Below are 61,093 nucleotides of genomic sequence, written 5' to 3' on the forward strand. Positions count from 1 at the left end.
TGGTACAATGTTACTTGATATTCCGATTAAAGAGTGCAATGTAGACGGTCATTTTAATATATAAAATAAAAGATCGGGTTGCCTCCCGCAAAGCGCTTCATTTAAAGTCATAGAGCTCGACTTTCTTACATACCTTCTCATTGATGCGAAGCCATGGTCCTTTATGCAAGAGGTGAAGGTGTTCCATGCAGCTCTTATTCCACTTCCCATATTGGACATGATCAATCACGCTTAATGGAAAACTTGCCCAATCGTCTCTCACATCATCGTCACCTCCTTCTTTGTTGTCCTTCGTCGCTACCTTTCTTTTCATGAATTTTCCTCTCTGTCCAGATTGGAAGTTGCACCAACCAATTGATCCAATGCAAGGTGCACGAAATCTTCTTTCCAACAAGTCTTCATTTACCCAAAACGCATTCCAATTGAGGGAGTTATGCCCCTTTTTCCCCGTTACTGCAATCTGCCTCGTGCTGATTTCAGCACGTGCATCTCCGATGTTTGAGACATAGCTCCTCCCATGGGTTTTCAATTGTATCGATCATGGATGCGTTGAACCGAGGACTTGATGGAGATCCTGAATATTCAACTTTCTTGCATTGCAAATCTCTGGACTTGTGCACAAAATTGATGAGGCTTAGCGACCTCCGTTCTTGAAACTTAAAGATGTTGATGACGGTGTTCAAAATTTTGGGCACAGTTTCCCTCCTCATCATTTGAGTTTCTTGTCCTGCATAGTTAGTGAAATTTGGGGCTTCTCCCGACATGTGCTCTTTTAGGGTCATGAGCTTGACCAAGCGCAAAGCAAGATCGAGATTTGCAATTATTTGTAAATATATGCAACATAATCACATCCTCAATTAAATTTCATCAACAAGACATGGTGTAATTAAATACAACATGTGTTCCTTGCATAGCGCGGAGCTCATTATTAGGCAGAGGTTCTTTAAGCATGAAATCAACCTTCTCAAGAAACTCTAGCCTATCATCATGAAAAGAACAAGGCATAGAATTTAAACTTTCATTCCGACTATTGGTTCGAGCATGAGATTTTTATCAACAAAACCAATAGAAGCTTGAGAATTCACTGTATACCTTAGCCTCAGAGCTTTTTCATACTCATTGGAGTCGTGGTGCTTTGTGCGAGATGTCATCTTGATGCACTCTTCGTGGTCCGTCGTGATTTGCTTCTCACGTCTCTATGTGTTGAATGTTGCGCTCTTGTAATCCGTCGTGGTTTGTTTGCAACATCTTCATTTGTCTAAGGTCGACCGCTTGTGCCTTCATTTGCCAATGTCATTGGGGTTCTTCCTCTGCTCCAAGCCTCTGAATTTTATCATGTACGCTTGATGAAAACATCGCCCAAGCTCCTCTTCATTGTTGTCATCGTCATCTCTTCTATCTTGTTCTCATCGCGTTGCTCCTGCCTCTTCTTCGTAGAATCTCTCCTGTACACTCAACAGAACATATACCAAAATATAGATCTATTGAAAATTTTATGAAATTACCTTTCCAACGAGTGGTCACTCTCTTTAAACGGAGTCCAAACGAGAGAGTTATGACCGTTTTACTTTAGCGCTGCGTGCTGTCCAGAAAATTTCAGAGTGCACGACTTTTGATGTTTTGGCCATAACTTCTTGTGGGAAACTTCGATTGACTTAATTCTTGATTCGTTGGAATCGGAACTTCGTGGAGCTTTTGAATATCCAAAAATATTCTGCAATTTTCTTCTGAGGTCGAGCAGAATATTGATGAGAATAGTATCTTCTTGTGAATTCATCCGAAGATGTCAATGATCTCAATCATGTGGTCTTTGGAGCGTCTTGTCGTGCGTCCTTGGCTTTAAGGTCATCACCATTGATTTACCAGCACATAGCATGGCTTCAATTATGTGTCTTCTCCATGATTCTTGCTTTACCCAAGGTATCGGGATTAGTGGAGGCCCCCGTGCTTTGTGTTGATGATCTGAGCGGTTTTCTTCCTTGATAGCATCACTCGACTAGAAGTATATCGAGCATCCCACTGGAGAAGATAGGTGGTGTCATGATTCTTCTAATCTTGTTGCCTCCAGCTTTGGTCAACTTCAAATCATCATCTTTTGTGCACTCGGCCTTCCAATCATCCTTTGACATCGTCATCACTTTCTCCGTTGTTTGCTGCTGCACCTTTCTTCGTTGAATTGCTCCTTTGTCCAGTGCAGAACATGTACCAAACTCCAAGCTCATTGTGAGGTGTATCAAATCATGTTTCCAACAAGTGGTCATTTACCCAAATTGGAACTCGGATGAAAAAGTTATGCTTGTTTTACTCCGGCGCTACGCTTCGTCCCGAGAGATTTCAGAACGCGCAGCATTGAAAGATCTTTCCATAACTCTTCACACCGATCTCCAAAATTAACAATTTTTGATGCGTTGGAAAGAAGACTTGATGGAACTTCATAATAATCTATTATTTCCTCATGGCACATATCTGATCTTGGACGAAAAACTCATCACAACAGCGACACTTCATAGATGATGATGATCCAATCGCACGATTTTCTTTTCGGACATGCTTCATACCTATTGCTTGAGCAAACAAATCTTCCCAAAAACATTAGTCTTTAAAATCAATTGACATGGCAGTGTACCTTATTTATCATCTTTTGCTTTAGGGAGTGGGGACTCGATAGCGGATGCTGGGCCACTAACAAAAGTTAGCACCTACCACTAAAGAGCGAAACTTGATGTTATTCACATCTTGTCGAAGTGGATCTATTGTTTTCGATGTTGATGTCGAGAACTCCTCGATCGTCTTGTCGTCGATTGTCGAAGTTTGTTGGAGCGGGTCGTGGATTTCTCGAAGCGCAAGTTTAGTGTCTAGCTTTTTCCACCTGCTTTCAAGGACACGAACAAGAAAACAAGGGTATATGCAATAATAAAATTTAGGGTTAGTCCAAAAAAAATTAGATAGATCGCCCTAGGGTTCGAGTTGCCGATCCCCGGCAATGGCGCCAGAAGAGCTTGTTGACGTTCACTAACGCCCCCGATTTGTATACCGCAAGCGCACGGTTCGTGGTAGCTTTTCCCTTAGAGTATTCCCCCAAGGTTTATCAATCCGTGGATCGACAATGAACTTACTAGGGTTTTCCATCTAATCTAACGGATCTATCCTAACATGAAGCATTAATTGCATATAAAAGGTGAACCTTTGATAAATATGAGTGATGTACGAAGGTTGATCTCATCCATGAACATCGGTAAGGATAAAGCATGACCGAAGGCATGACTAAGCCTATCACACGCATTCTAGTTGTAGTTCTAGCTAAACGAGTAAGCTCAACATGCATCTCATCCAAAGCCTCTTTAAATCAAAACCTCCAATCCGATCCCTCGATACCCAACCTACTCTGTGGAGACGGCCTGTCACGACGCCCCCCTTTTCAACGGGATACCCTGAAGCAAGTCGAACCTCCTTTGGGTAGATCCGATATGAACTCCTAGCCACCATAGCTACAAGAGCACCCCATGCAATCTATCTCGAGAATAGATCTAGGAATAAGCGCACCCAAAGCAAGAACGAAATCGAAAGAGGAGAGACATGATCGCTAAATAGATCGGATGACATGAAGACATTACTCACATAATAGATTCGTTTGGATCGCCACCACCGCGTATACACCATTGACGACTCCAACTAGCTCATGAACTCCACCATGACACAACCACGCAGGGAGGCCATGGCGGCTAGGGATGGCCTAAGCCATCTCCTAAACAACTTCGAAGACTTGCAGCGGCCGTCGTCTCCCTCCGGTCTTGGCCCTAGGTTTTCGTCGAGTTCTGGTTGGATGGATGCTTCGAGTTGAATAAGGTGCGAGCTATTTATAAGCCGAGGAAGCCACCGGTCGAAGGGGAAGGCAAACCGCCTCAGAAAAGGGCTGGGCCGGCCGGCCCCATGGGCCTAGGCCGGTCGGCCTACCCCTTTTCGGGCTCGCCTCGGTCTCATCTTTGGCGTGTAGACTCCTCGCATCTTCTAGAGTTTCTGTCCTTCACGATTGCACCCCTTTGGATGTTGTTATCTTGGAGATATCTTCGAGGAAAGGATAGGATAGGGAATCCTTCCTTAAATCTTCATTTGCTTTGCTTAATCCCGAAGTATCTTGATCTCATCTTCGTGGGCTCGGTCCTTTGGGCTCTCTTGGAGGATGGATGTGCATGAATGTGCTTCGAATCAACATGGGCTTTGGTCCTTCCTTTGGGCTTTGGCCTTCGTCTTTCTCCGTGTTAGCGCTCGATCACGGGCCTCGTCATTTCATGCTCCAAAATAGGCCAAAAACCTGCAAAAACGAAGTTCCTCCAAAATATATGTGCATATGTGAAAGTGACCAATAATTAGGCCGGGGTTAGGACGGTTAGTGATTTTGATATTGAATTCATGCCATTATCAAGGATAAGCAAGGGATAAAATGGGTACTTAAGGAGCGCCAACACCAATTAGCTACTGGACCTTCGCAGGCCATGATCAAGGATTTTGTCATGGTGGGGTTGTTGCCGCCTGCCGAAGATATGGTGGCTTCGTAGGCCATGATGAACTGAGTAGGATCCACGGAACTATTGGTGCTCCTTAAGAATCCATTTTATCCCCTGTTTAACTTTGATAATGGCATGAATTTAATATCAAAATCACTAACCATCCTAACCTCGGCCCAATTATTGGTCGTTTTCACATTTGCACATATATTTTGGAGGTACTTCATTTTTACATGTTTTTGGCCAATTTTGGAGCATGAAATGACGAGGCCCATGATCACACAGTAACACGAAGAAAGACGAAGGCCAAAGCCCAAACAAAGGACCAAAGGCCATGATGACTAGAAGCCCGTTCATGCACATCCACCCTCCAATGAAGCCCAAAGGACAAAGCCCACAAGATGAGATCAAGATACTTCGGGGCTAAGCAAAGCAAATAAAGATTTAAGGAAGGATTCTCTGTCCTATCCTTTCCCTCGAAGATATCTCGAAGATAACAACGTCCAATGGGGTGCAATCATGAAAGGGATAAACTCCAGAAGACTCCAGAAGACTTGGGGAGAAAGGAGAACGCGAGGCGGCGAAGGAATGGGCCAGGCCGGCAAGCCTAGGCCCATTAAGCCGGCCGGCCTAGGGACTTTCCAGGGCGCCTCGGCCTCCCCTTCAACCTAGGGTTTCTTGGAGCTATTTAAAGCCCCCTCCCCAAGGCTCATGCATCAAGTCATTCGGGAGACGACGCCAAGGAGCAGAGAAGATAGAGAAACACCTTTCGGAGAGCCGAGGGTCGTGCTAGTTGTCTAGGGGCTTCCCTAGCCGACGTGAGAACCTTGCAAGGAAGACCACATCGGAGTTCTGGAGCTAGGATCATTCATGGTCAACAACATGTGCATGATCTAGGTGATCTAGATTGGTTATCTCTAACTTTCTCTTGCTACCTTCGGTTTTTGTCGCTTTTAGTAGATTAGATTCATTTTACACTATCTCAACACAAAGGATTCTCTATGTTAGTAGATTGTTTCTTGTATCTTTGGTTCTGTGGATTGATAAACCTTGGGGGAATACTCTAAGGGAAAAGCTACACGATCCGTGCGCTTGCGGTATACAAATCGGGCGCTAAGGAGCGTCAACAAGCTTTTCTGGCACCGTTGCCGGGGAACCATCAATTTAAGATCCAATCTTACTTGCATTCGTAAATATTTCTTTTTCTTGTTTTTCTTTTTGACCTTTTTGTAGATCTCTTATTTTTTGTGCTAACTAAAAAAACTAAAAAACAAATCTATTCCACGAAAATCAATCTAATCTAGATTTTGCTTTATTTTTCTTTTATGTTTTAGATCTTGTATATTCATCTTTTAGATCTCGTATATATTTTTCCCTTTTTCACTAACCCCTAACAGGAGATGGACGGGAGCCTCTCCAACAAACCCAAAAATTTTGTGGATGATCCAGAAAAACTTTACAGGCAAAGGAGACGCGAAGCACGATCAAGGAAGTTGGAACTAGTAGATCTAAAAGACAAAGCCGACGGTTCATCGTTTTCACCTCAAGCGACTCCACCAACAAGTCCAAGGGAGGCGCCACTTCACCAAGGGATGGCGCTACCGGAGCCGGAGCGTACGATCGGAGAGCTATGCACTCCGGACATTCGGGACTTGCCAATTCAAAACCTCGACAACATTGGAGTTCCGTTCGAGATCAAGACTTCAATCATAAGGATGGTGCAAAGCTCGCCCTTCACTGGAAAAGAAGATGCTAACCTACATCTTCAAGCGTTCCTCCAACTATGCCGCACCTTCGACATGCAAGGGATGATTCAAGATCAAATGAGAGCGAGGCTCTTTCCGTTCTCTCTACTTGGGAGAGTGTTGCAATGGTTTCATTCTCTACTGCCGCACACGGTGCAAAATTGGGAGTCCTTGATGAAGGAGTTCATGACGGAGTTCTACTCGCCAGGCAAGACCCAAGTTTTGCGCAAGAAGATTGCTACATTCGCGCAAGCCCCGACGGAGACTATTGCGGAAGCCTATGAGAACTTCAATGACTACATCCACGCCGCACCTCATAACAAGTTCTCAAGGGAGGATGTGGTCCAGAAGTTCTATCAAGGCCTCACTACTGCATCAAGGGGGATCATTGACGCATCGGCCGGAGGTTCGATCATTGAGCTCAAGCTGACTCAAGTTTTCAAGCTATTCAAGAAGGTGGCGGACAATGATACATGGGCATTATCGGGGCGCCTACGACCACTCCAAGCTGTGGGCGCCGCGAAGAGTGTATTGCAAGTGGAACGTGAAGAAGTGCTAGAAGGGAAGATCGACTCGCTCATGAGGAGGTTGGAGAAGATGGAGGTGGAAAAGAGAGAATCCCAAGCTATTGATTTGAAGGCGGCCGAAGCAAGGTCTACATGTGAAGAATGTGGAGAGTACGGCCATGTCCAAAACAATTGCCCGGAGGAAGCCAAGATGCTCGACTACATGAAGAAGGGAGAATGGATCCTGCAATCCAACTTCCGCTACGGGCAAGGTAGACCTCAATTTAATGCAAGCTCTTCCATTCAAAACTTGGTGCCACTTCGTATACAATTGAAGGAGTTCATGGAGGAGCAAGGCAAGATCAACAAGGACACGTCACCAAGTTCAAGGCTATGGACAAGGTCTTGGAGAACATTGATGGCAAGGTGACGGAGGTCGGGAGCTCTAACCTTCAAGTACTCAACATGATGAAGATGCTAGAGACGCAAGTAGCCCAGCTCGCCGGACGCTTATCTAGCAACGAAGGGAAATTGCTCGGGCAACCTCAAAGTCCGGAGACGGCAAAGGCAATTCAAACTCGCTCGGGAAAGGAGACCGAAGAACCCAAACACGCGGCAGGAGTAAGGAAGCCTAAGCCAAGAGTTGAAGTGGGGACCATTATCAAGGAGAAGGCGCCTACTCCTATGCCGGAGATAGTCACCGAAGAGCCGGAGTTTGAGCTACATGATAAAGACACCAAGATTCTTCCGCCAAGGCCACGATACCGCAAAGGTAAACATGAAGATGAGCATTTCGACAAATTTGTTGACATGGTATGCAGGTTGAGCATCAACATGCCGCTCTTGGACGCTCTACAAGTTCCAACATATTCTCGCTACTTCAAAGATATCATGGGAAACAAGCGCGAGATACCGCCAAGCACCGTCAAGCTAACCGAGGAGTGTAGCGTGGCAATCGCTAATGAAGCTCCTGAGAAGAAGAGGGACCCGGATGTCCTACCATCCCGTGTTCCATTGGATCTCTTATGTTCGAAAGAGCACTTTGTGATCTCAGCGCAAGTGTGAGCGTCATGCCAAAGAACGTGTTCGAGAAGCTACGCTTACCGGAGCCGGAGCCCACCGCCATGTGCCTAGAGTTAGCGGACAATTCTGTTCGCTATCCTTTGGGAATCGCTGAAGACGTGCCCGTGAAGATTGGAGAACACTTAGTCCCTGTTGACTTTGTGATTCTCGATATGGGAGAAGGGAGCAAGGCGCCTCTCATACTTGGGAGGCCTTTCCTCAAAACCACAAGGGCGAACATTGACGTTGGCAAGGGGGAGATCAAGTTCGACATCAATGGCACCACAAGCGAGTTCAAGTTTTATCCACGCCTCGAGGTATGAAACATGATCAATGTCAAATATGTTCCGCCTCACCGCCGTGTCACAGAGGAGAAGCCAAAGAAAGAGGAGGAGCCAAATAAGAAGGAAGCAAAGAAGGAGAAAGAAGTCGTCGCGTCCATCGCGACAAAGAAGATCGCTACACCCGTCAAGATAAAAGCTAGAAGCCCGCCTGTGAAGACCAAAAAGACGACTAAGCCGGAGGACAAACCCGCACCAAGGGTTGTGCGGAAGTGAGTACCCAAGACTGCAGCGCCATCACCGAGCGTTGGTCCGAAGTGAAGAAGAAGAAAGTCCAGCTATAGACTATAAACCAAGCGCTTTGCGGGAGGCAACCCATTCATCGAGTCAAGAATAAAGCTGCCGGGAGTTCAACCCATTCGTCGAGTCAAGAACAAGCTACCGGGAGGACAACCCACGAGAGGTTTGGGTAAGTGAGTCATGAATTTTGCTATGTAAGAACATGATAAACTTTTGAACAATTGGTCGTTCGGTCGAACAATTTGATTTGGATTTTATTCGCTCGGTCATTTCGATTTTGTTTCTTATTTGAAACCAATGACATGAGCCATCCTATGATTTATTTGCCTCTTCTTGAGAAAGCCACATCCAAACTTCCATACCCATTTTTGGCGACCGTCCTCTCCATGATGGCCGGACCAAGTTGAGATAAAAAGACACGAGTAGAGCCGCGCTTTGTTTATATTATTCTTGATGCGTAGGTTCGCGCAAACATAGAGAGAATTTTAAGTTTCATTACCATAGGACTAGAATTTTCCTAACTTTAATTGTTCCCTTTTTCAAAATTTCTCTCTCATTTTGGCAAAATTAGAACCTAAACCCAAGACCCACGGTTGAATTCGAGATTGTTCGCTATCAATTCATGAAAGTGAACGGTTCCGGTGCAACCAAAATTAATGTAGTCGGAAAATATTTTTCGACTTACAAATGTAAAGACGTTTTGATTCCCTTATGATTATTTATTTAAGCTCATTGCATGCTTCGAGTTAATTCTGAAATTTCGAAGTTAGAGGAGGATTCAACATTTAAGCATGATTTGGAGAAGGTTTATGTGCTTGATTAACATCTATTGATCAAAGTGAGTTCACGGGAAGAAATTGTGCTCTCTACCTACCACCACATGCAAATAATCCAAAGAAGGGAGCAGCCATGCATGGGAAGGACATGAAATTTTCAGCAAAGATGGCACCATGTGATGAATGATGAAGTATGGGACAAGGTGAATGACACAAAGTGAAGAAGTAATATTGCAAGTGGACAACAAGGACAAGGAAGGAGTGGTGCATGGGTTTTGGACGGTGCAAAGCATAAAAGATGTACTGGACAGAGATAAGAAATCGCACCAGGAAATCACCAGAGAAAGATGAAGTCGAGGAGGGCCAGGAACACCCTAGGTCGGCCGGCCCCATGACCCTAGGCCGGCCGGCCTGGCCTCTTTTTATGCCCTCTGGTGCTCCCCTTTCACAGGTATGCTCCTCACTCAATTCCTTACTCGTGTTCTTCAAGTTCATCACCCAGAAACTTAAGCTAGAACTCTGAAAAAATTCGTCCACCAAAATCAACTCCAAAAATCTCTGAAAATTCACCACAAATCCTAGTTTGCTCCACTCTTCGATATATTGTTCTCCCACCGGCAAGAAAAAACCCCGGTGTGTTTGTTTTTGAGTGTGTGCAGCAAAGAGTCACCATGAGTGGCTTCATGAAGTTCGTCACCGGGAGGAGAAGGACGCATCGGCAAGTTCTTCGCGGAGGCACTCGGTCGCCGAGTCTCCGCGGGGCATGGAGGTGGACAACCCCGCTCCGAGGAGCGACATGTTACTCCTTGGTGGGATGAGAAACCCAAGAAGTTCCTCCATGAGATTCACCGAAGGCGCGCCACCTCCTCCACAGCGTTCGACAAGGTCATCCGCACCACCGCCATACAAGCCCAAGAAATCCGAATACGGGTTTACCATCTTGTCAAAGGAAGAAGAAGAAAGGCTCAAGTTCATGAAGGGAAGGCTTCGAGCAAACTATGATTTCGATGATGAAGCATTGGAGAAGTTGGGATTCCATAATGACATCCACAAGCTCTTGGAGAACATCGGTTGGAAGCTATTTCCGATGGTGTTACGGTAGACATGCAAGAAGAAGTGTCTTTGGAGATGTTCATGACTAAAGAAAATAACGGAGGTGGTGGATGATGATGAAGTGCCATGTCTGAAATTTTGGCTCAAGAATGAAGAAAAATTCATCACTTATGGAGCAATAGGGAGTTTGCTCGGGTTCAAAAGCAATGCAAGTGAAATGGTGGAAGTCGAAGATGGAGAGCTCGATGAGTTTTGGATGAAGATAGCAAAAGATGTCAATCGCCAAAGGAAGAGCATAAGTAATGTGATCCTCCAAATATTCCACTCTTGGGTGAGCAAAAGAATTCTCGGGAGGATGAGAGAATCAAAGGTCACCGACCAAGAATTGAATTGGATGTATGCAGCATTGTTGAAAAAGCAAGTGATTGATCCCACCTACATCATGGTTGATAGATGGGTTTGTGAAGCATCATCCGGCAAGGGAAAAGTTGGTTCGGGGTGTTATCTCACACTAATAGCCCGAGTGTGACACCCCTGCCCAGGGCTTAATAGGATTAATAGGATACTCATACCAACAAGTTGCAACTTCTTTTCCGGAAGCCAGTCTCCAAAGAACTCCGAGGTTAAGCGTGCTTGGTCTGGAAAAATTTGGGGATGGGTGACCGACCGAGAAGTTCTTCCCGGGTGCGCACAAGTGAGGACAAAGTGTGCAGAAAAGACTGGTGTTGGTCTGTGAGGACAGTCTATGTCCTAGAAAGCAGCCAGATGTAAGCAGGCCCGGCCTCGGGGAGGCGGGACATTACAGAATGGTATCAGAGCCGACTCTCACGGTTTCACGGGCACGTACGGGAGTAAGTGCGGAGGCATGAGCACGGGCGCGTGGGGGCGCAGATGCCACCGGCATGTGCACGGGCGCGTGGCGGGTCAGTGCACGGGCATCTGGGATGCGCCGTTGGCACTGGACGCACGGACGTGGCACATGGGCTGCTGGCACTGGACGTACGGGACGTGGCCAAGAGAGGACGTTCCTGGCTTGGGATTGACCTAAGTGCGGAGGCATGAGCACGGGCGCGTGGGGGCGCAGATGCCACCGGCATGTGCACGAGCGCGTGGCGGGTCAGTGCACGGGCATCTGGGATGCGCCGTTGGCACTGGACGCACGGACGTGGCACATGGGCTGCTGGCACTGGACGTACGGGACGTGGCCAAGAGAGGACGTTCCTGGCTTGGGATTGACCGATGAGGACGTCGGTCTCTTAAGGGGGTGAGCATGTGACACCCCGGGCCAGGGCTTAATAGGATTAATAGGATACTCATACCAACAAGTTGCAACTTCTTTTCCGGAAGCCGGTCTCCAAAGAACTCCGAGGTTAAGCGTGCTTGGCCCGGAGAAATTTGGGGATGGGTGACCGACCGGGAAGTTCTTCCCGGGTGCGCACGAGTGAGGACAAAGTGTGCAGAAAAGACTGGTGTTGGTCTATGAGGACAGTCTATGTCCTAGAAAGCAGCCAGATGTAAGCGGCCCGGCCTTGGGGAGGCGGGACGTTACACCGAGCCATGAATCCGGAGTTAGGGGTGATCCAAAAATATTATGTCCCGGGAAGGGATATGGGGATTGAACATTTGAGGCAAGACCATTATATCGGAGGGGATGAAAAGAAGGGATTCATTATTTCCGAGACAGATATTTCCCTTCCCGATCAAAGGCTAAAATTATTCACAAGAGGAAGGACCGATTGGCGAGTTGAAAACATTGGAGCAAAGGTGAAGAAAACAAAAGGAGGAAAGTTGATTGAAGGAACATCGGCATCGGCACAACAAGAAAATTTGGAGGTAAAGCTTCCACCACCAAGTTCCACTTATTGGAGGAATGAATTTCAAGGTGCATCAAGTGGACAAGGACACCCGCAAGGATGGACGAGTCAATGGGAATGAAATCAAGATCAAGCATGGGGGCATGGTGTGACGGTGCCTCTACCGGCTTACCCGGCACCCCCACCATTTAGCAACTATGGCTACCCACCCCCATCATACCAAGGAGAGATGCCCAACCCATCATTTGGAGCACAATTTTTTGACCTCCCTCAACCGGAACAAGGAATGAGAATCATGGGTGCCTATGCAAGAAGAAACATGGAAGACATAGACGCCATCCAGAGGCACACAAGCCAACTAGAAGATGGAACCGCAGGAATTGCATATCAAATGGGACTTCTAGGCCTAGCGCCACCAGAACAATTTGATGGAGGAGCAATTCAACAATATTATGACCAAGAATACAACGCAAGAGGCAATCAAGGAGAGTGATCGACGACAAGACCATGAATAAAATGCTCACACGTGTGGTTTGGATTTTTCTATTTCTTTTCATTTATTTTCAGCATGTGTGCAAGCTTGTGTGTGCGTAGCAATTTTCTATTTTATTTTTCAGCATATGTGCAATTTGCTTTCTTTTGCTTTCATCACCATGATAAATAAATGCATCACCCACGCTTTAATGTTATGGTTAGTAATGATGATAGAAAGTTTGTGCCATGTTAAAATATAATGATCGTTGCCGCCTTGTCTACTTTCTTGTGCTTGGTTTATGCATGTTTAAACTAATGCTCTCTCTAACATGATCTGAAATTAATTAAATGCCGGTTAATTCTTTTGTGGAGGTTATGATAAATTAAGACCCATATCTTTTTATTCTTGCTCTCTTACTTAAGCTTGTCAAGGAAAATTTAATTTGGATTTAATTTGGAGCTACCTTGTCAATGATACCTTTTGCAATTGCTCTACCCTTCTAAAAGCCTAAATATTATATCATGACAAACCATAGAGCAAGATTTATTTTTCAGATGAATTAATTCAAGATTTATCTTCTTTGGTACGTGACTAAGAAGCTGACCATTCCGTATTTTTGTGTACCTCTCTTTTGCTAGCCATTCTATCCATGCATTGTGAGTTTCTACACCGGGAACATCGCAAACCTTGCTGGATATCCACCTTTAACCAAAAACATCTTTTTGTGAAACACCTCCTTGACCACAACCTATATATTGAGTATGTATTATTATTTCGACGGCAAAACAGTGGAATCAAGAGCAAATTTCAGTAAAACATAAGCTTGGGAAGCATCAAAGAGTTCGCAGCAGAAAAATCCGAAGAAGTGGAGGCCTACAGGCAGTAGGCCGGCCGGCCCAACACCCCTAGGCCGGCCGGCCTGGCCCTTTTCCTCCTCTGTTGGCTTCAATATTTTATGAGGAGATGCCCCCTTGAATTCCAAAGTTGAGTCCAGAGAATTGATACAAGTTTTGTGCACTCACTCCATCAGGTTATCATCACTTCATTGCTTGAGGACAAGCAAACGTTCAAGCATGAGGGGAGGTGGAGTAAATGCATTGTGTTGCCAACGGTTCTGAGGAGCAAAAAAGAAAAGAAAAAAATGAATGATGATGAAAAGCTCCTCGGTTCCTTTAGCTTCATTAAACTCCAGGTACTTTGAAGATTATTCTATACTCAATTATTCCAACCATGTGCAATCCGATAATAAGGACTTCAGCTGTGCCTTGGGATCAACCGTTGCCATTTGCACATGTCCACCATCTAAAGTGTGTGTTTCATTCTCTCCCTCTCCACAAAGAAATTATTTTCCAACGGTCTTTTTGACGAGTCTCGGTAAACTCATAAGAAGTATTTCTTGTTTTGATAATATCTTGATTATAATATCTTTTGTTAGGACTAACCTTTCCAGAGCTCCAGATAAAGCCTCACACACACATATGAGAGAAAGAAAGGAGAAAGTTCTAGCAAGTTTGAGAGACAAGATGAGCTGAGAGTTTCCATGAGCAAATTGCAATGAGGTTTAAATTATTGATCTTGGTTTAGCATTACTTATGGAACTTACTTTCTTAATTCTGAGACTTGTTTAATTTTGAGAGCATGTGCTTAATAATTGTGGGGAAGCTTTTAACTTGTATCTACCTTCCACATTGAAAAAGCTGGTTTCAACTTGAACTATTAACTGCAAAATATTTTTGGGAGCATTGTGTTTTCTCGTGTATGATCAAGTGCAGTGATTGGACACCGAAAGGCAACACTGATTTTTTTAATCAAAGACTTACTCGAGGACGAGCAAGGTTTAAGCATGGGGGGAATGTTGGCGCTCCTTAAGTACCCATTTTATCCCCTATTTAACTTTGATAATGGCATGAATTTAATATCAAAATCACTAACCATCCTAACCTCGGCCCAATTATTGGTTGTTTTCACATTTGCACATATATTTTGGAGGTACTTCGTTTTTGCAGGTTTTTGGCCAATTTTGGAGCATGAAATGACGAGTCCCATGATCACGCGGTAACACAAAGAAAGACGAAGGCCAAAGCCCAAACAAAGGACCAAAGGCCATGATGACTAGAAGTCCGTTCATGCACATCCACCCTCCAATGAAGCCCAAAGGACAAAGCCCACAAGATGAGATCAATATACTTCGGGGCTAAGCAAAGCAAATAGAGATTTAAGAAAGGATTCTCCGTCCTATCCTTTCCCTCGAAGATATCTCGAAGATAACGACGTCCAATGGGGTGCAATCGTGAAAGGGATAAACTCTAGAAGACTCCAGAAGACTTGGGGAGAAAGGAGAACGCGAGGCAGCGAAGGAATGGGCCAGGCCGGCAAGCCTGGGCCCATTAAGCCGGCCGGCCTAGGGCCTTTCCCGGGCGCCTCGGCCTCCCCTTCAACCTAGGGTTTTTTGGGGCTATTTAAAGCCCCCTCCCCGAGGCTCATGCATCAAGTCATTCGGGAGACGACGCCAAGGAGCAGAGAAGATAGAGAAACACCTTTCGGAGAGCCGAGGGTCGTGCTAGTTGTCTAGGGGCTTCCCTAGCCGACGTGGGAACCTTGCAAGGAAGACCACGTCGGAGTTCTGGAGCTAGGATCATCAAGATCAAGATAGGGTCTTGGTTGTGATCTTGTGATGTACAATCATTCATGGTGAAGTTACTTGTGATTCCGAATCTTTAGCGACCATGTTCTCTCTTTCGATTTCGTTCTTTTCTTTGGATTTGCTTCATCCTAGATCTATTATCGAGATAGATCGCTTAGCATGATCTTGTAGTCGTGGTGACTAGAGGTTCATGGCGGAACTACTAAAGGGGGTTCGACTTGTTTATCATGCTTCGGGGTAGCTTAGTCCAAAAGGGGGCGTCGTGATAGTGAGTTGCTTTAGTAAGACGGGTTATCGAAGGATTGGATTGGAGGTTTTGGTTTAAAGATGCTTTTCATTGAGATTCACACCTATCTTGCTTCACTACATCTAGCTTTGAACTACAACATGTGCATGATCTAGGTAATCTGGATTGGTTATCTCTAACTTTCTCTTACTACCTTCGGTGTTTGTCACTTTTAGTAGATTAGATTCATTTTACACCATCTTAACACAAAGGATTCTCTATGTTAGTAGATTGTTTCTTGTATCTTTGGTTCTGTGGATTGATAAACCTTGGGGGAATACTCTAAGGGAAAAGCTACACGATCCGTGCGCTTGCGGTATACAAATTGGGGCGCTAAGAAGCGTCAACAGGAACCATTGTACATTGGAAGCTGTATTGGCTTGTAGCCCAGCGGCCATGGTGTGTGCTGCAATGCCGCGGAGAGTCTCGAGCTTGGGTCGTATGTGCTGGCCGAAGGTGTGACGTATTGCTCTTCGAAGGTGTGACTGGTGCGAATGTTTTGGACTTCATTCTGATGCGAGGCCCTATCGGAGGGTGTTGTGGGGGCTGTTCACGATTGGTCTAAGTGCTTGCACAATCCTATTGCATTTTGGCAATTTCTGTCTGCATGGCTGCTACCTTGCGTTTGGCCTTGGCCAGTTGGTTTGCTCGTTGCAACGCAATTTATTGTGTGGCCAGCTGTTAGGCGAGGATTTCCTTTTGCCTCTCCAAGGCTTGTAGTTGGAGGGTCACGATGGTGAACTCATCGTGGTTGGTCCCCGAAGGTCTTGTGACTTCGGGCGCAATGTTTTGTGGCTGGTTTTTCGAAAGTGGGAGTTGTGTGGATGGGTGCTCCGGGTTCGGGGGTCATTTTGGTTTTCCTCCGCAGGAGGGTCTGTGGGTTTCCTCTTTTGCGGTGCCATCGAGGGTTGGTTTTCGGGCTGAGAACACGGTGAGCGCCCTTGTTGGGTTCTCGGCTTCCTGATCACCCAATCGATGAGCATACACAAAGGTAAGACGAGACAAAGTGGCAGGGTATCGCCTTCGTAATAGCACGTGTCCAGTACAGATTGGTTGGGGGTATTTATACCCCTAACCTTTGCTACATAATGACTATAATGTCTTTTACCTGCCCGGAATATTCCGCGAATATTCCGAGCCGAATGTCATTTCATACAGGTTGGAGTGTACAAATTGTCTTTCCTATCCGATTCGTAAGCGAGACGTTGCCCCGAAGGTATTATAGGACCTTTGGGTTCGAAGCGACCTTCGGGCGCTTCGGGTGACCTTCGGGAGCTTCCGGAGACCTTCGGGTGCTGAGGCAACCTTCGGGTTCCTGGCACCTTCGGCTGTATTTGGGTCACCTTCGACCGTCTTGCCTGCCCCGTTTTGTACCTTCGGGCAATCTCCGACCTTCCTTCGAGACGGTGGTCCCAAAACATTTTACCTTTTATCCGGCCACATAAGTGATGCACTTTTTTAAAACTGCGCGGTTGTTTTTAACATAACAATAACATGGTTGATTTCCATAACATTGGGTTCGTGCAAGCATAGGCTAGTCACGCACTCACGAGGCCATTTTCGATCGTGTACCCGTATGTTTGTATCCGTTCCGTATATCCTCGGGGTCCACATGCGCGTCGCTCTCGGCGCCCGTGACATTGCCGTGCGCTCTCCTTTCTAACCAGCTACGATCCGGTACATGCCAACGCTATCCGGCTATCCCCTCCCCCCGGAATGTCCACAGCTGGCGAGCGGGCACGGAAAAGCGAGAGACTGACTGCTGCCGCTGCCGAGGTCTCGTTCCAGAAAGACGCTGTCCGACGTGGACAAGTGGCGGAGCGCCATTGGCTGGCGGGGACGCGGGGCCCGGCGCCCAGGCGGGGCCGTGTTTGGTTTGAGTGTGAAAAAAATTTAGTGAAACTTTTCGCAATTTTGACCATTAGTTAGAGGTATTAAATAAAATCTAACTACAAACTCACCTCCGCAACCATGGTACTGTAGCATTTGTTGTATCTAATGAAGCATTTGATCGTACGATTAGAGCTAATTAGGCTCATTAGATTCGGCTTACAAATTTACATCTATCTGTGAAAAAATTTTACAAATAAATTTCGTTTAATATGCCATGCATAAAAGATTCCTTGGTGAAAAAAATAATGGTTTCTAACCAAACACGGAGCTCGCCTCCCTCCGCAGGGGGGCGGACCAACCTCCGCCCTCGCGCTGGTTCAACGTGTCGGGCGCAGCGCGCTGGAGGGCGAAAAGACTTTTGGAGCGGGAGATCTGGTAGGGGCACCACGCCTGCTTACCCAGCCGAGGGCTCGAGGTGACACGTGGCCCCGGGCGATTGTTTGGGTCGTCAGGTTACACGGCAGGTGGTGCGAGTCAACTCACGACCCGGAATGACTCGATCGAGAGCAATCAACGTCGCGAGATATCTTGAGATCTTTGAATATTCTTGCGGGCTGGGAGGAGAAACTTATATTGGGAAATAACATTCGGATTCCCTTTTGTATCTAGTATACTCGTGTCTCAAAAGCTGGAAGAGGTTCTTGTTTATTTTAATGCTACAAGTTGGGAGTAGATGTGATATGGTTTGTACAAGTACAACAACAGACAATTTTGGCTATTGCAAATATCTTCCTTGAGTAATGATGCGCTTGGTCGCTTGAACCAGGTTAAGTACAGCCATGATAGATGAGTAAAACATAAGAGAGTACTTGGAGTGGTACATAAGAAAATATTTATTAACATTGAAGACCGTATAATTAACAATTAAACATGGCAAGCCAGTTTCAGTGAGAAATGTCATCGACTCATTCCATACTAGTTATCAAGACCGAGAACTTGATAGCTCTGACACACTCCGTTATGTTAATACTAACACTTCTTATCCCATGAAACATCCCCTCCTGACTCTGCCATGTCAACAATTTTACTGATTTGGTATGATATTTAATGATTATATATAATACTTCTATAACATTTTACTTGGAGATTTGACCTAAAACATATTCGTTGAACGGCACGAACAATTATGCTACATACGTCCACGTACCCTACCAGGAAAGACAGGACGAATCCGTACTCCCCCAAGTGTCAGGCTCCTTGTGGAAATCGAGCTTGCACCTACGGAGTACTCCTACGCAGGACCACACCGGTAGTCTGGCGCCCACTGACAGGCCGGCACGAGGTGGTCTCACGCATCGCGGCTCCACATGCGGGCGAGTGGGAGCGCAACAGGTGTGCCCGGGGTGGCGTGAAGGTAGCAGAAACCGGGGCGCGCGGACGCGACAAACAATATCAAGCGCCACGCGGACCCTCCCCAGCGGCGTGACGGGGAGACCTGCCCGACACGGCGCCCCCCCCCCCCCCCCCCCCCCACCCCCCGGCCAATCACCTCCTCCCACCTCGCCGCCTCCTTCTCCTCCCCTCCCCTCCTCTCCCTTTCTCTCCTTTCCCCTCTCCTCCCCTACGCGCGCGCGCGCACACCACCGTTCCATTCCACTCCCACCCTTCACCTCCTCTCCACCCCCCCCACCTCACCCGAGGCTATAGCCGAACCCTTGCTTGCTCCTCGCCTCCGCCACTTGCTCCTGCTGCTCGTGTATTGGGGGGCGGCGTGCTGTCTGGAGCTCTTCTGTCTCGCAGTGGTGGTTCCTCGGCGGCGCGGTGGGCGGGGGAGTTTTTTTTTCTATTTTGCTGGGATTTTTCGATGGCGGCGGCGGCGGCGATCTGCGTGGAGGACGAGGCGGCGTGCGCCGCGGCGGAATGCGCGGGGATCGAGAAGCTGGATCTCGCCGCCGCGGGCGGCGGCGGGGCCGCGGGCGGTAAGAGGAGCGTGTACCTCATGGACTGCGCGCCGGTCTGGGGCTGCGCGTCCACGCGCGGCCGCAGCGCCGAGATGGAGGACGCCTGCGCGGCGGCGCCGCGGTTCGCGCACGTGCCGGTGCGCCTGCTCGCCAGCCGCCGGGACCTCGACGGGCTGGGCCTCGACGCCGACGAGCTCCGGCTGCCCGCGCACCTGTTCGGCGTCTTCGACGGCCACGGCGGCGCCGAGGTACGCGGGCTTGGAAACCCGTAAAAAGGCACTCGATCGATCTGCTTGCCTGCAGCCTGCCCCATGATTTGACAATTCGTCGCTTCGTGTTGCTGTGCAGGTGGCGAACTACTGCCTGGAAAGGCTCCAGGTGCTCTTGAGCCAGGAGCTGGGCCGGCTCGGCAAGGATTTGGGGGAGGTGGACATGAAGGAGCACTGGGACGAGCTGTTCAGCAAATGTTTCCAGAGAGTAGATGACGAGGTGTCAGGGCGGGTGAGCAGGCTCGTTGGCGGTGTACAGGAATCCAGGCCGGTTGCTCCGGAGAACGTGGGCTCCACAGCGGTTGTCGTGGTAGTGTGCTCATCTCATTTGGTGGTTGCGAACTGTGGAGATTCACGGGTTGTGCTCTGCCGAGGGAAGGAGCCAGAGGCGTTGTCCATTGATCACAAGGTAAGTTTTTATTTTGTGTGTTGGTGCCTGAGATCCATCCTGAGTTCTTGTGCCTGACACTTGTTGTTTCAGCCTGACAGGAAGGATGAGCGGGCGAGGATCGAGGCCCTGGGAGGCAAGGTCATCCAATGGAATGGTTACCGAGTGTCCGGTATACTTGCTATGTCGCGATCAATAGGTATGAATATTTATTCATGTGCTTGATTTAGGTAAAATAGTTTCCTTTATGGTTTTTGCACATGAGAATTTGCAAAGCTTCTGCTGCATGATTAAGAGTATTTAATTAGGTGAAATAGGACTTTATAGGGATCAAGTCTATGTTGGGATTAATTTTGTTGCATGTGATAATCATAGGATGTTGCAATATGATGTCACAACTTCCTAGGGGTGTTACTGTTGTTTATGTTAGACAAGCATGTTGATGAATCAAATGGAGTATTATTCCATATGACCTAGGCAAATTTTACTCTGGCCATTTTTTGTTGAAAGATTCTGTATTGCGCTAATGGTGATTTTTGCTAGATGCTATGTTTGTGTGACAGGCATTTTGTAAGATGAGAAATTTCTATGTGCCTTGTTCAATTAACATGATATACTTGTTTCATATTAAAAAAAATAAATGCTTACTCGATCAGCAATTTGGGTTGGAATAACTTGTCTCTATGTGAGATAGGAAGCATGTTAGACTTAATACTCTTCTGAAATCATTTCTGGAATTTGACTGCCTGGATATTGGCTCTAATGCTATCAATGAAGTTGTAAAACAGCCTTATATATATTTCTATGATAGAACTCAGACTGCAGATTTGATTAGGAAAAGCAGTTACTTCTCCAAAGTAGAAAAGCCATCTTTTATCGACGCCACAAAGGTGTCTGCAGCTTGGACCATGCCTAACAATGGGTCTTGTTCACAATTCTTGCCCTACTCAAATCAACTTCACTATTGCATTTAACATTTGGACAATATTGTTCCTCCAATTTCACCTGAAAATTTAGTTGAACCAACAGTTCAGCTGATTCTCTGTGCGTTGGATAGCGCTCGTCCAATTTTTGTGTTACCTTCTAACTTGAACTTGGAAACACTTATTGCAGGGGATCGATATTTGAAACCGTTTGTCATTCCAAAACCAGAAGTTACAGTCATTCCTAGGGCGAAAGATGACGACTGCCTCATTCTTGCAAGTGATGGACTGTGGGACGTTGTATCGAATGAAGAGGCATGCAAAGCTGCACGGCGACAAATACAGTTATGGCACAAGAACAATGGCGTTACAGCATCATTGTGTGATGAAGGTGATGAGTCCACTGATCCTGCTGCACAATCCGCTGCTGATTATCTTATGAGGCTCGCGTTGAAGAAGGGGACAGAGGACAATGTCACTGTCATTGTGGTCGACTTGAAGCCTCGAAAGAAGCTAAAGAACAACTCATAACATGAGCTGGATTCATCAAGAGTAGCTGACCATGATATGTCCAAAGAGTTCATACTGCTAGTTGGTCGTCCGCCTGAGACTTGACCCACAGTTTTTTTTCCGTTGGGCCTCAAGAATTGTACATGTATATGCTAGATGCATTTTCAATCTAGGGGGGCATGATGTTTACCCCCCCCCCCCCCCCCCCAGTCGTTGGATTCTGGTGGCAAAAATGTTCTCAAGTCATCTTCTACCTTGAGCCCTGGCACTTAGTATACCCCTTGTAATGCTGTATGATAGCCGAACTTGTAAAGAGCCAAGAGGCTGAGACAGTCACTGAAATTAACATATTGTTACCTTTATAAGGCCAACCCAATCGGTTGTATCCAATGAAGCTTTGTATTGCAAGTACCCTGTGTTGGTGAGCGCGCCTGTGTTGTGTACCCGCAGAGTGGAAGGAAGGGATGAGCATAGGGAACACAATTTTCTTAACAAGTCAATGAGATAAGAAAAAATAAAAGAAATTTTGAATCTTGCAATCTCGTACAAATTGGGGGGCTCTTTGAGGAGAGTACTACGTATTGTCTCTACTGCAATATAAAGGTAAAGCCCTGGTTCTCGCGGATAAAAGGTAGCAGGTCATTAATTGACGTCTCCTCAATGTTTAGCATGGACTTGGCAATATCTTCAAGTGAAAAGGGTATGCTGCCAAGAGGAATGAAACATTGAGTGTACCCAAGCAAATATCATTTGGGGGACATGAAGACTAGAGCCTGTAAATTGTCATGGAACAGACCTGGAATCATCATCCAGAAGAACTGAAAAGCTGGAGACGCTATTTGGTTCCTCACGCATTGTAGCTCTCATGCTTGATATGAACTGTGAAAAGTAACGGAATTAAACGAAGGTCACCAGATTTTCAAACCAAAACAATCTATAAGACTAAAAGGATTAAGGCCTATAGTCTTGCCTCAGCTGAAGTTACATTCGTTCCATTTACATCGTCCCAATACATACCAACTATCCTCTCTAGCTGCTGCAAACTGAGATCCTGAACAAATAGCTAAATCAGTACGGAATACAGTGTCAAGTCAAAATGACCCATGATTCTTGGCAAAGTGTACACTTACCGGGCAAATATCATTGCGTATCTCATCCCATGTCCTTATTGGCTTTAGAGAAATTACCTGATGAATGAAAGGGATAGGGAGAATATTTGAGAGAAGGTAAATTTCAGACAGTTCAGATTGTCCCCAACAGTCACAAAGGTTTTCTTCTTCTTAAGGGAAGATGATACAAACCACGAAGTCAACAGCTTGTCTTATATACCTCAGTGCTGCCCATGCGGAATCTGCAAACTGGTCAATACGAATCATAAATTTGCAGAAGTTAATTTTTCTTTTTAAAAAGAGATTGTAAAATGAGCAGGTTACAGAGAAACTGTAGTTGCACGGTGCTAGTTTAAAAAAAATGAGATATCCTGGGTTGTCACATAAATGCCAGATATGTAGCACTGCAAAAGGGTCCATCACTCCATTTTGTTAGCTTGGGGTGTAACGTTTTAAAGACTAGGTTTTGTTAACCATTAAGAACAGCGAACCTTTGTAATTCTGTAATTTACTCTTGAAGATGTCAATGCTTTTATAGCATAAGGGTTAGCTCGTCGTGGGAGGGGGTTTAAACCCTGATGGCACAAAAAAGTAGATCCCTCGCTGTCAACCCCCCACCCAAACAAAAAATAGTGGCAGGGTGCCGGCCTATGATAATGTTGGGGTCCTAGAGGGGTAGTAGCAGAGGTCACTGCAGCTGGAGCCCTATAAGGGTGAAGCTGGGGTTTTCTCGGTCGATTAACCGATAGCTTCTTTTTAGTACAATACCATAAAGCCGCGTTTCCCCACCACCCATCCTTTTTTTCTTTTACTCTTGAAGATGTATCCTAGTACAACAGAATAATAGAGTAGTGAACCACCTCTCGACTGACATCATTGCACCAATGTTTTAGTTGAGTTAGTCCATCTTTGATGTATTGCCCGTTGCTATAGGAACAACACTCACGTCGCAAGAGGAGCCTGTTTTCAGATAAAGAAGACCAAACATGGATTAAAGTGAGCTGTTCATACTTCTAACAAGATTTCTCGAATACACTTCTAACAAGATAACATGATAGGACGACCAAAAAGCAATTACCTGTTAAATAATTGTACATTGACCATAGAAAATATCTGGGTAAGCAATTTGTGGACCAAAATTGTGGGAACCTACAAAATAAGCACATTATGACATTTTTATAATACTGCAAATGGATAATGCATTGATGATTGTGTTTGTTCAGCACCTACATGATTGGCTCTGAGAACATGCAGATAGTTGTTGAAAATTTTCACGATGCTCAGCCAATGCATGAGTTGTTCCTGTTGGCCAAAACCGCTAGCAGGAGACAGCGAGGCCTTTGCTTGAGTCGAGTAAGAAGTTCTTGGATCCTAAAGATTTAGAAATTCCCCAGATTTTCAATGGACAAAGTTTTCATAATGGATGATTCCTTTGGTCAAGAAGTGTGGTACCTGGATACACAGCTCAAGTAATGGGTTTAGCTCCTTCTTCATTCTATCGCTTATCATTCCGTACACCTTTTCAATCTGATCCACTAGCTGCTGTTTGAAGAGCAAAGCTGGATATTTTGCTTCAATTTGGTGAAACCCAATAGCTCCATCGATTTGAGCACTGAAATAAGCAAGTCCATTGTTTGGAGCTTGATTGGCTTGAAAAATCCTCTCGCATGAAAATCTTCGTCTATGTGGAGTTGAGACTGTTGTCCTAGAGACTTTAAATGAACGTTGCAGTAGAACTGATAGTGTGGACAAGTTGGATAACCAATAGGCCAGCACCCTTGTATCATGTTGAGCCTTGAAGTAAGAACATCGATTAATATTACACGTACTGGAAACTTCGATGCATAAAGGTGTATCATATAGAATTACAAGGTGCGGATTATGAGCTACTGGAGTACTGCTACATTCTAAGGAGCTTAAATAAAATAAAGAGAAGTGCTACAAACCTCAGTTGCTGAGTTTACAACTTGTATAATAGTGTCAAAGACACCTGTCTTTGCTTCTTCAAAAGATCTCCAATGAAGAAGACAATAGAATATAAGAGGAGCAGCAATTGGTTTACTGCCAGAAAATCCAAGATACTGGGTAATGTATTTCAGCAATAACTGCTGATGATTCAGGGGTTGCTGGTGCTGAAAAGGCTACCAAAAATAACAAAATTGTCATTCAATGCTAAAGATTCATAATAAATTTAACAAGAAGAGAATAACAAACTCACACCTGATATACTTCGTTAAGTAACCTTTGCCCATTTTCATAATCCTTGTAGCTTATCAAATCAGGGGAACTGCCCTGCATTTTTTAAAATAAAATATTCAAGATCTAAATAAATTTATATAACAAATCGAAAGACATGCAGCCCTGTTAAAGAAAAGAATGATATGCAGCCATATGCTTGGTTAAACTACCATTGAGGCTCTTGTTTCTGTTGGACCAAGTGAGGACTTCATTTCAGCATATGCTGCGTTGCCATTTAAAATATGACCATTTTCTTGACATCTCTGTTGAAATTCATCTACTAGTTCAGATTTAAATATCATCAGCAATTGAAATTGAGCTCTACTGAAGATATATTACATGGATCATACTGATTTTAGAGCATGCAGCTTGAGACTTGGCGGTAGATGGAGGAGTCGTAATTGCTTGTTGACGAAGCGCTTGATTTTCGGACTCTAAGTTGGCTGATTTGACTTCTAACCTATGTTCGTGGAAAGATAGGAATAATAAAAAGTTGGCCACATAAAGACAAGCAAGATGTAGCCAAATGAAACGAATTGCCACATGGAAGAAAGTTATTTTGTGGCTATGCTACCTTTCTAGGTTCTCGTGAAGCTGAGTAACAAGTTTACCAGAATCTTCAATCTTCTTCACCAAATCATCATTTCTTTTTAGGAGGTCTTCATTTCTTCTTATTAGATTTTCATTTCTTCCATGAGTCTCAGTATGTACATTTTTTACAACAGCGCCTTCTTGTTTCTCCATTCCAAAGTTAGACAATCTTGATATGGCATCTACTTGAAGCCTAATTTGTAAAGACATTAGTCTCCAAAAGGATGATAGAATATAATTTGATGGCACTGTAGTTGACAATTAGATAAAAGCAAATTAAGATACCAACTTCTGCACAGTATCTTGAAGCTGGTGGGCCCTGTATTCACTATCCCTAACTTTCTTAAATAACACATCATTTCTCTCCTGAGCTTCAACAAGGGACCTCCTGATTGTTTCATTTTCTTGTCTTTCAGCTTCCAATGAAGCTGCCATATCCTCCTTAATCCTGTTTTGGAGGCATAAACAACAGCCGCAACTTCATAATGTTTGTTTTGACCGAATGCAACTTCATGATGTTGATTAATAATAATGCACATCAGGAAAATTACAAGGATTGAGAATAAAAAAGGAGAATGCATAAAACCAAGGTGTTGTGTGATGCATGCTATAGAGCGATAGATGAAAAGTTCCAATCTATCTTAGAAACTCATAAATGCACTTCTATTTTTATTTTATGCTGCTACCATTCTTTCAACTTTAATAGGCTTTCAATACACAAAGACAGTCTGCATGCATGCATCACATGTGTGCCATCATCAATGTCTCACTCACTTTGCATATATATATTTTTAGAACATGTGACACCTATTATGTAAACAGGTAGTGTGACATAAGAGTGTCGTGGCAATATAATTATGATACTATATTTAATATAGAGGGACATCTAGGTGCTACGTTAACAACACCAGAGGACAAATAGGTGTGATTTTTAGTCTGGAATCAAGTGCCTTATAACATTGATTTTGTAACATGAGAAGAAATTCGAAAAAAAATATATGAATTTGGTACATGCAAAATAATATACCAGCTAATTTGAATATTTATAGTAAAGTTGGGTGGTCATTTGAAACATATCATCACTTTCTTTTTAGTTTTTGAAATTCATTTTTTTTTTAAAAACACATCACATGCTCAGAAGGGAGAAGTATAGGCATGTACTTGTAATATAATATCCATAAAGCTTTATTGAAGGTACATACGAATTTATAGTGTTTTGAAGATGCTCAACTTTTTTGTTGGCTTCTTCAGTTTTCATCAGTAGCTCTTCATTTTTGTATTCACTCTCAGTAAGTGCTTTCTTCAATGCATCCTTCTCACGTCTCTCAGATAGCAGCAAAGCATCTTTTGCTGTATTATCACCAAGCCTGCGATTGATCAACTATTATGTCAAGTACCATCTACATTTACGTAAGCACACTAACTACATCAACATCAACATCAACAAAGCCTTTTAATCCCAAGCAAATTGGGGTAGGCTAGGGTTGAAACCCAACAAAGACCATTATTCATGGTTCTGGCACGTGAATCGCGGCTTTCCAAGCACTCCTATCCAAGGACAAATCTCTAGGTATACTCCAGTCTTTCAAGTCTCTTCTAATTGTTTCTTCCCATGTCAACTTCGGCCGGCCCCTGCCTCTCATATTACCGTCGTGCTTTAGGATACCACTATGCACTGGTGCCTCTGGCGGTCTCCGTTGGACATGTCCAAACCATCTCAGCCAGTGTTGGATAAGCTTTTCTTCAATTGGTGCTATCCCTAGCCTATCCCGTATATCATCATTTCGAACTCGATCCATCCTTGTATGCCCACAAATCCAACACAACATGCGCATTTCTGCAACACTTAATTGTTGGACGTGCCGCCTTTTTGTAGGCCAACATTCCGCACCATACAACATTGCCGGTCTAATCGCCATTCTATAAATAAACATTCACAGATCCGAACACAGTTTAATGAAACAATAGCTGTATAAAGTACCTTTGCACGCTGCCCTGAAGAAGACCAATTTTTTTGTCAACATCCTCAAGCTTCTTTAGAAATTGCAAATTTCTTTCTTGACTTTCAGCTTGTGCTTTCATGGTTGCATTGTTTTGTTCTCGTTCTCTCAACATTAAAACCTCTGTAGCAGATGCGTTTTCCTGAAGCCTATTCTCAGGTAGAAATATGGAGTTGATTCAAAAATTAAAAAAGATAATCTTCTGATAGAATTCATATCCCTAGAGGTTGCTAGGCAGACAACAAGGAATGATTATGGACCTCTCAATAGTTAGCTGAAGCTGAAATATATTTTTATCATGATCCTGAATTTTCTTGATTAACTCCTCATTTCTCCACTGAGTTTCAGTTAGAACTTTCTTGGTCATCTCATGTTCTTGTTTTTCTGATAACAAAAATGCATCTTTGGCAGTAGCATCTGCTTCAAACCTTTAGAAAACACAATGAAAGGTCACTATCATAGTGTAATGATAATATTGATAAATAAGTTGAGACATGCATCCTCTGAAGAGAAAGAATCAGACCTCTTGATGGTATCTTCCAATTGTTTTCTTGTTTCTTCGGACTGTTGTGACTCGTGAATTAATTCAGTGATCTTTTTCCGGGCATTGTCTACATCTTTGTTAGTTGTTTTGTGTTCTTGCCTTTCTACTTCCAACAAAGAGTCTTTCTCTGCTATGCATTCTTCTAGTCTATGTGCAAAGAAAAAAAAATCCTCAAGCAATGGCAGACCATAAATGCTTCTAACAAATGGAATCTAACCTGCTAACTGAATCCTCAAGCATATTGATTTTTTTAGCTGAATCCTCGAGACTTGTCATCAAGTCTCGGTTCCTCCCTCGAGCTTCAGTTAATGCTTTTGTTGTGCAGTCGAGATTTTGTTTTGTCTTAAGAAGCAAAGATTCCCTTGCTGTTGCATGCTTCTCAAGTCTAAATTCATTGAGGAAAAGGAAACATGTGTTAGATCATAAAGTTGAAAAATACAGGAGTATCTCACTTAAGTTGCACATATTGCATTATGCTTCAGTAAACAAAGCCCAGCTATCCAAATAGTAGAAGCATGATAAGAACCTCTGAGCATTCTCCAACATCTTGTTTATAGTTTTCTCGCTATCATCAACTTTCCAAAGCAATTCCCAATTTCTTTCCTGAGCTTTCAAAAGTGCTTGCTTGGTTTCATCATGCTCTTTCCTTTCTGCTACATATAAGCCATCCCTTGTGGTCGCATTTTCCTCACACCTGTATTCAGTGAGCAGAAACTCTAATACTGCCAACTCATTATAGAGGATAGAAATAAAGATATGAATAAAGGCAGAGGCTGCATTGCAAAAGTTGTTAGAAAGGTAGAAAATAACGCCCACACAAAACTATGACCAATCCTCTATACCGTACACATCATCACCATGACTTAAATTATACTTTTGATCCTTCATTTTCAAAGAGGTACTGATAATGAACCTATGGGACTCCCTTTTCAGTTTCATGAAATCATAAGTACCTTGCTCATGAATGAATTTTTTTTAGTATATGATTAACTTGAACACCAATTATTCTTATTCCTTCCAAACAAAAGAAAAACAAATCATACCATCACCGATTGTTGAAGTATGCTAACATTGAGGAATTAATGTAACATGAGAAAATAACCTTTTCAAAGAATCTTGAAGCAAATCATTTGTCCTATTAGCATCTGCAAATTTCTTCTGCAGTACTTCAATATCCTGTTGTGCTTCAGCTAATTGTGAAAAGATTGCAGTACTCTGTTGTTTTTCAGCTAACAATGAAGTCTCCAATGTTGTTGCAGTTACTTCGAGTCTATGTTAATTGAAAATAGAAATCAGCATTGTCGTTTTACAATTATGATATTATAAAAAATAAAAAACATTGGAAGGAGTTTAGAACTGAAGTCAAGCATGGATGAACTCAAGGACAGGAAAAAAGCAATTTTCGGAATCATGCAATTTACCTTTGGGTGTTGTCTTGGAAGTTACTAATGTCTTGTTCAGCTACTTTAATTTTATTGAGTAGTTCCTCGATTTTTGCATGAGCTTCATTGAGTGATTTCTTGGTTGCCTCACTTTCTTGTCGTTCTGTAAGTAAAGTAGACTCTCCCTCAATTAAGATTTTTTGCAGCCTGTGTTCATGAGGAAGAAAATTAATGAAGTTTAAGTAAACTAAATGGTCCTATATTTCTACATAGTTGTTGAGAATCACAGATAATAGTACTTTTGCAAAGATTATATGAGTGTATGGCAAATCTTATATTTCTTACTAAAATGACCTTTGTACAGCAGTCTGAAGCTCTGTGGATTTTCCATTGGTATCTGCAATTTCCCTCAGTAGTTCTTCCACCCTTTGGTGTGCTTCACTTAGTTCCCTTCTAGTAGTCATGTTTTGTTCCTTTTCCATCATTAGTGAAGACTCTAGTTCTGTCACATTCTTTTCAAATCTGTATTCAACGGACAGGAAGAAAGTTGTAGTTTCAGAATAGAAAGGATGAGACTTAATTTACTTTATTGTAATCAAGTATAAGATACAAAAACGTATCAGCACATTCTACAACATAAGAAATGGAACTAAGAGAAAGGTTGGAGTTAGTTGTATTAGTGGGCCTTTGCGGATTAACAAAAAAGCATGCTCTCCTCAATCTTCAATTCTCTATTACTTATTAATTTATATCTTGAGTTTCAACGAGTAACCAGAAGTAAACTGTCATTTATATTTGCAATCTTTAGCTCCCTTAAGCTGTGACAAAACTAGATATTATGAACTCAACAAAGAAATAAACTAGTACTGAGAGCTACCTGCTCTATCACAATGATCACTAGGATGATGAAGTGCATTCGGACAGTTTTATATTTTTTTTCTCATACACACAGGAGAGCTGCATATCATTATATTAAGAAGAATAAAAAAAGGAAACAGCCTTGACAACAGATACACCCATTCTCTAGGATTTGAAGGAACAAACACGCATGTGAACAACAAGAGATTTGGTCGAACAGGTTCCCGAAGCAAACATATTAGTTTAACAGAGTATTTGATTTCCTTGCTAGTACTTCATCTCACTTTTGAGTTCTTGATAGTGCGATCTTATTTGTTCATGTCAATATCTTTTAGCTAGTGTGATCTTAATATATGTTTCATGTTACCTGGTACATTCTACTGCAGAACTGCTTGTCTGAAATTGCAATTACTAGTGTCAAACAAGCATTTCAATGAACCAACAAATCTTTAGTGCCCAAATATTATCTTAGTATTGTAATGTGGTTTAGCAATGACAAAATAAATCCAGGTAGCATACAAGGTCAGCATTTTAAATATGTGTGACTGCGTCAAAAAGCATCCATGTCCGATACATGTGCTCATAGAAGAATTCGTTGGTAAATTGCATAAGGTTTTCAAAAGACATCCTTTTATGACAGACCTCTGCATCAAAGCAGCAATGTTAAGGGATACGTTTGGTGGTCCTATCCTGAAAGGAATATTACTTTTTAGTTTTGGTTGTTTAAACAAATTAAGGCCTAAAGTCACTGAGTAACCTACCTCTTCACAGTACCTCTAAGTTGCTCCATGTTTTCATCTGCAACCACAATTTTTCTAGTCAATGCATCATTTTCTTCCTGAGCATTCACAAGTGCACTCTTAGTTGCACTATTTTCTTCTCGTTCTCTTAGTAGTAGAACCTGTCAAAGTCACAACCATCCATAAAAAATAATATCATGCCATAGATAAATAAGTTACATCTAGCATCAGATTCTAATCAAACATGGATATATTATATAATGGGTTGTTCTTTTTATTGTTTACCATGAAACAAATGCTGTAATTGTATTTCATTTGATTAGAATGCAATAATTTAAGCCTTGCCAATCTACGCAGTTGAGATAAATCCTATGTTGATTTAGGGAAAAAAGTACAAGACCTTCAGCTCCTCAACTTCATTAGTCAATGAAGTGATCTTTTCTCTTTCTTGAGCCAAAGCTTCTTCAATGGCCCTTTTGGCTAATTCTCTTTCCTGCATCTCTGTGGCTTCTTCCACCCGCCGCTCCATTTCACGAAGAGCAGCCTGTAGTTTGGAAATTTCTCCTGCTTTGTTCTTCTCTAGATCAGTCTGAAAAGGTGATATTATGTGAGAATAAATTCTCCAGTTAATTCATCCCACATTATCCTAATTCAAGAGCAGCAACTACCCTAAGTTTCTTTTCCAAGCCTAAACGGCTAGTCAACTCTTCAACATGCTCCTCAAGTTTCTCCTTCTCCAACTTTAGGGCTTCTGTGTCCCTTGCAGCCTACAAAATGTACCGACAAATAAATGAAAATATACAGAAATAGCATGATTAAAAACAATGATACAACTGCTTCATCCATACCATTTTGAGCTTTCTGAGTTCGCCTCTAGCAACCCGTCTTCTCCATGCACACTGATAAATTAACACTGATCTCTTAATTTTACAATAGTTAGAATAATCTCTATGGCATCGCCACCAAGCCTGCAGGCAACCATTCTCAGAGTGATATTTAAAATATGTCCATGTAAAATATGAAAGTTGGAGGTTGTAACTAGCTTTCCCTTGGATAAAATAGAGTGAATCTGTGGTCTACCTGGATACGAATAGAGGCTTTATTTTGTTTTCTGATATTGAATTCCTTATAAGCACCAAACACCCTTAATCCTGCCTGCAGCGTAATTGCTGAAGAGCGTAACTTAGAATAAGAGTTCCAAGCAACATAGCAGCGGTAACTTTTCTGTATTTGCAATGCCGCAGCTTGTTTTCTCATTAGAACACGTAACTTACAAGCGAGTATTACTGCAATAGTTAATGGTACTCTCAGTATACGATATGATCTGAGTAATGAGCATTGTTTCTACTTGGGATACCAACTAACAATACCTTACCTCTAACAAAAGATTGAAAAGATATTGATGTCTTGCGTAATACAAGGAATTTCTCACGAGCAGCATGAGTGCGAAATCTACTCTGAACAGCTCTAGCTGCTTTATTCCGCACTTCAGTTCTTCTAGCATCTAATTCAGCCATCTGACCAGCTCTCAGGAACACTTTTGTTCTTCCAATCTGTCACGGACATTGACAACTTAAAATATCATGATGATATTTCATTATATGTATACGCTGAAAGCAGACGTTTCTGCCATGCAATTGTATAAAAGAACACACCACGCAGAGTAGTTAGCTATTACTGTAGGAGAGTAGGATTGGTGTAATGTTGTGGATTGTATTGCATTGAGACCTAAGCCGGTATATATTGGGGTACATGACTTGGAGGGCAAGCCTCCTACTGTATGGTAGAGTCCGGATACAATCCTAACTACCTATTATAGAGATATCCCAAATATACTCTAATATCCCCCCACAGTCACAGCGGGAGCACCGCAGACGGTGAGACTGGAGAAGAAGCCGAAAGCAAGAACCAACGGACTAACATCCCTCCGCAGTCATAACGTCGGTGTGGTACGGATGCTGCGACTGGAGAGAAACTGGCGAAGCCTCATGCGGATGATAGCCCTTTGTGCCGATGTCGAGGTAGCCGAGGTGGAGGGTGAATAGCCATGGTCGACGATGCCGCGCATAGGGTAGCCGTGGTCGACGTAGAGCTGTTGAGGTTGCCGAAGACGAGGTAGCCGCACATGAAGCCGCGGGCGCACGAGGAGGCGCCATGGTGGTGGCGTAATGGAGAAGACGCCGGAGACGAAGATGGCGACGCGTCGAGGCAGTCGTAGAGGAAGCGATGCCGAAGTCGATGCAGTCAGGCCAACGGGCGACACATGCCCGGGTTTGCCAGGCTCGGGAATGCGCCGGGGATGATGGGCGCGCACCGGTGTTGCCAATACCGGACGTACAAGGGAGGATGCACAACCAGACGCTGTCGCCAGGAGAACCAGCAGAGAAGACCTCCATGGCGGTCGCAGGCGTAGAAGAAGGCGAGATAAAAGATGCCAACACCTGCTGTTGCTGGAGTAGACGAAGTAGTCGGGGACGAGATGGCGACGCTGGCGACGTGGTTGTGCTAGACGAAGCGAGGGGAACCCAGATTTTCTAGCACAAGGCCGAATGATCCGGATGACGCGGCGGCGGCGCTCAAAAGAGACGGCGAAGAACTCGTACAGCTTGACGAAGACCATGCGCGGGGCGCGCAGAGACGAGTCGACGATGAGGTCGGGGACGTGGTCGACGGCGGTGAGGAAGCAACGGCGGAGAAGACCACGGGGTGATGCCACTGCTGCCCGAAGAGGCGACGCAGCGACAACCCTCCGTGCTTGGTGAAGGGCGCGCTCGACGAGGACGGACATCACGGGAGCCGGGTGGATCACGCATATCGGCTGATCAGACCGAGTAGCGTGAGGCGAGACGACGGTGGGCGAAGTCGGTGAAGGCGTCCCAATCAGTGAAGGTCGACGTGCGGATGAGGCGGCGATGTAGGTGGCGGCACAAACGAGCGCCCCCTAGGGTGCCGGCTATCTTGCCATGCCGTAGGGTCGGAGAGGAAGAAGAGGCCGGTGAAGTCGACGCCGACATCGAAGTAGAGGCGCGAGGTCGACGGGCGGTGGGCGACGCAATCCCGATCTATGATCGGGCAAAAGATAAAAGATTGATGCAGCAGCAGCTCGTGTAGTACCTCCAGGTGTGCCTAGCCCATCCCTTCATCCTCATGTTTTCTGCCTCTCACGGTTGACACAACAGCCACGGGAGAAAGAGAAAACACAGAGGAAGCCAGGGAGGGGCCAGCGAACGGCGTTGTGGAGGAGGACGAGGCGGATCCGCGGCGGATCCCGCAGAGGCGGCGGCGCCCGGCGGCGGATCCCGCCAGGGCGGGCAGCGAGCCGCGGCCCGCAGGGGGGCCGGGGCGGCGGATCGGGCGCCCGGCGGCGATGGAGGGCCCTAAGTGACACGGGATCCGGGCGGGGTGCACGGACCGCAGCGCGACGGGGCTGCGAGGTGGAGATGCGACGCCTCCAAGGAATCCGCCAGCGACGAGCAAGGCACCTCGCGGGACCCTGCTGCCACCATGGCAGCACGGGTAGGTCGCTGGTGCCGCGGGGAGACCGCTGCTGCCGCCGCGTCAGCGCAAGTCAAGGTCGTCAGCGACGGATTCCATGGCGGCTGGGCGGAGATACCTTCAATCCACTGCTGCTGACGCGATACGGCGGGTCGGCGGCGGACTAGAGGATCCGCCGCAAAGGAGGGGCGCTGCCCCTGGCGGAGGTCATGGACGACCTCCCCGGGGGCGCGCTACTGGGCCGTGGAGGGGACGCCCTGGATAGGCGCCGTGGGAGACGGCCGGCGGCGAGCAGGAGGCAGGGGCGCGACGAGAGGCAGCGGAAGGTTTAGGTCAGGATCTGAAACCCTAATCTCGTGATACCATATAGGAGAGTAGGATTGGTGTAATGTTGTGGATTGTATTGCATTGAGGCCTAGGCCGGTATATATTGGGGTGGTACATGACTTGGAGGGCAAGCCTCCTACTGTATGGTAGAGTCCGGATACAATCCTAACTACCTATTATAGAGATATCCCAAATATACTCTAATAATTACATACTCTGCTTGTTGGCAATAAAAATATAAATCAACAATAGACAAAAAAAAACAGCTGATGGAGTAATGGTGCTAACCAAAATCATCAGGTGCTAGTGCTATAAATCAGTTTTGGAAAAAATCATAAATAAAATATGGACCAATGTTATTCACACGAAGTATTCCATTTACATCTTTGTTATTTACCACATCATAGACTGTTGTTACTTGACGAGAACAAGCAATGCGTGTTTTACTTGACTGACTTGTTTTGTTATATAAGTAGAAATGAAAAGAATGTAGGCATATGACACAAATAAAGGCATATAACATAAACAATCATAAACATAGTTTTCTTCACCTGATAACCATGGAGTTCCATCTTGTCTAGAATCTTTTGGCACGACACCTTTTCATTGTTTCTATCAGATATAAGAGAAGAGTTATATTTTGCTATCAGATCTGGGAAAAAATATTTTGCTACCAAACTTGTTAATCTAGGCCATGTGCTCTCTATATACATACAAACTGAGCCTATGAGATTAGAACTGCAAAGAATATTTGTTTTCACTAAAAATAGCACACTCGAGACTTCTCCCAAGAGGAAGAAAAGACTTTAAGGTGTACTATGCTAGGTATGATGACAATGCAAGAAAATGGATACACGTTAGCGCCACGGCTTTCGTGATAATTGCTCATTTCATTGAAGCAACATCGGCTTCGTATGCTCAAACTTAATGCTCCAGATCATCCACTTCCACCTTGAGTTTGAAGGATAGGTCCCTCGCTCCCTCGCTCGCTCCCTCCCTCCCTCCCTCAACTCTGCGAGGTCAGTAAAAAAATTGAGTGCTCACCTTTCTATGAAAATTTCAGGAGCAAGAATGCGAAACCGACAGAGAAAATCATGAAATATTTTTCTTGTAGGATATCCAGCACAGCTGATTCTAATAGCTTCAAGAACACCCTGAAATGCCAACAAACCATTAGAGTATACAATGGTGCTTCTAAGGAAAATTTGCCATGAGTGATCTGTTGCTTACTGAACACCGAAGTTGTTGCAGTACACTGATGTTCTCAAATGTAGTAGGCTTAAGAATATTGTTGGGCTTAATGCATCTAATGTAATGAGGTTCAGTAGAACTCAATGTCTCCATTAGTTCTTGGAGTTGCCACTGGGAGTTACATGGAAGTTATCAGATAATAAATGACACTAGCAGATAATAAATGACACTAGCCCACAATACAATGATTTTACAAGAAACATAGCTCTATGGTCGAACAAAATTATATATTCTCTTCCCTTCCTCCATCAAGTATTATGCATTTACTTTCTAGATTAGTTGTTTCATATCCTACAAATATAATACATTTCTACGACACCCCATGTCCAAAATCCGCTCATAGCTCAACTCACTGATGAGGCAAGCCCTTGCGTGCACTTCACCTACCTAAAAAAGGTTTAGCTTGAAGGTGTTATGTGTTAGAGTATATTAGGGATATCTCTATGATGGACTATGGATAAAAACCCCCACCCCTCCCACTATAATACCTGGGTTTTATGGTCGGGTTGGCTAGGTGGGGCGCGCTAACATGGTACCAGAGCCGAGGTCCCGGGTTCGAACCCACCCGGCCACACATTTCCGCTGCGCGATTTTCCCTGCGCCTCTCGTGTGTTGAGACCTGCTGCGGGCTACGCCGGGCACTAGAACCTGCTGCGGGCTACGCCGGGCTCGCACGCCGTAGGGGGAATGATGGACTATGGATAAAAGCCCCCACCCCTCCCACTATAACACCTGGGTTGTATGGTCGGGTTGGCTAGGTGGGGCGCGCTAACACTCTATATTAGGTAGATTAAGATTGTATCCGTATCCTACCCATAGTCACAAAGTTCCTGGGTCGACCGGGTCGAGGAACGGGGTCGAGGGTCGTCACTTTATAAAATTGTGGTACGAAGGGGGTATACCTCTATGGAACGATAAATTATTATGTGGAACGCGACCCTGATTCATCGGGTCGATATCTTCGGGTCCATGTGTCTTTATAAAAACAAAAACTATAAATGTGGTACTAATGAAGAAATTAATCTGCTCAAGCATATAAGAAACGTATAAAAGAGTACATTTCGACCATACTACACGTATTCAGCTCATTTTCTAACAAAAACCACACCAATCCACTGTCATTAACCTCCTTTTCCCAATTAAATCTGCAAACAATGGGGCTGCGACCCCTTTCAAACCGGGACGCGATCCAACCTTGAATGGGACACTGATCCTCTTCGACCCCGACCCTCGAATCGGAACGGCGATCTCGGGTCGTGGGACGAGGCATCGACCCCGAATCCTGTGACTATGATCCTACCATATCTGTAGAAGAGGCTACTTGCCTTCCAAGTCATGTGCGATCCTCATCTCTATTCCTCCCACATGGTATCACGAGTTTAGATTTTTTATCTAGGGTACAAACCCTAAAGCTTCCGCTACCCGACGCCTCTTCTCCTCCACGCCACCGGTCGGCAGTCATCCACTGTGTGCGATCTTCGCACCCCCTCTCCGGCCATCTAGCGCGCCCCCGGGGAGATCCCCCTATGAGGATCTCTGCTGGGGCAGCGCCCCTGTTTAGGCAGCGGATCATATTGATCCGCCCGCCACCATCGTCTTGGTCGCAGTAGCAAATCAAGATCTCTTTGCGCAATCGTCGTCGCCTTGGATCCTCACCGCGTGGAGGCAGATGGAGATTGCCCCATCCAGTGCCATTGTGGTGGCGGCCGGGTCCAGCCACGCCCAGATCCACGTCGCCATGGAGGCGGCCAGATCCGGCGCGTCGCTGCTGGGCAGATGTGCCCATCTCCACCACATCATCTCCAACCTCGCGCGTGCCCATTGACCTGCGTCGTCGCTGGCTGGAGCCGCTCTGGCTCTCCTCCTGCTGGCGCCCTCTTATGGGTTCTTCGAGCGCCGTGGCCTCCGCCTGTGCTGCGCGGGGTTCCGGCAGTGGGCGGTCGGCTCCACCTCCTAGGCTGCATCTGAGGGCAGGGCAACGCATCGCCTGGACTGGATGCGGGCAGTAGGCGGCCGGATCCACCTTTGCTGCTCGAGGCCTCGCGGGGGAGAGTGCAGCCGCCGTGCGGGACGCCCCTCCTGCCCTGCTCTCCGCTCGTATGAGATGAGACGAGGATAAGGGTAAGGAGGCTCATTGCTAGGTGCACCCCGTACGTGAGATGCACATGAAGGATCACGTATTGGCTGCTACTGTATCCTTTTTGGTTTACCCGATCACTGATCGGGATTGCGTCGCTCACCGCCCGTCCACCTCGCGCCTCTACTTCGACGTCGGCGTCGACTTCACCGGCCTATTCTTCATATGGCGATATGGACAGTGTCCTAGGGGACGCCCGTCTGCACCGCCCTCCTCGCCGCTTCGTCCGCACGTCGACCCTCGCCGGCTCATCATCGCCTCCACCGATCGGGACGCCTTCGCCGACTTCGCCCACCGTCGCCTCACGCTACTCGGTCTGATCAGCCGACATGCGTGATCCATCCGGCTCCCGTGACGTTTGTCCTCGTCGAGCGCGCCCCTTCACCGAGTACAGAGGGCTGCCGCTGCGTCGCCTCTTCGGGTAGCAGCGCCGCCACCCGTGGTCTCCTTCGTCTTGCATCTTCACGGCCACCGACCACGTCCACGACCTCGTTGTCAACGACGGGCAGCTGCGCCTTGTGCGCATAGTCTTCGTCAAGCTGTTCGAGTTCTTCGCCAACTTATACGACCGCCGCCGCCGCGACCACTATGCCAAGCTAGCTGGCCTTGGGGCTAGTGCTTGGCTGCTCTATCTCTACGCTTCGTCTAGGACGACCTCGTCGCAACCACCATCGACTCTACTTCGCCTACTTCGTCTACTCCGACAACCGCGGGCGGCTCCGACTTCTTCTCCCTCGCCGTTCTACACCGCAACTGTCGTCGAGACCTCCTCTGCTGGTCCCCTACATTCTGCGACTTGGTTGTGCGCTCTCCCTTGTACGTTCGGTATTGGCAACACCGGCACGTGCCTTCGTCCCCGACGCGCTACTGGGTCTGGCAAACCCGGTACTCGCCTCGACTTTGGCGGTTTGAAGGCGTCATCCTCCCTTCGTCCTCGACGCATCAACATCTTCGTCTACGGTGCCTCCGCGCAACCACTGTTTGACGCCCCCTTGCGCGCCAACGGCTTCATGTGCGGCTACCTCTGCATCGGCTACCTCGATAGCTACGTCGACCACGGCTACCCTACGTATGGCATCATCGACCATGGTTACTCGTCCTCAGCTCGGCTACCTCGACATCGGCACAAAGGGCTATCATCTGCTTGAGCAACCTTGTTGGTTTCCACTCCAGCCACAGCATCTGCGGCGCACTGACCGTTGTGACTGCGGGGGGATGTTAGTTTACCGACTTCTCTCCAGTCTCACCGTCTGCGACGTCCCGCTATGACTGCGGGGGGATGTTAGAGTATATTAGGGATATCTCTATATTATGTAGATTAGGATTGTATCCGTATCATACCATATCTGTAGGAGAGGCTACTTGCCTTCTAAATCATGTACCCCTATATATACAGTCCCAAGGCTCTGGCTAATACAATACAACATTATACACATCCAGTAGATTAGGATTGTATCTGTATCTTACCATATCTGTAGGAGAGGCTACTTGCCTTCCAAGTCATGCACCCCTATATATACAGCCCCAAGGCTCAGGCTAATACAATACAGCATTATACACATCTCTATTCCTCCCACACTATGTTTCGGAACACAAAGGATTGACTCTCACCTACCTAAATCTCCGTATGGTACTAATATGACCATGATAAGGCAGCTACTGATGGACTGAGGTATTATATTTACTCTAGATTTGAGGCCAAGTGGATCTCTAAGAATTTAGTTCTCAAAAGACAACCAAAGTCAAACCTCAGGTGAACAAATGGAACTTCCTCAGGAATTTTTCTCCAACCAACTTTGATATGGAATTGCAGGCATAATAATCAAGTAGGACTGTAGGAGAATCATACCTTGAAGCGAGTAGCAATGGAAGTCTTTGATGCTTTTGTGTTCTCCTCTAGTACCGATGGGAATAACCCTGACACAAATGAGCACCTGGAAGCATTAAGTAACTCTTGATGTTCTACAACTACATAGTCTCTGTTTTTGTCCAGGAAATGGTCAGACTGATAGGTTACCTGGAAAAGAAACATGAAATTTAAAGGAATGTACTCGACCAAATGTACTGAAAGGAACGCTATATTGTGAAGAATTCTTACTTCTCCCGCATAATGTTGTATGGTAAATGCAGTGCGAGAAAGCTTTGGCTTACTAAATCTTTTGTTATTCTTGAATTTCTCATACAACTTCTGGGAAAATGATTCATGTGTGCATTTAGGAAACATACTGGTGCACAAAGAATAAACCAAAAAAATTCCATTAAAAGAATTGATTCAGAAATAGAAATAAATAGTTCTCTTCGTAGCACGAAGGAAACAATTTATGATGTGCTTTTTATATTATCAAATACAATATAAGAAGTTCAGACTCACCAAGCTTCATCAAGAAGTGCAATAATTCCACCAGGTTTCTGAACATAAAGAGAGGAGATAGGAACATTGAACTTTAGAAATGAAAAAATATATAAAAGGATAATGAGAATACACATTCATGTTAGCCCCTAGCACTACCAACCATGTTTCTTTTTTAGACCACCATCCAATGTTGTTGCAAAAGAAATTGTCATGCACAATGTCTCTGGTGATTGTAATGATAAGTTAGGAAATACCAAATAGCTCCAAGTCCACAAAAACGTAGTAATGCAGAATTGTTAGAAGAAAATATATTGCTTAATAATACAGCCCCTTTTGATAATTTTGAACACAGAAGGGCTACATTGGAATGGCTACAAGGGATAAATAAAAGCCTTATACTGACTGAAATTGCACCTCACAAACGTTTGATGAGAAAAGGAGAGGCAGGTTGCAACAATGCATTAGAAAAACACTTGGGGGCTTTGTATTAAGAAGAAAGTACTGAAAGTAGGCACCCAAATTCGCCTTGGCGAGGACTTGAATTTGCATACTTCCACACCCTCAATCACCTGAGTTAGGCTCAGCTTTGCATTCACAAAACAGCATAATAGCTCATACATAGGCTACAGTTCTGGAGACTGACCAATGATACTTTTTTTTTTCATAAAGCTGTTTTGGATGCATTTGTGGGAAGGCCTACTTTCATAAAATCCTAAGCAGAATTGGCAGAAGTTCAACAACACTACCACACCCACACATTGTCCACAACCGCAGCGAATAGAAACAAGCAGCTATCTCTTCAAATAGATGCCCTCTCAAATAAAACTAAAGAAATCACAACATACCTTCTCAATCAAGTCCAGAACATCTTGGTTGTCGACAAATTCTATGTAACTCCAGTCAATCTGCTCCCTGTTGTACTCTTCCTGCTCCATTTTAAAAACATTCTGCGATGACAAATACTAACTCTTTTACCAACACATAGAAGCAAAGAGAAGTATAATATCATGAACATCCAAACATTTCTTCGACAAGTACCTGATTAAAATGCTGTTGGAGTTTTTCGTTGGTGAAATTGATGCATAATTGTTCAAAGCTGTTTCCATAGTACGATAAAGACATGAGACATCCATAAATGGACTTCAATTGTAAGTTGAAATCATATTTTAGTAAATAATTTACCTATTAGTCTTAAAACTTTCAAAACCATAGATATCAAGTACTCCAATCAATCGGTCGGAGGATGTATCTTGTCCTATGGATGCATTTAGTCTGTTTACAAGCCTGCGCATGGTACAAGCACATACACTTACAAGGGTGCACTACGTACATGATTTAGGAATTAAGTACATGGTAGTATTTTGTACCAGTCAAATAGTCGAGAATATATTTGCTTTGCTAAGCCATCCCTACTAACAGTAGCGGAATTAGGATCAACTGTTGTGGTTATAACGCCTTCTGGTGTATTTATTTTTCTCTTTATCAATGCATTCTCCAGATTCCCGCAATCGCACCTGTAATCAGAATGCCACAATGCATCATAGGTTATAAATGTGAATGTAGCGTATTAGGGCTTAGGTCCCTATCGTACTCCCTTTCATGTTCTGTATTTGACAAGAAAGAAAGAAAATTTGTAAAAAAAACTATAAAAGGATGGAGGAGATATTAGACATACATCAAGAGATCTGCTGCTGCATTAAGATGAAACCTAGCTTTCTCATCCTTTAGTAAAGATGAATCTACCTCTCTCCCTTTCACAAAACTGATATTCCCAAGGTGGAGAATAGCAGCAACTACCCGGAATGTAGCCTCCTGCAATATAAATGAATTAACAAAAAAGGTTATATGCACATCCACATCATATATTTGGTTGAGAAATTCTTGTCAGAAACCTGCTCCTGTTCAGTAATGCCAACTGTATTCATCGCACTTCGTGTTGCAAGATACTCCTTAGCATCACTAATTTCGTCAAGTTTAATGCACGTGGATTGGTTGAGATAGTGAAACGATGACGGGTCAGCCAGCTTATACCTTTTGATATCCTGCCAATATGGTATATACATCAGCAAAAAAACTGGAGACAAGACCAGTCAATCATATCGAGATAGGAAATTTACCTCTGATGGTGCTGCACATAGGAAGTAAAAGCAATGATAGTTTCTCTCTGGACTATTGATTTGGCAAACACGAGATCTTTCAAGCAAGTATGTTCTAATGGCAGTGCCTGATATCTTCCCACTCTTATCAAATTGGATTTCAACAAATTTGCCAAATCGACTTCATCATGTCATCAAAAATAAACAAGTGTGTGAGGAAATTTTCTCTCTCTTCAACTATGAAGATTTAGTTCTATTCCATATTTAAACATTTTGATGACCCATACTAAATAGCTTTCAAACAATTGTCTTATAAGACTCAAAGTAGTGCAAGAAGATCACCTTGAGTTGTTATTACGAACAGTCTTTGCATTGCCAAAGGCTTCAAGGACTGGATTAGACTGCACGCAAGGTGTAATTAGATATCAGATTAGTTTCAAGTTAAACTAAATATGGCACAATACTTTAAAAGCCTCCAGTGCATTTTGGACATGCAGGACATTATTGTTAACAACAACAAGAAGTTGTGTTTCCTAACTTACTTCTAAAACTTGTTGTTCAACTGTCCTCCCTCCTGTTCTAGATCGTCCACCCAAAAAAGCAAGATATGTCATAAGCATCTTTGTGGTTTCAGTTTTACCAGCACCACTTTCACCGCTCACCAAAATGGAGTTGCTCTTTCCCTCATTCATCATCTGCCTGTTTCCTTATTCAAAAGAATGTCACAAAAGTCTCTATCAATATTATTGCCACACTTCACTGTAAGAAATCATTCACCACTGTTACTGTAGGCATTCACCTGTAAGAAACATCGGCAATTGCAAATACATGAGGGTCTAGCTCACCAAAATTTGCACCTTTGTACTTCTCCATAGTATAGGGATCAGAAAGATGAGGCAGCCTTTGGAATGGATTAATTGCAATCAGAATATTGCCAGTATAGGTCTGGAACTCAAAAAGGGAAAATCAGAATTAAAAAAATTGGCAAAAACAAACTTCTTTGCTTTGATCATTTTCAAGTGACAATAATTTAGTGAAAAAAATACTCACATATATGATATTTTTTGCATATCGAATAGCAAGATTATTTAGAACACCAGGTTCATGCAAGTATGATAGCCGTGTCATGTCATCAATGCCATTAGATGGCACTTCCGTGTCCTTTGTATGAATGTCAGATATGCTCACAATAACCTGGTTTCATGGAATACAAGAAATGGCACAGGTTGTACAACAGATAATATATGAATATGGACAAGTCTCAATAAACAAGGGAAAGTTTGCATACCCAGATGCAACTCAAAGCAAAATGTGAATATCCCCTTCTAATTGTTTCATACTTTAAAAAGGCAGTATAATTGTACTTTTCTAAAATTAATTCTTAAATTTATTACTAAGCAATGCGCAATTTGATTTTCCTAAAGATCCAAATCATGTACAGACTAGGTTTTGACATGGATCTCCATGAGTAAATAACAGGGTAGAAATCACAAGGCCCGCATCTTCCCTCTATTATACTGCATAGGGCACCGTTGCGGATGATAATACAAAAAAAACTAGACCTGCGAGGGGAGACTGCCCCCATGAGATTACACTAAGAAGGAGACCTTCTCACACAGGTCTAGAAAATCCCCGAACCCCTGCCCCACCCGTACATAGTGGCCCGTTACCGGTGAGAAAGGCCGGACCCCAACTATGCTTTGGACATGGGGCAGGCGAGGGGATTTTTTTTTTTTTGCAACGCGCAGATAAACTGCGCCACCTCCGGCCAAGAATCCGCTCCCCATGGGAGTCGAACTCTGGTCGGCAGGGTGCCTAGCACACAGTGTCACCATCTGTGATGTTATTGATGCAGTTATTTGCGCATAGTTAGACATTTAATTCAGGCCTTTCTTCTATAACGGTAAGGGTATATCACTATTCTCTCTTTTTCATCAAAACATATCTAAGTAATTGTTGTTACCATATGATCAAACTTTTTCATTCACCACTGAACCATGTAAGATCAACAGGTAACATAAGACATATGTACCATCTTTCCATTAGTAGCACGGACATGGACGTTTCGATCTTCAATTCTGAAAATCTCACCATCGATCCAAGCAAGATCTTTATCCTCCATCCATATATGAGAGCCTACCACAATTTTTAATGTGGAAGCCTGCAGACAAGACAAGTCAAAACCTCCAGCATGTCTGGAAAGTCCATTTTCTTTCACATGACAGTCTTGTTGGTAAACAAAATGGAAGTACACCTCTGTATAAAGTTCATTACAATAGGTGCATAAGGACAGAACACCATAAGGATTTAGGGACTAACCTATTATACTTAATGGCACATAGCATGATACAGGGCTCATTACTGAAATGAGCTAACTGTTATGTCAAAGGACAAGGTTGCCATGCAGAAAAAGTCAGAACAATAATCTTGATTGGTGATACTTGCCCACAATAATCTCGATTGGTGATACTTAACCTAGTTTCAGGGAAGTTACATGAGACTATGAATTACTAGTATACCATTAATTTCATCATCAAACTAAAGTTTCAGTTAATGCCCATCCTTCTATACACTTATTCCATCATACTGTAACAATACCTATAAATATGTATTCATCTCATCAAATTGGACCAGAGAGTGAGAGCAAAGACGGTTGTATTTAAGTTGAAAGTGCATTCTACCATTAGGCTCTGCTAACTATTGGTCCGAAATCTGAATACCCTATCGATCAAACACTTTAACTACCCCCACATAACTACATCAAAGGAGGCTGACGATCATATGTACTGGGGAATTCTGAAATTCCAACCAACTAGGTCACTCGTACACCAAATCCTCCAAAACTTCCAATGCAACAAATACCCACATTGTCCCACCTTAACCCTGACCCCAACTTACAGTAACTCAATAAAGTCGCATGACGTGCGGGTACGCACCGTAGACGGCACCACCAAGAACAACGGAACTCCATGTTCATGCGAGAACCGGAGCACGAACAGTCAAACCTACACTTACCATGAGGCACGCGTTCGAACACTATTGCCCTTGTAGGTGACGTCGAATCGAGGCAGGCGGCGGCGTTGTCTCCCCGCCTCGGGCCGCCCGCCGATCGCCTCGCCACCGTGCGGGAACAGGCCGGGCACCTGGTGCAGTTCGTCTCGAACGCGTGCTTGCGGAGGCGCGCAATGACAGCAGCGGAGCGAGCGGAGATGGAAGGGACGCGGAGGAGGAAATGTGGGGCGCAAACCGGACACCAGAGGCCTCATCCCCCCTATCTATTTTTGGTGTTAGAGCGGGGGTGTAGGTGGTAGGGTGCTAATCGGATCGCTCGGGCTACATGAGGCGCGATTTGGGGCGGCGGGAGCCACCCGACATGCACCACCACCGCCATGGCTTTCGCCGAAGGACGGGGGAGGAGAGGGAGGGGGACTGGCGAGGCTGGCAAGCTACTCGCTCCGTTTTTTTTTATATGACATCGCTAATTTTTTTAACTAATATTATTTAATTAATCAGTTAGTTAAATAAAATAAAATTAATATCTTTATGTCTATTATTAAAAATCTATTAAATCTAATTTAAAGATTTGGATATTTGCATAAATATTTATAGAAAAGATAAATAGTCAAATGAAGAAAAAAATTAATGATGTCGTATATTTAAAAACAGAGGGAGTAGAATAAGTGGAGGGGTGGTGGAGAACTGTAGTAGCCGGTGCGTTGGGGGGCTTGGTGCCGGTGTGAGTGTGTGACCGTTGGCGTGTCAGCGTGTGGTAAAGCAATTCCGGAATGTGTCGACATTTAAACGAATTTCAAAAATTGCGTGCCTTTTGCACTAGAATCATCCAAAAATCTCTTGGACAAGGATATATTATTTTTTGAGGAACAACAGATTATATAGACGTCACAACTATATGTTGCACGCACTACAAATTTCTCAATGGCGTCTGAAGGTTTTCTTGAACAGGGTGCAAGACTTGCATCAGAGACTCGATAAATATATTATGCATGCAGCAGGATCTAAAGTAGGAGAGAGATAATGGACTTGCATGTGAGCATAAAAAGGACCATCAAACAATAAAAAGAGAGGCGGGTGAGCTCTAGTGGCTCCTTGAGCCCACTCTCACGCCGGCAACCCGGGTTCGAGCCCCGGGGCTGGCACCGGGGGGGGGGGCCTTCGTTGCCCCTCTCAGTGAAAAAAAAAACAATAAAAAGATGATTAGACTTGCATGTGAGTACGAGTAATAAAATTAAAAAATTGTAGTTTAAAAACCAAACATCTAACTAAAAAAATGGTTTTTAGTGTGTGGCACACCCTCAAAATATGATTTTGTGCGCAGCACACTCTACTCTTCGATTTTGTCTTTGTCACACCACAAAAATGTGATTTGGCACGTAGCACACCATCTCTAATAAACTATCGTTTTCCATCCCAGGAGGTGAGAGAAGCATTGGAGAAGGACAAAAATACCCCTAGATTCACCAGCTCAGCTCCGTTTGCTCAAGAGCATCCGTTCGTTTCAACCTTATCCCCGAGGGTCGTAGCAAGCGGCGGGAGCGGGCGCACGGTGCCAGCGTAGCCAGATGGGCGCGAGCGGGTGTTGGCGCGCGGCGGGAGGGCGCTGGCGCGAGGCGGCCGGGAGCAGGCTCGCGGCGGGCGTGGACGCACGCCGTCGGCAAGGGCAGGCTCGCGCGGCAGGAGGGCGTTGGCACGCGGCGGCCGAGAGCAGGCTCGCGGCGGGCGTGGACGCGCGCCGCCGGCAGAGGCAGGCTCGAGCTTCTGCCAGCGCGAGGGTGGAGGCCGGCGACGACCGCGGGCGTGGAGGATACCGCGACCGCGCCGCCCGTAGAGGAGCTCACAACCGCGCCGGCCGTCGCGCGGAGCCGGCGACCGCGCCACCCGTCCGTGCGCGGCCCTGGCGACCTCCATGTGCGCGGCGACACTGGTGGTGGCGAGAACGAGCCAGATGGCGACGGCGAGCAGCACAGCCGTGGTCCTTGCGGTTGAAGGGCCCGCCGGGTGCGAGTCGGCGGCGGCGCGGGGCCTCGGCGAAGACGATGCGGACCGGCGGCGAGGGGCAGGCAAGGCGCGGACCGGCGGCGAGGGGCAGGCGAGGCGCGGACCGGCGTCGAGGGGCTGCGGCGGCGAGGAGATGGTTTGGCGCGGACCGGCAGCGGTGTGGACCGGCGGCAAGGCGTGGATTGGCGTCGAGGGTCCACGGTGGCGTGGACCGGTGTCGAGTGGCCACGGCGAGGCGCGGGCCGCCGCCGTTGGGGCGCGAGGTGGGGCGGCCGCGGGAGGCCGCGATGGGCGCGAAAGGGAGGAGATGGAGGGGAAGAGAGAAGAAGAGAGGGGAGTAAGAAGATGACAGGTAGGCGAGCCGACCATGCCGCTCCCCCGTGCCGGCTTCCCTGCGCGCCAGCCGCCGCAAGATTGGAGGAGGGGAGGAGCGCACGAGGTGGCGGCGGGGAGGGTCGGAGGGAAGTGTGGCACGGGAAGAGGGAGGGGAGGTGGCGGCGGATGGGAGGGAACAGCGGGAAGAAGATGACAAGTGGGACCAGAGGCAAAATGGTTTTTTTACACCATCTCTAAGCTAAAATTGATTATTATACTCAGCATGGTGTGTTGGAAACAAAATTGTAATTTTACAATGTGTCGGAGACAAATTCAACTTTCACAGTGTGCTTCACACAAAACCAGTCTTTGAGAGTGTCCTGGATACAAATTTTCAAAAAAAAAATAGAGTACACTTGGACCACGCAGTCCAAGTGCATCGGACTAAATGCGGTAGTGGAGAGAGAAGTCAGTATGTACATTGTTCATTACATATTGGGTCACATTTAGCTACATAGAGTACAAAAATACAATAATATGTCACCTTGCCATGGCCATCATCACCAAAAACATTACAAGCACACAGTGTAGATTAACGTGACAGACTGACAATATATCATCGTGATGCCAAGATTAACATACAAAACCAGTTGGAGCATCAAAGAAACCTTTTTTAAAAACGGAGAATCAAAAAAACCTTTAGTGGTAGTTCTAAACTTTATTTTATTTCTTTTTCTGTACAAAGGATAGATAATTGTGATATGCAAGGATCACACAGTAATCTGGATGGAAAAAAAGCATCATATATAAATAAAATATCACAGAACAAAACTACATGTGATTCTCTCAGGAAAAAGAACACAAGCATGCATGTTATCACCCGATCGAGTCTATAGAAAACGTAGCAAGACAACGATGCGGTGCAACTTGTGCCGTGCACGCATACAGAAGTGGAGATATTCTTGCGGGTCCACCGTACCGGAACCAAAACGACATAGCGAGCGGCCGAAGATGGAATTAAATTAAAGCAAGGAATGCCAATATATATAGTTTCATTTCTTCGACGATCTCATCTTCATACCCCCTCGTGCACAGTCAGTTTGATGATTAATCATGAGATTTCTATTACTCATGCTGATTAGAGACATGTTATCGCGTGACTTTACACGAGCGTTGCTTGGTTTGCAAAATCTCACGAGTAGTTCCGATCCACCACTTGCACAAGTAGCACAACTAGATAAAAAGATGGAAAAGGAACGAAATTGCTAGCGATCGTCGGGATCGATGAACAACGGACAAAACCTCTGTACATCTTATTGCACGGTCAAGGCAGCAGTATATAAAATGCTACATTCCCCCAGTATTTCAGATGATCATCTCAACTGATACTCGTGGGATCCCTCAAAAAAAAAAAAACTGATACTCGTGGGAACAAGTGATGTGGGGAAAAACCTCCTGAGCCAGCATGAGAGCAGCCGCACACTATTCATTCGATCGCAACAGCCGGCGGCCGCCGAAAAGGACGGGGGGAAAAGAGGACGAGCGCTAGATCCCAAACGATCCACCTCCAGAAACCGACCCAGATCGTCACCTATTCTACAATACTATACTGATCGACTAGCTATCTGGCCGCCGGCTTACTTGGACGTACGCACGGCCGGCCGGGGCTAGTTGAGGGAGCCCGGCGGCGGCTGCGTGCCGGCGACGAAGAAGCGGCCGGAGGCGGCGTCCTGGCTGGCGTAGTACACCGTGCTGGGGCTCACGTGGTTGTGCGTGCCCTCGTACGTGGTCACCACGTAGCTGGGGTCGTCCTTGTCCCGCTCCACCCGCTTCTTCACGTTGCACCCTTCCGTCGAGCACCGGTAGTAGTTCCTGCGCGCGCACGCGATGATACGTCAGTGTCCTCGTGTCGTCGAGACGACGATGGCTAGAGCCAGATCGTGATAAAAAAATGTACTAGTACTAGAAGCTAGTAATTAATTGCGATGAGCGAGCTGATCCATCATTTCTTGAATGATTGATTTGATCGGATTGTCGTGCACGTCTGATCGATGATCAGGATGAGCGACAATTCCCGTTTTGTCGATTGCGGATTACCTTGGGTTGGGGCTGTTCTTGACGGACTTCTTGCCGTACTTCCTCCACTTGTAGCCGTCGTCCAGGATCTCGACCTCCGACCTCGTCCGGAACGCGATCCGCTCCGTCCGCGGCCGCTCCGGCACCGCCTCCGCCGCGCTCCTGAAATGCCCAATCGAAGGCGAGCCCGGCCGGTTTCAGAATCCAGACCAATGACGACGATGAGCTGGGGAAAAAAACTCAGGCAGAGCTGCCAAGTGACGCACGCCACCACTCACCTGGCGGCATGTGCGGCTGCGGCCGCACTGATCGCGCTGCCAGCAGCGGGCGGGACAGGGGGCGGCGCGCCGTCGGCCGCCGCGGAGAACACGCCTGGCGCAGCCGCCGCCCCCGCGCCGTCGTCGAAGAGGAACTCGGAGATGTCGAACTGGTCGGCGAGCGGCGGCGCGGGCGCGGGCGCGGCGCCGAGCGCAGCGGAGAAGCTGGACGCGGAGCTGGAGGTGGAGCTGCCTCCGTGGGAGAAGTACGAGGACATGGAGGCGGCGTCGCCCGCCGGCGCCGGGTGGTGGTACAGCACTGGGCGCGCCCCGACTGCCGCCATGACCGGCCGGACCACCGCCGCGGGAGCTTCGTATTTATAGCAGTAGCGGCCCGAGCTCGGAGGGTCGGCGAGCTGCCGGTGTGCATGGGGAGCGAGGGGATGCCGACGGCTGGTGGATTTGTAGCTGCAGCAGGAGGTGGCGGGGATGGGTGTGTGGGATTTGGGGGGATCCGGCCGGTCGGCTTCCCGGTGAGCTTCCTGGGCGGGGAGAAGGTTCGGAGCTGCTGCGGGGGTCGCCGCGCGCCGCCGCTTGCCCCCGCCCGGCGTGCCACTTATAGCAGGGGTGGAAATGTCCGCGGGGCACGACCCCAGCGGTCGTCGCCACGTAGTGCCGCCGCCTTTCAAAGGGGGGTCGCGTGGTCCGGTCCTCCCGATTCAAGCCGTTTTCAATTCCTTTTTGCTGGTGCTGGGATCATGGACTGCGGCCGGAACAGTGGAACGGGTCGGTCATCGGTGAGGCCATGGTACATATGGATGGATGGATACATGAATTGCACCATGTGCTTGTGCCCTGGGGATGTAGTTTATGCGCACTAGAGCTTAATAGTCCGTGTACCTGGAAAAAAAAGTTAGCAGTGTTTTGGAAAAAAATATGTTGATAATGAAATTTCATGAAGTGGCTACAATTTAGAGCTTAGATTATAACACGATGAGACCGTCCTTACAAAAAAAAAATTCTGTCTTTGTTTTGAGAAATGGAGTTGTCCATCACCTTATCATTCTCACGTTTTTACTTTTCTGGGAATGACATGAATGGGACCAGTGTTTTCCTTACCGATCGGTAACCGCCGGTTACCGCCGATTTTTACCGATACCGCTACTAGGCGGCAACCCATACCGATGGTAAATTTCGAAAAATTTCGCCCGAATTTAAAATTTTCAAAAATATTTGAAATAAAAAAGGAAAAAATATGGTAAGAAAGTAGAGATGACATACATCATTCTAATATAGAACATGTTCAAATATTTGACTGTTTGGGCACTCAAAAAAATAAAAAAAACTTTCCGACCGGTAATCCCGAGCGGTATCCTCTAATCCCGAGCGGTATTCGGCGTTTTCCGAGCGGAAATCGGCGCGTTTGGACCGGAAACCACTGCATTGTGAGTATTTCTTGATTTTACATTGATTTTTAGATGTTTGTTGTGTAGCTATATTCAAAAACATGTGTTCATATTAGCTATATGGATCCATTTGTTCATGGTAGTTGGATGTTAATTTGTTCATTTTAGCTTTATGTATATATGTGTTCATATTTCAAATATGTACATATATTTTCATTTGTTCATTTGTTCATTTGGACCGGAAACCACTACTATGTATTATATATATTGACAATGATGGTTTGTGAGGACTATGGTTGTGATGATTTGCATGGACTATTGTTGTGATGATCTATATGGACTATGGATGTGAATTTCTATTTTTATGGATATGAACTTCTATTCTATGTATGTGTAAATGTTATATAATTGTTTGATATATACCATCAGTAATGATATTTACAAAATTACGGTGAAATGCTGCCAAAATTTTTAATTTTCCAAAGTCATACGGTGTTTACCGGTTAAAAACGACGGTTACCGGTCGGTAAACATCGATTACCGGTCGGTAAACAACAGTTACCGGTTTTTTGAATTTGAATTGTCATTTCGAGCGGTTTTCGGCGATTTACCGCCGGTTTACCGATACCGCTAGTTGGCGAAAATCGTTTTACCGTCGATAAGGTGAACCCTGAATGGGACTAGCTACCAACACATCATCCTTCAATCCTCATAGACTGACTAGCTTTAACAATCAGTAATGATCCACCCACCCAACCTAATGTTACCAGTCTATGATATAGTAGTTGATATCATTCTATATGAGATATATAATTCCTCAAACCAAGCACCCTATAGAGTTTTAACTCATATCCACCTTCTCACCTCACATTTGACATTTGTTATCCCTCGCTGCCACAAAATTCATCAAATAAAAACAAGATTAACCATGACGAAAGATGACCATGCTCGCCAATGGTTTTTATTGACTCCCTTATTTTACTAAAATAGTTCACTGCTTCTACTATCTGTAAAACAAATTTTGAGCGGTTTCCTGAAGTTCGCATAGGCAAGAACCCACTCCCCCTAGACCAGGTGCCCACAAGAAAATCACCGCGATGTGCTGCAAAATCGTTCACCGTCGCCGCCCTCCGCGCCGGACGGCCCTACAAACCTATTGTACAGTTATTCGAGCGAAGCTAAATGCAGGACTGCAAACAGATGCTCCTAAAAGATCTACTGTCTCTCTTTAGTTCAAAAGTTTATACTGATTTTTAAAATGAAAGGTTATTTTAAAAAAATTAGTATAATTTTTTGAACTAAAAAGAAAGAATGGTAAAAGCACTCACTTGCACCTCTAGCCGAATGTCCAAAACGACATCGCTTTCGTTCATATCCAGGTCGCTATTCGGACTGCGTATTAAACTCGGAGGCACGCCGTCGCCGTCATCGATCTCAGAAAATTGTATACTGCTCAATTAACAAACCAAGCTAAGCCAAAACGTGCAGCGTGAAGACGGATGTCTGGCCAAACCAGCGCGATCTAGAAGCCAGCCATGGGGGGCTCCTCCTCGCCGGATTCTGCGCAGCTTCCTCGGGTAAAATTATTCGCCGGAGGCTCGTGCGAGCGCTGCGTCACCGGCCGGCCGGCCGATCCATCTCCCGAGCCAAGCTGTGGCGCGCCCCGGCCCCGTCCCTGTCGCCGCCGAATCCGCCTTGTGGCTGGCGCGAGCAGCCGATCGGCCACGGCACGGCTGACTACTTCTGCCAGGAGCCCACCAGGACTCTTGCTTCGCTTGCAGTGGTCTGGGCTTTTTACGTGACCTCACTCAGAGTGGACGACGACGATGCCTCGACCAATCTGTCGCCCGGCCGGGGTTCGACGGGCAGAGAAGTCTATGGCCTTGTTTGTTTGGTTTTGTAAGAATCCGTACATTTTTCGAAAAGAGAATCTCGCATGCATGTTGTACTAAATGAAGTCAATTTGCAAAATTTTTTTAGAGATTGGTGTACCTTTTCGCGACGAATCTAATGACAGTAATTAATCGATAATTAGCTACAGTGATGCTACAGTACCATCCTCTAATCGTGCGATTAAAAGCCTCATTAGATTCTTTAGGGTCACTAGCGCGGGATTATAAAGTTGATTTTATAAACTGATTTTGTTTGACATCATAATTAGTGATCAAAATTGTTATTATTTCTAATACGCTACAATTGTAGCACAACCAGCCTATGCCTCCGGGGATGGTGCGCGGGCGCGGCGGCGAGCCGGCGAGCACGTGCGAACTAACACTGGCGGCCGGCCGGGTGCAGATGCATGTGTCGCCGTCGCTGGCAGGCGGTCTTGTTCGTGTCGTGTCAGGGCCTCCGGGGCTAGCTCGCAGGACGCACACGTGACGCATCGATCGCTTGACAGGGCCCGTCGCGAGGCGGCGGACGCAACTGATCTCGGGGCGGGGGTGCGCGTGGGGCAGTGCACCTGGCGCGAGTGAGACGAAAGCAGCACACGACCTCCGGAGAAGCAAACAGAGCAGTGGCAATCGAAGTTAGGTCGTTTTCTCTGTTCTCTTTTTTTGGGGGATCCGAATTTATTTATTCCCGTGTGCTTATCGCAATCAGACGGCGGTGCCGGCCGGCGAGCTCCCAGAGGGTTTGTGCAATGCAAGCTTTACTTTTTTCGCTCATGCAATTGTCACGCTATGCCCATGAGATTACTCCTACATGCAGATCAAAGTATGTTTTAAACTTTTAATTTTGTGTGGTGTGATTAGAAGAGAACACAGGTGCACTAAGAGGGAGAGCACGATGAAATTGGCTTGGTAGGTGTGTAGCCATACACTCATGGCTTCACTATTGCACCAACATATGCTTTAGGTGTACGAATTGGGTCTTCGGTCTCTACCGATCGTCTTTAGTTCAGTTAGTATTATAGTACTAGTTTTTCTATATTAAAAAATTATTACTAGCGATAGAGAATCGGTTGTCGCACCCCTAACATGCTTCCCTACCTGATAAGTAAAGAGCATTTTTTGAGCGAGCAAGGGGGGGGGGGGGGGGGGGGGGGGGGGGGACTCGGATACCTAGCTTGCTTGCTAGTTTGCATGTTTTCATTGGACAAAGCTCTTTACGACGAAAAGTATGCTTACGTATGTGCGACGAGCAACATCTTTCGCATCTCTCATATCCTAATAAGTGTACTCCACAAGGCGTCTAATGCAAGCTCCTCCGTTACCCTTTTACTCAAGTGATGGAAGCCAGCGATAGCAACGGCGAAGAGCTGAGTATTACCACTGCCGAACGCTGATGCAGGCACACCAGTACGCCACTTGCCACCAACCGCCGCCACTCTTTCCTGATCTCAGAAGCTTCCGCCCGCGCTCGCGCTACCCGAATTTAACCCAGGTTGGCCTGCGACAGCGGCCCGCGCGATTCGGCTCGACCCGACCCGACCCGGGGCGCCGTCTCCTCTCTTCTTGGAAGCCTCCCCCCGCGCTCGCGCCCGCGCCGGCGCACGGCCGCCGCAGCAGGACCGGCGGCAGGGGCGGTACGTGCGGTTCTCTCACTAGTCACTAGCTGGGTCGGCGGAGCGCCGCGCGCGCCGTGGCGTGGCGGGGGTGTCGCGCTCGCGTCGCGTCGCGTCGGCGTCGCGCCGTCGGCCTCCGTTCCTATCCGGTGCGTTGATAGGCTTCTGGCCATTTTCGGGCGCGATCCGGGGGGGCGGCGCCGCCCTCGCTTTCGATCGCGGCGTCCGTGGCGCTGCCGCTGCGGATTTGCGGCGCATCCACGGCATCCAGTTGGCCCCACGCGCGCGATTGCTCTGCTCTGCTCCCGGTCGGCGGAACCTGCCAGGAACGCGGCCGGACCCGGCGGGTTGTCAGCGCCGCAGGGCCGGCACACGTCAGCCTGGTCACGTACGCTACTCTGCTCTCGACCTCTCGTCTGCTCCAATCAATCAGGGAGGAAAACCGCTGCTGGTTGCTGGGAAAGTCGGAAAGAGACGCAGCTCGCTCGGTAACAGTGGCAGAGCCTGCTCGTGAGTACACCCTCGTCTCATAATAAGTGCATTTTTCTCACCGCTGCTGGTTATGGGACGGAGGGAGTACCGTAGCGCATGTGCAGTAGATGTGCTGAGGTAAACTGATGCTTATAGTAATTGCTTAATTATCCTAGTTGGCTTATTATGCTTGGTTACGTGGCGTCCTAGCTAACTCCTAAGAGACCTTAACGTACTGCCTTGCCAGTGGCATCGTTAGAGTACATGATCCTAGGCCAGCAAATGAAGGCAGCCAAGTCATGCTGATAGATGATTTGACAAGCTGTTTATCTAAGCCTTATTTCACCTCGGTGATCACCTGGCAAAGATAGCCAGATAGGTACGGTTCACTTATGCTGCGTATTCTGCACCTACGACCAGCAAGGTTAGGCACGTCTTGATTTGAACGGGCAAATATAGCATCAAGTTGTACGGCACGCCCGATTTAATAAAAGTAAATAAAAAGTGGCCTGGTACTACATGCATCATCCACTGAAAGCAACGAACTTTGCTGAACCTAACATGCTCCTCAATTAGTTTTTTAAGTACTAAAGAACAAAGAGGGAGGGTCTTTGAGAATGACCAAAAGCTGGTGGTGCTCTACCATGTTTGCAGCTTCTTTTCATGGTGACTTGGTGGGTCTGGAAGGGCCCAGTGATCGCCACAGTATTTTAAAACCTTTGGATCTATCGGAGCACTCGCCGGTTAACAAGAGTCTCTTTTTGTTCCTATCTTGTTTGGATAATCAAGCACGTGCCGTTAAAGAAGGGACCGCGAAACTCCTTTAACGTAGGATAATGTGTATGATTGTTTGTTGCTCCTATGTTTGGTACATTCCGATAACAAAACCAGCAATTCGGCATCATATACATCTCCCTCTCAACCCGTATTTTTTACATGCATGCATGTATCCTTTGTAATATATAAAGCATGAAAGGTTGTAACCCCAGCTGGAATCCATCACTTTCTCTAGCACCACAAATAGTAAGGCGATCGTTTGCCCGTTTAGCACCACAAATGCGTCCTTTTGCATTTCAGTAACCCACAAAGCTGTCTTTGACAAATTTAACTTCCAAATTTATCCAAAGATTTTGCAAAAACAATCTGGCGTCAATTCGTTTAGTAACTATGGGAAATATGCTGGTATAAAATGTTTTTGTTGGAATCTAAAATGTAAAAATATTGTCCTAGCTATGAAACCGAAATGATCAAATATTCAATTTTTATCTAAAAAAATCCGGTACAAGTTCAGTAGCCATCTCATACGGTAACGTGACATTTAGCACATGATGATCATATTATTATTGTGAAATTACAACATTAAAATTAACAAAGAAAACAATGATTGGGATAGAATCGAAGGAAACAAAGTTTTCATTCTCACATACGCAATAATATAAACTCTAATAACTGTTTCCTTGATTACTAAAAAGAGAGCTCCCTTGCACACGGGCATGACGGCATGTGTTCAACTTATAAAAAGTCGTTTCTGAAAATTCGAAACAAAGAACAATATAATGCTCAATCCTGTGTGCGTGCTTCAGTCGCAGTATCCAGCGCCCTCCCAATTGAATATCAGAACCACCAAACGGCGCGCGCGCGCGCACGTGTCAGTGTAAAACCATGCCACCGCATCCGAGTCGCGCTCTTCCCTCGTCAGCGAAGCTGAATCGCTAGACGCTGGTGGTGCCCGGTGCGTGGCGAGGGCCGACTCCGGCGAGGGGATCGGAGGCCTTTCCGGAGGGCATGCGGGACGGCGACGAGCCGGCGTCGCGTCGGGAGGTTTGACCCCGCCGACCCTTTTCCGAACCTTCCCGCCGGCAACTCGGCAGGGTCCTGGAACGCGGGGGGTCAAGCCAAGAGGGCCTATCCCGCTATCCGGCTCTGCCTTTTTCGGCCCCCGTCGCGGCCGAACCGGACGACCAGGGCAGATGGCAGCTGCGCCTGCACCGCTGCAGCAGTGGTGAAGGGATCCGACTGACTGGCTGACACACGGCCGGCGAAGCCACGGGAATGGCGTCGCTGTCGCGACGTCGTGGTTGGGGTGGATGCTAGTAGTTTTTTCACAATCTGAATTATTTTTTATATATTTTTAATTTAAAAATTGTATAAAATTAGATTTCGATTTTTAGAACCCGACACTTAGACAATGTAATTTAAATTTTAAGATTATTTATTACCACATTTAGTCATGGGTAAAACTCCTGTCACGTGGTCTCCCAACCAGCCACACACCGGCAGGTAAGGATTCACGTACAGTACGTGAGTGCTTTCTGACCGCACAGTGTGATGGTCTATTCAATGGGTCAAAACCAAATCTCAACAGGTTTACGGTTCATGCCGCAGTTCTGAATTTTCTAAACCATCGCAAGTATACCATGGTCTGCCAGGTAACACACTGTGACAGACCAGTGAAGAGGAGATGATTTGAAGTGAACATTTCCAGGGATGGATAGCAAATAGTACTGTATAGTAGTTTACATGTATCTGCAGCAACAAGTTTGAAAAGCTACAACTTACAACAGAAGAGTTTGACGGGTACACATGTCTTTTGCCAGAAGGATCTTCTGCAAGGGTGTGGTTTTTATTGTCCTGTTGGAGAGCAGACGCAAGCAGACTGAACTAGCAAACACCTCCACCCATTTGTACTCTACGTATCAGACAAATATAACAGCCCCCTAAGGCTGCAATTACAATTAAGGATGGCTACATAAGCTTGTTAAACAGCTTACAGACGCTAGGTACGTGAGCTTATTGTATACAGTAACTGTCTGGTAGTGCCAAGAAATGGCTACCTCTAGCACGCACATCCGGTTGTCTGTTCAGTAACCGGGACTTGTTCTGCAACTGTCTTGAAGTAACTGGGGGCAGAGAAGGAGCAGATGCATATGATTAGAACAGCAAATTAATCTGACAGCTGCCAGAATCTGGCAACCTGCACTAGTGGAGGATGACCTCAATCCTCCTCCTATATCTTTGCAAGTAATTTCTGCTCCTTTGTAGTAAAAAATGCATCCTTTCTAAAGAACTTCAAATCGAAAATAAGCCTCTTTTGCTTACAGAAAACAACATGAGGTTGAAGTACGAAGTATCCGATCAAGAAACTGACGATGTTTTTTTTACTTACATGTCTTGGTCATGCTCATGTGCCAAAGCGAGCTTGGCGACGCATAGAAAAGCGGTGTCAACATTGTGGTCCTCTTTTGCGGAGGTTTCAAAATACGGGATATCGCCCTTGGAGGCACACCATTCCCTTGCTTTCTTCTCAGAAAGCTGTGGGAAAGGCCAGAGGCCACAAAGCGATTGCAGAGTATTTCAAGTCTGTATTGGAAAGTTTGCACGTTCAGGAAACTAACCATTCTTTTGTTTCCACCATCTAAATCAATCTTGTTCCCAACCAAAATGAACGGGAAATGTTTAGGATCTGATGGGCTTGCCTAAAATGGAAAATTGCGAACCCTTCAGTTAGAGTACTCCGATCAACAATAGTCATAAGCAATATAACAAAAACATAGTAAAGGTTCCGGAATTTCGTTGCTGCACCAGACAAGTAGATTGATGGAATACAAGTTTTAGCAGGCTTATTTGCGTTTGATTCTGGCCATAAAAACATGAACCCCCATACAAACTAAAATGAACTTGGTCTACTTGATTGTAGATGATTTGGCAATCATCTGACGCCTTGTTTCGATGGCATAGGGAGCACTTTACAAGTAACTGCAGTCTGATCACAATGCAGCTACTTATAAAGTGGCGCTTCGCCGTCGAAATCAAACTGCTAATTTTGTCTGCTATCTTCTGAGTGTCTGGCAACGACAAGGACAGTACGAGACAAAAGTGATTTACTTGATTGAGGAACTCATCATGCCAGGTACTGAGTGTATTGAAGCTTCTCTTGACATTGACATCATAAACCAGCACGCAGCAATCTGCGCCCCGGTAGAACGCTACGCCAAGGCTCTGGAACCTCTCCTGCCCTGCCGTGTCCCATATCTGCATCAGAGGAGAGCAACACACTGTGACGACAGCTGCCATGGCTCGTTTCCTCTTATCAGTAGTGCAGCGTGCAGGAATCCAAGTTCGCACAAGAGGAGGATCACCTGCAAGGTGACAAAGCTTATCTTCAATGAGCACCTCCTTGGTGAGGAAATCAGCTCCGATCGTCGCCTTGTACTGCTGGCTAACCTTCTTGTTCACATATCTAATCGATCGTTGTCAAGCAAACCTAAGTACTTCAAAGCTCGAACACCTTGAAGAATGAAGACACGACGAGTCGACGACGAAGCCCAATACTTTCACCAGTATACCACACAGCACAAGACTTGTTTCCGATTCGTCAGTGAAGCAGACTAAACAAACCCACTGAATAGATGAAGCAAATAAAGCAGCCATTTAACTGAAAAAAAAAATCTCATCAACGTAACCAAAAGCTGAAGGATACTGGTTCATCAACGACGTCTTGCCGACCCTGCACGCAGAACGAAGCAATGTCAACCCAACGGTAGGCACGCCCAAATCGAGCTCCAAATCAAGTAACTAGAAACGGCGGCAATCTGTGGACGAACTGACCCGCTGTCGCCGAGGACGATGACCTTGAGCAGCGTCCGCCTCCGCCACGACTCCATGGGCGAGCGGGCGCTTGAGTGAGCGAGTCTGCGGCGACGGATGCTGTGCGCGGTGGGCGATCGCTTCCTCGCTTGCATCCACTTCTTCCCTCACCTATCTTGTATCACGAGGTGCACGGGAAGCGCGAGGAAGAAAAGGAAGAAGAGCGTTGGGAAAAGATGGAAAAAATTGCAATTCTCAGAAAGATGTGGGCGGGAGCAAGATTTGAGCTGGGGTTCTGCCGGTGCCGGCCCCCCTCGCGCGGCCGCGTGATGTTTGGATGTGGACGGCCGTGATCGAGAGACGCGCCACCGCGCCGTTCGAACTTTGAGCTTGTGTCTGCAAAATTTTATTGTTTTCGAAACTAATTGAGAAAAAAAAATGGAATAACTACAACATGGGCCGACAAGCGGGACCGAAATTTGCACTCATGGGCCAAATTTATGTGAATGTTTCAAAGTGATTGCCTATAGCGCGCCAAAAACCTTGGAGTTCAGCGCAACAGAACCGCGAGCGGCAAGCCTACTCGGCCCACAACTTCTAACCTACTCAATCCTATTCCTAAGTTCTAACCCTAGCGGCGCAAGAAGCAAGGCGCCGGCACGCGGAAACATTATACTCGCGTATATATATGTGATCATGAGCCACCCGATCAGATAAATCCCATCCAATCTATCAAGAAAAAATTCGATCTGACCCGCCCCGACTATGTAACGGATCAGATGCAGGCCGAAGTATTTAACAACTAAAAAAATCCAATCCAATCAAAAAATTACACACAAAAATTTGGACCAACCTGACCATATCATGGGTCGGGCGTGGGCCACTATTTTTTTACCCGAAATCCAATGTGACCCGATCCAACTTTAAGGATAATTTAAGAATAAAAAGGTAATTTGTTTTGAAGTAGGTATTGTGAACAGTAGGGAGTCTAGAGGCATTCCCAACTCT

General features: G+C 45.8%; 4 protein-coding genes across 19 annotated transcripts; 1 reads left to right on the top strand and 3 right to left on the bottom strand.

Annotated features, from left to right (window-relative positions):
- The first annotated feature begins 18,799 nt into the window (after positions 1 to 18,799).
- Positions 18,800 to 21,716, top strand: LOC120664799 (protein phosphatase 2C 50-like). The gene is made up of 4 exons (XM_039944142.1): positions 18,800 to 19,489; positions 19,590 to 19,919; positions 19,992 to 20,097; positions 21,012 to 21,716. The coding sequence occupies exons 1-4, from the start codon at positions 19,145 to 19,147 to the stop codon at positions 21,350 to 21,352; spliced, it is 1,122 nt and encodes a 373-aa protein (XP_039800076.1). The 5' UTR covers positions 18,800 to 19,144; the 3' UTR covers positions 21,353 to 21,716.
- An 86-nt stretch (positions 21,717 to 21,802) lies between these two features.
- Positions 21,803 to 45,899, bottom strand: LOC120664797 (myosin-17-like). Of its 14 annotated transcripts, none has more exons than XR_005671018.1 (49): positions 45,468 to 45,899; positions 44,485 to 44,613; positions 43,503 to 43,646; positions 43,252 to 43,397; positions 42,995 to 43,151; positions 42,795 to 42,853; positions 42,474 to 42,633; positions 42,249 to 42,398; positions 42,032 to 42,168; positions 41,724 to 41,870; positions 41,539 to 41,640; positions 41,395 to 41,452; positions 41,202 to 41,303; positions 40,375 to 40,412; positions 40,102 to 40,228; positions 39,853 to 40,020; positions 35,846 to 35,977; positions 35,660 to 35,769; positions 35,167 to 35,227; positions 32,169 to 32,346; positions 31,874 to 32,079; positions 31,642 to 31,761; positions 31,462 to 31,560; positions 31,194 to 31,382; positions 30,815 to 30,954; positions 29,550 to 29,717; positions 29,235 to 29,402; positions 28,916 to 29,083; positions 28,340 to 28,507; positions 28,031 to 28,198; positions 27,793 to 27,960; positions 27,530 to 27,697; positions 27,251 to 27,418; positions 26,472 to 26,636; positions 25,559 to 25,717; positions 25,253 to 25,462; positions 25,018 to 25,138; positions 24,849 to 24,941; positions 24,661 to 24,732; positions 24,387 to 24,581; positions 23,893 to 24,234; positions 23,667 to 23,811; positions 23,519 to 23,589; positions 23,301 to 23,400; positions 22,633 to 22,689; positions 22,462 to 22,518; positions 22,302 to 22,374; positions 22,128 to 22,210; positions 21,803 to 22,036 (listed from the first exon to the last, which is right to left on the bottom strand). XR_005671018.1 is itself a non-coding variant. In XM_039944139.1 (49 exons), exons 1-49 carry the CDS (start codon positions 45,468 to 45,470, stop codon positions 21,919 to 21,921), a joined length of 6,447 nt encoding a protein of 2,148 aa, XP_039800073.1. In that variant the 5' UTR covers positions 45,471 to 45,898; the 3' UTR covers positions 21,803 to 21,918. The 14 variants fall into 14 exon arrangements, 3 of the variants coding, with proteins under 3 accessions (XP_039800073.1, XP_039800072.1, XP_039800074.1); XR_005671017.1 differs by having other exon boundaries at positions 22,302 to 22,382; XR_005671010.1 differs by having other exon boundaries at positions 23,671 to 23,811; positions 45,468 to 45,898.
- Positions 45,900 to 49,021: 3,122 nt separating this feature from the next.
- LOC120664800 (probable WRKY transcription factor 50) lies at positions 49,022 to 50,765 on the bottom strand. Its single transcript, XM_039944143.1, has 3 exons — positions 50,138 to 50,765; positions 49,881 to 50,021; positions 49,022 to 49,655 (listed from the first exon to the last, which is right to left on the bottom strand). The coding sequence occupies exons 1-3, from the start codon at positions 50,458 to 50,460 to the stop codon at positions 49,451 to 49,453; spliced, it is 669 nt and encodes a 222-aa protein (XP_039800077.1). The 5' UTR covers positions 50,461 to 50,765; the 3' UTR covers positions 49,022 to 49,450.
- A 7,198-nt stretch (positions 50,766 to 57,963) lies between these two features.
- Positions 57,964 to 60,289, bottom strand: LOC120664801 (ras-related protein Rab7-like). 3 transcript variants are annotated; one of them, XR_005671021.1, is made up of 6 exons: positions 60,107 to 60,288; positions 59,979 to 60,005; positions 59,638 to 59,738; positions 59,384 to 59,530; positions 58,665 to 58,974; positions 57,964 to 58,398 (listed from the first exon to the last, which is right to left on the bottom strand). XR_005671021.1 is itself a non-coding variant. In XM_039944145.1 (6 exons), exons 1-6 carry the CDS (start codon positions 60,238 to 60,240, stop codon positions 58,335 to 58,337), a joined length of 807 nt encoding a protein of 268 aa, XP_039800079.1. In that variant the 5' UTR covers positions 60,241 to 60,289; the 3' UTR covers positions 57,964 to 58,334. The 3 variants fall into 3 exon arrangements, 2 of the variants coding, with proteins under 2 accessions (XP_039800079.1, XP_039800078.1); XM_039944145.1 differs by having other exon boundaries at positions 58,665 to 58,810; positions 58,894 to 58,974; positions 59,384 to 59,738; positions 60,107 to 60,289; XM_039944144.1 differs by having other exon boundaries at positions 59,384 to 59,738; positions 60,107 to 60,289.
- Between the last annotated feature and the right edge of the window lie 804 nt (positions 60,290 to 61,093).

The sequence above is a fragment of the Panicum virgatum genome, chromosome 3N, assembly GCF_016808335.1.
Source record: "Panicum virgatum strain AP13 chromosome 3N, P.virgatum_v5, whole genome shotgun sequence".
NCBI lineage: Eukaryota > Viridiplantae > Streptophyta > Magnoliopsida > Poales > Poaceae > Panicum > Panicum virgatum.

What these genes read in the sequence shown, in the direction of transcription:
- LOC120664800 (XM_039944143.1), bottom strand. Translation starts at nt 50,460, where the DNA reads ATGGCGGCAGTCGGGGCGCGCCCAGTGCTGTACCACCACCCGGCGCCG. An exon ending in GCAGCCGCACATGCCGCCAG is followed by an intron (nt 50,022 to 50,137) that starts GTGAGTGGTGGC and finishes TGGGCATTTCAG; the next exon opens with GAGCGCGGCGGAGGCGGTGC. An exon ending in AAGAACAGCCCCAACCCAAG is followed by an intron (nt 49,656 to 49,880) that starts GTAATCCGCAAT and finishes GTGCGCGCGCAG; the next exon opens with GAACTACTACCGGTGCTCGA.
- LOC120664801 (XM_039944144.1), bottom strand. Translation starts at nt 60,240, where the DNA reads ATGCAAGCGAGGAAGCGATCGCCCACCGCGCACAGCATCCGTCGCCGC. An exon ending in ATCGTCCTCGGCGACAGCGG is followed by an intron (nt 60,006 to 60,106) that starts GTCAGTTCGTCC and finishes TTCTGCGTGCAG; the next exon opens with GGTCGGCAAGACGTCGTTGA. An exon ending in AAGACGTCGTTGATGAACCA is followed by an intron (nt 59,739 to 59,978) that starts GTATCCTTCAGC and finishes ACGATCGATTAG; the next exon opens with ATATGTGAACAAGAAGGTTA.
- LOC120664799 (XM_039944142.1), top strand. Translation starts at nt 19,145, where the DNA reads ATGGCGGCGGCGGCGGCGATCTGCGTGGAGGACGAGGCGGCGTGCGCC. An exon ending in ACGGCCACGGCGGCGCCGAG is followed by an intron (nt 19,490 to 19,589) that starts GTACGCGGGCTT and finishes GTTGCTGTGCAG; the next exon opens with GTGGCGAACTACTGCCTGGA. An exon ending in TGCTATGTCGCGATCAATAG is followed by an intron (nt 20,098 to 21,011) that starts GTATGAATATTT and finishes CACTTATTGCAG; the next exon opens with GGGATCGATATTTGAAACCG.
- LOC120664797 (XM_039944138.1), bottom strand. An exon ending in TACTTAACGAAGTATATCAG is followed by an intron (nt 24,582 to 24,660) that starts GTGTGAGTTTGT and finishes TATTTTTGGTAG; the next exon opens with CCTTTTCAGCACCAGCAACC. An exon ending in CTTCTGGATGATGATTCCAG is followed by an intron (nt 22,037 to 22,127) that starts GTCTGTTCCATG and finishes TCCTCTTGGCAG; the next exon opens with CATACCCTTTTCACTTGAAG.